Raw genomic sequence first — 72,089 nt, 5'->3', positions numbered from 1 at the left:
TGTTTGCTGGTGACCTCAGGCAAGCCAGGATGGGACCTGGCTGCAAAATGCACCTTTGAATGTGGTCACAGCATCTTACAAACTCATGTAAGAACCAAACACACATAGAAGTCAACTTCAGGAAGATTGTCGTGTAGCCTAATCTAATTTTCACATTAATACTTTCTTAAGATCATAGAATCATAGAATCGTTAGGGTTGGAAAGGACCTTAAGATCATCTAGTTCCAACCCCCCTGCCATGGGCAGGGACACCTCACACTAAACCATACAACCCAAGGCTCTGTCCAACCTGGCCTTGAACACCACCAGGGATGGAGCATTCACAACCTCCCTGGGCAACCCATTCCAGTGCCTCACCACCCTAACAGGAAAGAATTTCCTCCTTATATCCAATCTAAGAATATCCAATCTAAGAATATGCTTCTTATATCCAATCTAAGATATGCCAGCAGCAAACACTAGCCCTTTTCCTTGTTATATATGCATGTCTTTAGATAACTGAAGCCTTAAATGAAAGACAGCTCTCACAAAATATTCTTCCAAGGAAAAAAGAACAAATGTGGTAATAAATACTGTGCATAAATAAAAGATAAGAAGGGGAAAAAAACCCTAACCCAAACCCCACTCTTTTGCTCATTTGGCACTTGATGAGTATTGGACTAGCTACATCATTGTAACTAATAATTCGATGTGATTAATTATACTGGTATTTTTGTAATACCTCCAGTTGCTTCCACAGAGCTGCTACTAAAGAAATCTTTCAGTTGACAGCAAAATGATTGTTTAATGGCAGACATAATAATTGACAACTCAGACAAAACATCTGAGAACTAAATATATTTTGTCAAAGAGTTAAAACCCTTGTGTTGAGAAAATACATTTTTTTTTCCTCTGATCCATTCTGTCAACAAAGTACTTTTCATCAGAAACATTAAAGCTGTTTCATCTGCAAATTTCATTTTTTTAATCCTGTAATCTATTCTGTTGACAAAAATTTCTGTCAACTGCCTCAAACCATTGTATTAACAAATTTCTTTTTGTTCATCATGATTTATTCTTTTGGCAAATGCATTCTGTAATACTCTGCTTCATTCTGTGGAGAGAATACATAAGTCAGTCTCCATCTTAATTTTTAGGAAGTGAAAGTTAAAAGAAAAAGTAGTGTCTAATTCAGCTACTAATCTACTGAATCTATTCACTGACTTGGCTTATTTTAAATATATCTAGTTGAATTAAAGTTTCTGGAGAATAATACAAAAGTTAAAGTAAGGAAGATGTAGGTGCAATAAAATCACACTTCTCAATGTTTTCTTTGCAGTATCTGTCAGTGAAATCCAATACAGTGATGTAATAAAAAATTATTATTTTTTGGATAATATTGTAAAGTAAAAGTGAGGGGATTACTCCTACATAGCCACTTTTCTCTTTAGGACTAATTGAAAGAAAAAGTCGTTGTAATTTAGACTTTGATGCTGAAGACAACTGTACATTTGACAGTTATAGCTTCAAGACAAAGATTTTTTTGAGCACTATGTGAACTGTATGTATTCTTAACTTGTATAATACTAAAGGGATTTTTTTCTCTTAAGCCAGAAAACCTGCATAGGACACAGCTGCCCTAATGACAGAGAAAGCTGTGAAGAAAAATTGGGCAGTAAGGGAAAAGTGTGGTTCCCTAAATAGAAAACTCAGTTCTGGAAAAACACCTTTTATTCCAGGGAGTGTAGCTGTCTTTAGTGGAAGCACACTTTGTCGGAGCTGTTCTAGACAGCACCAGGTCTATGTGCATAAAGTGAAGGGAAAGTGGCAGGAATCAGGGTTGTACAGGCATCTGCCCAACTTTGAGCATGCAAGTAATATCAGAAGAGAACTACAGAGTAGCATTTAGTTTTAACCTGATGGGCACCAAGTTAATAAAGAGGAATGAAAAGAATGTATCTGTTCTGTGGATTTTTCAGTTGAGGATAGATATACTGGAAGCTGATTACAGTTCAGTGCATTACTACAAAGATAGGACAATGACGTGTAGAAAACATCTTTTTACATAGAAAGTAAAAGAGCAAATTTGACATTTTACTGCTTTTTCCAAAGGTCAACAATATTTTACTATTTTGTTTAACAGAGGCAATCATCACCCATATTCTCCACAGCCTTTAAAGTCTCTCTTCTGTCCTATTCCCCCTTTTATTCCATTGACATGAAATGAGAGAGGCAAATGTGAAGAGGGTGCACAATGAGTGTTGCTGAAGGAGAAAAGCCATTCTGTAGCACATCTCATTACTTTATTGAAGTCCAAGCCTCTCATTGTGGTTGGTAGGATTCATTCACTGTTCCTATGGGAGGAAAAAAAAGTGACTTGAAGCTAGAATATGCTCCAGGAACAGTTTTAGTGAGTCTTTTGGAGACATATTAGTTTTCTCCTTGGAGAGGTGGTTTGTAGATTATTTTTATTAACAGTAAATTACTGGCCTCTCCTGTTCTCACAATATAGAATAAAACAACAGTGTTGTGGGATATGGCTAGTATTCCTCCAATTCACTTTGCCTGGGTAGGAAGAATGAAATAAATACTGCAATTTCTTAAAAATAATAAAAAAAAAGAAATAGCTAAGCAAATAACCGTACATTCCTTGATGCAGCCATATCAGCCAGGATGCAATTATAAGATTTTGCTACTTGCAGAAAGGTGCCTTTTCAGTGGAACACACATTTTCTTCATGGCACAATAACAGGAACATGGTGGAGAGGGTTTGGCACTGGAGACCTGAATTCTGCTTCCAGCTTTGCCGTTTTGGTTGGGAAAGTAATTGTTCTTATTCTGTTTCCTTGTCTGTAATATAAAATAAGAATACTTGTCCTCCCTTGTGAACAGCTGGGATACTTATAATATAATGGAATAATACATTGTTACAGAAACTACTAGATACAAGAGTTAAATCACAATGGAAAACTTGTTTTAAGTTTATATTTCTTTTACTTTCTTCTATAGACAGGGTGAACTACATTTTGTATTCCAAATATGTTAATTTTCTTTGTCCTTCTGGTTCATTTCAGTCATACTGCAGCTGCAGAAGAAGGCTCTGCATCATTTGTGCTTACCATTTGTTGTAAATTATATGTTTGTTTCTGAAGTTTTTACCTTTTTGCTACAGCACTAACTGTAAGATGAAGCACCAGAACGTACATTTGTAACATTTGCCACTGATCCCTGCAATGACCCTGATTTCACTTAAGCACTTAAATCCTCTGAGAGAATAACTGGCTACAACCATTCTCATGATTCCCTAAAACCAGCCTGCCATTTAGCCAGATAGAAAATACAGTTTGCAATACCTGTGAATACACGCATCATTTTGTCCTTCATGATATATTAGTGGTGTCAAGCGCTGATGAGATTGTATTTGATAGTAGTTGATGATATAGGATGAGTGGGGGTGAGTTAAAGCATTTTTAAATCCATCTGTTCCAGAATTCACTCAACTGTACCCAACTACCCTCCCATCTTGTGTCAGCTCATGTAAAATCAAGGCATCTCTATTGAAGGAATGCCAGCTATGCTGTGTAGAAAAGGTGAAGGTAGGAAAAAATGCTTGGTTCCTACTCTAGTCTTGTTTGATTGAAGAAAGCTATGTTACAGAATACAATGGAGTACGTTAATATCTGTCTAAAAAATTTAACTTGGTGTAATTTCCTGAAACCCAGAGTTTTTCTCTTTCTCAATAATATTGCATTCTAATGCAGGTAAAAGGAGGATTTACTTCTGTTCTTGAATTCTGCTGCTTTTTTTTTGTCAACAGTTGAGCAATATGTTGCAGTTTTGGACAGGTGTACTCTGATCAGAGTCACATAACATCTCTACTTGGAAGAGATCCATAAGGATCATTGATGGGTTGTCTCCAAACAATTTGAACATGGTTAAATGACGTAATTATTACTTCATTGTAGCAACTATTAATCTCTGCAAAGAGCTAGCTAAGCATTGGGTGCTGTCAGAATTCCATTGTTGAACACACTATTTTCTCATCTTTTATGCATATTTATAAAGTCTATTTTGTTCCTGTGGAGCTAATCTGGGGAACTTGGTCTGTTTCAGTTCATTGTGATGTGGGAATTAAACAATATTAGTGGAAATTAACTGATTATTTGGAAATAACTCTATATCTGTCCATATTCATTAGCCTGTCCTAACTTGTACTGGCCCATTGGATTTTGCACTGTAACTTTTATTCTCTCTTTGGTGTTTAAGTCTCCTTTTTCTTGTTGTGACTGTTTTCTGTACTCAGTCTGTCTCTCCAGCACACAGCATATGTGCAAACATACTTCCAAGAAGAAATTGTTATTCATCCACCTTCATAGCATGCATATTGCTATATTTTACATAGACAGAGATGGTATTCTAGGGATTCGCAATTAAATTTTGGATGAAAATTGATGGCTGTGCCATTGGAACCCACTGCATAAGAAAGGACAGTATTTGGACTTAAGATCAAAATATAGGTAGCTAACCAAACAAAGCAGGAACTGGTGATTGAAATCAATGTGAAATATGCTGTAAATGGGTTTATTTAAATATCTCTTACGTTTTTATTTGTGGTCGAGTGTTCTACTAGGGGAATTAGCAACTTTCTCTCTGCATTCCAGGCAACCATGGAGTATTTGCATGAAAAAGAAATACAACTGGGAAAATCATGTATTGCATAGTGCAAGGCTCAAACACTATGTTACTTTATTTGCATATTTTGCAACATATATACCTTGGCATTTTGACATTTCTCATTTTCAGCTTAGTCCTGAGAATGAATAATGGTTTAGGAAGAGCTGCCCTTCATCTAGAGTGGACTTCATTGGTAAAGCAAGAAACAGCTCTCTTTCAAATCACAGCTGCATCAGAAATTTGTTTTACAGTGTAAGAACTATGAAAGACATAAATTCAATCCTCTGTCTTGCTGATACTGCCAGGCTGTTCCAGATTGCTCAAAACATAAAATGAATAAAAGGCATTTGAAGGGTTATGAAGCTGTATTAGACGTTGCGTCATAGGAACCTCTTCAGTGTACTGGATACAGGGATTGGGTGCAGGCTCTTTTGGTGTGCCTTTGGCTACATGCACATTTCCAAATTCTTCTGCTTTGCTTCCTTTCTCCCCAGACTGTTGTTTTTTTGGATATTTTTTTGTGTGTGCTGGCTTTGTATTGTGTGAGCTTGGAGCAGATTTGAGCATTGCAGTGTGGCTGATTTGTTTCACTTCTGTGAAGTTGTTTCTGTTCTATTATGTTAATACCCTCTTTTTGCTGAGTGATGCAACACAACAGGTCTAGCAGCTGCCAGTGGCAGAGAACATGCAAGACCAGACCAAGAGCAGCTGTTTCTCTTCTTCCTACGTTTGACATGGGTTCAGTGTCTACTTCTTTATATCTTTCCTGATATTTTTTTCTTCCTAACGAAGGAAATCTTTAAGAGATAATAAATAACAGAAACTTGAAAGTGACAACTGTCACTGGACAAATTAGGTTTTCTCATCTGAGATGATGAAGCCAATTATATTGGGTGAGGACAGTTCCCTACTGAAGTAAACCATGAAACATTTTGCTCAGTTGATGTAATACTGTACCTAAACTAAGGAAATAACCAGATTTAAATAAATATGGGAAAAGCAGGCACCTTTCCCTTTATTCCCCTTATCACTCTGGAGGTTGTGAAATCCCATGTTTTTGCATTTCTGTATGCTCATTGGTTCATGTCTGGTTTAGGCTTTTCTGTTGTATATCCTCAAAACAGAGAGGAAAATTACCTCATACATGCTGGATTTTCTGCTTCCAACATCAGGTTCTCCTTTGGTATATTTAAAGAGACACTGATGATCTTTCTACACACTGGAGTATTCTAATCAATTTAAATGAGCTCCATAATTATTTTAAGTGTCTGAGTTTAGTATTCAGTGTCTTAAGATGTCTGTCATAAAAGCTGCTATAATATTGACTTCCAACAAATACAGACTTCCTAGTGCTAATTCATCAACCATTTAAGTGTCTCCTAATATCAAGCAGGGAACATGTCTGTTGATGTAGAAGCTTAAGCATAGGCAGTTGAAATCAGTGAGGGTATTTCTGGTAACTTGGAGAAGAACTACATGAGGATCTCAAGAATTTGAGGATGAGAAATGTCACACAGAATAGAATGGAGAAAAAGAGATTTATGTTTCTCCTTTTAAGTCTTTACCTCCCTTTGTCTGCCTGTGCAGAAGTAACTGATGCATGAAGCAATAGAGCAGATATAACCCACCCCCTCCTTTCCCCCCTGCCCCCCGCATTCCCTTCTAGGTAAGTGTGCTTAAATGGAGAGTTTGTTAGTCCAGTCTCCTCTCTTCATGTCTAATACCTAATTGCCAACACTGAAAAGCGGAGGCAGTATGTGAGTGAGGAACTCTACAGAAATAGAGCTGCTGTTAAGTACAAGCCAGTAAAGCTTTGGTTTCAGAAATTACTTTTTAAAAAAACTGACTTTCCAGAGAGTCAGTACAGCCCTGATTCCTGCAGCTTCCCTTCTCTCTATCCACACAGACCTGGTGCTGTCTACAACTCCAATAAGGCATGCTTCTACTGGAGATGACTAGCCACTATTGTCCAGCAAATACACCGCAGTCATTTCTTATGTCTAGTAGTACTGCTTGTTCAGTGGTTTTTTTAAATTTTTTTTTTCCACTCTACTCATAATATTGGCATTGCTAATTAGTTGTGTTATAACAGTATATGGCTCTTGTGCATATTTAAGCTTAAATCACTTCTAAGCCATTGCTAGCTAAGTGACAATGAGGCCCCTTTGTATTGAATAGGGATGCTCATAAACAAATGGTTGGTTTAATTTCTTTACAGAATATTTATATATGGTATACTTCAACTTTCACACAACTTTCCTTTGCAATCAAGCCATTAGCAAACTCTTTTTTATTCCAGTTGTATTTCAAAAGTGACATCCATAGCCATAATCCTATTGAAAATACATGCTGCTAAATGAAAGAATAGTGTACGTATTTTAAAGTTAAGTATTTCATAGAATCATAGAATCATAGAATCGTTAGGGTTGGACAGGACCTTAAGATCATCTAGTTCCAACCCTCTGCCATGGGCAGGGACACCCTATGCTAAATCAAGGCCTCGTCCGACCTGGCCTTGAACACTGCCAGGGGTGGAGCATTCACAACCTCCCTGGGGAACACATTCCAGTACCTCACCACCCTAACAGGAAAGAATTTCCTTCTTATATCCAACCTAAACTTCCCCTGTTTAAGTTTTAACCCATTACCCCTTGTCCTATCACTACAGTCCCTAATGAAGAGTCCCTCTCCAGCATCCCTATAGGCCCCCTTCACATACTGGAAGGCTGCGATGAGGTCTCCACGCAGCCTTCTCTTCTCCAGGCTGAACAGTCCCAACTTTCTCAGCCTGTCTTCGTACGGGAGGTGCTCCAGGCCCCTGATCATCCTCGTGGCCCTCCTCTGGACTTGTTCCAACAGTTCCACGTCCTTTGTATGTTGAGGACACCAGAACTGCACACAATACTCCAGGTGAGGTCTCCCAAGAGCAGAGTAGAGGGGCAGGATCACCTCCTTCGACCTGCTGGTCACGCTCCTTTTGATGCAGCCCAGGATACGGTTGGCTTTCTGGGCTGTGAGCGCACACTGAAGCCGGCCCATGTTCATTTTCTCATCGACCAGCACCCCCAAGTCCTTCTCCACAGGGCTGCTCTGAATCTCTTCTCTGCCCAACCTGGAGCTGTGCCTGGGAGTGCTCCCACCCAGGTGTAGGACCTTGCACTTGGCATGGTTAAACCTCATGAGGTTGGCATCAGCCCACCTCACAAGTGTGTCAAGATCCCTGTGGATGGCATTCCTTCCCTCCAGTGTATCAACCGAACCACACAGCTTGGTGTCATCGGCAACTTGCTGAGGGTGCACTCAATCCCACTGTCCATGTCAGCGACAGAGATGTTGAACAAGACCGGTCCCAACACCGATCCCTGAGGGACACCACTCGTTACTGGTCTCCAGCCGGATATTGAGCCATTGATCACAACTCTTTGTGTGTGGCCACCCAGACAGTTCTTTATCCACCAAGTGGTCCATCCATCAAATTGATGTCTCTCCAATTTAGAGACGAGGATGTCGTGTGGGACAGTGTCAAACGCTTTATGCAAGTCCAGACAGATGACATCAACTGCTCTACCCCTGTCCATCAGTTCTGTAGCCACATCATAGAAGGCCACCAAATTGGTCAGGCAGGATTTCCCCTTAGTGAAGCCATGCTGGCTGTCACCAAGCCCCTTGTTGATTTTCATGTGCCTTAGCATGCCTTCCAGGAGAATCTACTTCAAGAATTTGCCAGGCACAGAGATGAGACTGACTGGTCTGTAATTCCCCAGGTCATCCATTTTCCCCTTCTTGAAAATGGGGGTTATATTTCCCTTTTTCCAGTCATCGGGAACTTCCCCTGACTGCCATGATTTCTCAAATATGATGGCCAGTGTCTTAGCAACTTCATTCCCCAGCTCCTTCAGGACCCGTGGATGGATCTCATCAGGTCCCACGGACTTGTGCACATTCAGATTTTTAAGATGGTCTCGAACCAGATCCTCTCCTAAAGTGGGCCCAAGGTCTTCATTCTCACAGTCCCTGCATCTGCCTTCCAAGACTTGGGTGGTTTGGTCAGAGCCTTTGCCAGTGAAGACTGAGGCAAAGAAGTCATTCAGAACCTCAGCCTTCTCCAAATCCTGTGTAGCCAGTTCTCCTGAGAACTTCCTGAGGGGGCCTACGTTCTCCCTAGTCTGTTTTTTATTTGCTACGTACCTGTAGAATCCCTTCCTGTTATCTTTAATACCTCTAGCTAAGTTTAATTCTAACTGAGCCTTAGCTTTCCTAACTTGGTCCCTAGCTTCCCGGACAACATCCCTGTACTCTTCCCATGCCACCTGTCCTTGCTTCCGCTTATTATAAGCTCCTTTTTTCATTAGCTTTTGTCAATCTTTTCCTGCCGTGCTAACATGAAGCTCAATCTGGAGCTGAAAAACAAAATAAAGCTTTGCTCAGATGGTTTCCCAGAAGTGATATGACTTGGAGATTGAGAAAGAGTCACATTTGGCTTGATGAAATTAGTCTGTTACACAAGGATGTTTGTCTGCAGAAGTGTAGGTTACACTAAGTTACTGCTGCTGCTTCTTAAAAAAAAAGGATTTTTTTTTTGCACCATCATCTATTTCACCACCCCCTGTCTTGCATTTGAACACTGAAATAGTTAATGCTGAATTTCTTAGTATCTGTGAAAATTCGTAGGTCATGGATCATTCCAGTACATTGGAATAAACACTGATCTTTTGCTATATTAATATCCATGTCCTTCTTGCAGTTTCAAATATACCTTGACTAGTTTATATTCTGTTCTTCTTTGCATCTGTCCCATTGAGGTTCCAGTGTAGTTGGTGAAGTTGCACACTGGTGCTCAGTTTTAGTTTTCAATGTAAAAAAAAAAACAAAACCAAACCCAAACTTTTTTACTCTTTCATGAGAGATTTCTGAAACCCCTTGTGGCTGTTTGATTATTATACTTCTACTTTTAAAGTTAAATCCAAACAAAATCTTTGGCAGTTCATATTATTTAGTGCTGTGATTAAGGAATCTGTTATTAATACAAACAATAGAATAAAGCGAACCTACGTCATAAATGAGGGCCACTACTATAAGTGGACGTACCATATATGGTTGTGATGATGCATATGGCAATAATGAATAATATAAGAAATAAATAAATTCATTCAACATTAGAAAAAATCCACTATTGGTCAATTAAATAAAAAAAACTTAAAAAACCAACAAAATACAGGCATATTCATTTCTGTGTGTCAAAGACAGGGCAAAACTAAATACTTCTATAAGGTCTAAAAAAGTCTATCTAAAGGGTAACTACATCTGACTGGTATCTTCTTCAGGAAGTAGAATATGTGCTATTGGTGCTAATTGGCTGTTCCAGTATTCTAGAAAGACTTTTTTCTTTTTATTTCCTGATCACCTCATGCTCCCAGGTTGTCAGTATTCCCTTGCAATGATGTATAAAAATGTGTATATGGTATATTTTCTTTAACCAGATACCTGGTTATTTTATAATTGCATGAGATTCTACTGAGAACTAATGTCTTTCAGACTCTCCTAATTTTTATGATTTTCTAAATAGTGTTTTATCTCTGAGAAGCTAAAAAAACCTCCCATCCTGGGTGTTTTGGCTTTTTTTTTGTTTGTTTGTTTGGTTGGATTTTTTTGTTTGTCTGATTTTGGTGTTTTGTTTTACAATTATATGGAAGTAGTTAATAAAACCTCATTTAAAATACATTTTAATTCTCTTTGTGAATGTCCTTCTTGCAATTGTACATACGGCCATTATATTGATGAAATAGTTGTCAGCTTTAAGAGAAACCGCAAAAAATACTTGTTGTTTTCTTCATATCTAATTTCACTCTGAGCATACTGGATATTCAGCTATTATTAACTATGAGCATTTTTCTGGTTTGTCTGACCAATGAACAGTAAATCTTTCTCAGAAGTGTTAATTTTAAGCCACTGCTTTCAGATTACAGACACATGATCTGGTCATTTCAGTTTATGAGTCTGCATGAAAGTACAATTTACTATAAATCTGGTAAACCTTTTCCTCCCATTTTTTTTTTCAGGACCTGTCAGGATTTATTTTTGTTTCCTGGTTCATTCTAATTCATATGGATCTTGAAATATATTTAGCTGTTTGCTTTCTCTGGTCCTTAGAGAATTCTTGTTGAAGATGTTTACTAAAAAAATATTGTATAAGACCCGTTAATGTAAATGGAAACACCCTTACTCAATTCGTTAATTGCAGTAGAAGCTGAATCAAGGCAACAAATCTGATTCTTCAGTTAGGTGTGAAGTGATGGAGGTCAGTGGGATGTTCAGACCATAGATCATCATGAAACAATGTGGGGGAGGCGGTATAGAGTAACATTCTCTAGTTCCTTTTCTAGAAGGATAAACATCAGAGAAAATGAGACTGTCTCCAGGAAACATGACACACTTGGTTGTACCTTGTTCTATTAAATGGCATACAGATCCAGTGCTCCCCTCTGCCCCTCATGCTGCTTTCTTGAGGCTGCAGTGCCAGTAAAAGTAAAGTACCTCCTTAGATTTGCTTTCACAGCTCTTTGTAGAAATAGCCTCCTATATTATTCCCTAGTCACAGGAGGACTTGGGAATTCTCTACTCTGTAGACAATGGTAGCCGAAGGAAACTGAGCAGACACGTGCAAAATATTCCAGTCTGGCAATTTAATTTCCTACTCCTTACTCTTCATTAAAAAGTGGGTTCATGCTTCCCACCCTACCTATTCCTTAGAATGATCTCAGCTTGGAAAGGCCAAATTCAAGTTCATAAATTATATTTTTAAGTTTCCATGTTTTAAAATCATTTAGCTGTTGATTTCAGTGAAACATTGCATTTCCACTGAATTTGATTTGTGATATCCTTTTCTCCTGGTTGTTGCTAAGACAACAAAAGCTGGTTTTTTACTCCAGTACATTGAAGCTAGTGCACACTGTATCTATCAGCCTTCAGAAATACTGTTAAAATAATCAATATTTAATATATTGAATATACTACATTTTTAGATTACATTTACAGTGGAAAACAGTTTTATTTTCAGTATACTCTAGGATCTGTATGGCTCAGTATTGATTTTTGTTTCAACTACTGTGTTCAGGTATCTGGCTTGGCCATTATCTTGGTATTCCCTCTGGAAATCCAGGTTTTCTATATAAGAGGAGTCATGCTAAATGGAAATGAATAATGACTAAGTAGAACAGTTACTATTTCACTGAATTTAGAAATCCAAAAGATTGTCAATACTTTCAACTGTAGCTATTTAAATCTTTTATGATGTGCTTTAATGAAATTATTCTAGTACTGCAAAAATGGCTGCAAGTGAGTCTGTAAATGATGGAGATCTTCCAGTGGCATGCCTTGCAAACAGTTTTTGCTTATCTTATTAGAATTTTGGGATGACCCAGATTCCAACCAGGTGGGATGGCATTACAGAGAGTTTCATTTGAGAGCTTGAACTGCTTCAGATGCATTAATTAATTAAGAAAGCTCTTTAAAACATACTGCAAATATCTATAGCCAGGTGCTTTAAAATATTCAAGTTCAGGTGCTGCTCATGTTAGGCAGCCTAACAACGATACTGTTTTTGCAGGATTATTGTGTCATAACCGTAATGTTGCCATAGTTGAGTTAACAACTAAATTGACTGGCAGGTGGTAGTTTTACATCCCTTAATTGTATCTTCTAGGATTTAAAGGGAAATGACAGATAGAGTGTTAGTTCATGTGAAAATAAAATAACTCCATACGCAATTTTTATTTTATTCTTGGATGGTAAATAAACATACTGCTTTTGAATAGTTTGGACATAGAATCCTACCATACTACAGGCAAGTTTATTATCCTACCACTTTCATACCAGAATACAAAATACATCTATATATCACTGGCTCAGATGCAGGATAGTTTTAAACACTTGCTTAAAACTATAATGTGTTATTAGGACTGAAATGAATGTACACAAAGCATAAAAGCAAGCATCTCCTCATTGCTAAAGGCCCAACCAGCTCATAAGCCGTCCAAGAAGGTTTCCAGCCCATAAGTTTTTCTGCTAAATGTCTGACCAGTATCTGCTCATCTTTGAAAAAGATATAAGGTTGAAGGAATCAAAAATATGTTTGAATCTTTTTATCGTAGACATCAAATTTCACATGCTTCCTGCCATCAATACATGATAAAATACATTGGTCAATATATTAGATGAGCAGTCAATGCAATATGTTAACTTTTTACTTGTCTGTTATTTGGTAATGTAACAATGTACAATTGTAGATGTCACAAAATATTTACTTAATGTTCTGTGATGGAAAGTAGTACAGTTTTTATAGGAAGACCTTTTGTATTGTAACAAGGACTGTGTCTCATTTCTGTTTCTGTGAGTGTCTTAATCAGATAGCTACTGCTCTTGAGTGCCTGGGGAAGGAACATTCTTGGTAGCTAATACTCAAAAAGTTCACCTAGGGAAGTATTTCCATTGAAAGAAAAAAAGGGCCATTCCATTGTTGTTTAGTGTATGTTGTTTGGTGGGATTTTTGTTTGCTTTTTTTTTTTTCTGGTAAGCTTTTGTTTCTTGTTTTAAAACCATGAAGTAGGTAGCTGAGACATTTTACAATTTGGGTTTTCTCAGTCAGGTGCTGAGAGATGCTGATTACCCTAAACATTCAGTGAATTCAGTGGGGATTGTCTTCATTCATATCAGGTTCAAGCCATGAAATTATTATGCAAAATAGTTTAATTGAAAGTGTTGTCTTGGCTTCTCAAAGGAACCTAAATGCTATTAAAATTGGGGGAGTATGGGCATCTAGATTCTTTTTACTCTGTTGAAAATCTCAGCCAATATTCTCTAAATAAATTAGAATTTTACTTGTTTCTGACCAAAATAATAATTTTTCTATTTCTTGATGGTTATAGAATAGTAATCTCTCTGCTTTTGTATACGAGTGTGCCCAGGCCAATAATAGATTCTTTGATGCAGCTGTCTTGAATTGCATTTACTGTTTTTGGCAGTAGCTTCAGCTTTTTATAGAAACAATGTAGGGAACATATTTTAACTTTTTGTTCTGATAATGTACATTTATTTTGGAGGGAAGATACACCTTTTTGTTTGTGAATAGTTGGTCTTCATTTTTCTCCCTAATTTTCCTATAATTCCAAAGCAGATAAGGAAACATGATTTAATTCAATTTTTTTGCTGATGTGATGTCACCTACCAGAAGAGCTACTGAAAACATTCTGTTCTGTTAATTAATTAAAAAAACACAAGACAACCCAGAACAAAACAAAACCCCCAACAATCAAACACCCCCCACCCTCAAAAAACATCCAACACCCAAACAACCTTCCCACTCCCAACAAACAAAAAAACCTCCTCTGTTACATAGAAGCTCAAAATTGTTTGTAAAAATAATTGTGGAAAACTACCAGGTAGATTTTATGAAGATATCCAGTGGGGTTTTATTTTCCTGGAGGCTTAAAGTCTGCAGTATGGGTGTGAAATGTGCTTAAAATGTAACTATGTTTGCTTCATTACTGATGAAACCTAGATGTTTTTCATTATAGACTTACACTGTCTGAAATAAAGACTATGTATGAGTAAATGTAACTTTGTATTACGATGCTGGTTAATTTAAATATAGATCTGAACATGGTTTGTTCTGTCTTTTGTACTGAATGAAATTTCTTTCCCTACAGTATTGCGATTTATTTCAATCTTACTGAACCTTTTGAGCTATTCTCAAGTTTTGAAACCAGGTGAAATTCATGAACCCTTTTTTCTTTGCATATTTATTACGTTGTATTTCTTGCACAGTGAGTTCTGTGCAAGTTTTTTCTCTGATTTTGTTGTTACAGAAAGGCATGTGTATCATCTCAGTATAAAAGCTGGATTGGTGTGAGGGAGAGGAAATTAGATTCTCCCATTGATTTCTTCTTTACCTATTCCCTCTGGTTTCCATTCTGCTTGCTCTCAGATGAGTTTTACTTCCTGTTCCCTCATTTCAGTTTATCTTTACTCATGTCTTTCTGCCCTTCACTTTAAAAATCTTTGAATTCAAGAACAGCTTCCAAATCTACAGTTTGAGTGGGTTTGAAATCACTCATCTTTAGTGCGTTGCGTGTGAATTCAGGAACGTATCCAAACACTGTGTCAAACACAAAAGCTGCTTTGACTGCTTCAAAACATAGAAGCCACTGACACTGGTTTCTGGCAGCAGCTAACTGAAACTAAGACACAAACAGCAGTCCAGCCACCTCATTTCTTTCATGCCTACACTCCAAGTGGCTTTATGAAGTAAAAAGTAGTTTCAAATACCTTGGGAGCTATGAGTTCAGGCAATAAAAAAAAAAATATCTGGCATTGTCTATATTAACATTGTGTGCTGTTTTGTCAGAGAACACAGAAAAAGCAGGTGTGATGTTGTTTGATTTGGCACTTTATTGAGTGCAAAAGGTGAAGTACTCAACCAGGATAAAACTGGTTTATTTGTCCAATTTTTAACCAGTCTCAGGAAAGGAACCAAAACCAACATGGTTATTAACATTCCTACTGTGGAGGAGGTGGTGTAAATCAGTATGACTCTGCAGCTGGTTCCATGGAACCCATTTACATCATTTTTAAGGCAGCAGAGCTAAAAAGAGGAATGTATTGTAAGAAAGCTTATCAAGCCAGATGACAATCTAAGTATGGATGTTGAGAAGGGGTGGCTTTCTAGTGAAGTCTAATATTTAGCTATCTGGGTATGAATTTTGGTGGTGTGTTGGTGGGTGTTGGGGTGTTTTTTATTTGCTTGCTTGTTTTCTTCCAAAGTGCTTGACCAAGTCTTTGAGGGTTGAGTAAGAAAAAGAACTGAAAGATGAAATTCACTTGCTTCCTAAGGTTTTGGTAATGTCTATTTATGTTTGAATCTGGAATTCTCACAGCCAGTAAAGGGGGTTATAAAAGGACTACAGTGAGGCACGTATACTGTAGTTTTTGTTTCCCACCACTGTCTCTGTAGGGGGACTGTGGGTACAGCTGGCAGGTCATAACATTTGCCACCAAGAGATTTGGCTTTATTCATAACCGTGCTATTGCATTTCTGTGGGGTGTTTATCTATTTCGTGTTTCAATGTTTTGACAATAGTGCTGAAATGCTTTTGTTGGACAGGTACTCCAAAATTTACTGGTGAAAATTCTTTATGATATGTAACAAACATAGCATCTACACAAATTCTTGAACTCAGTTCCATCATCCTATTTCCCAAGTTAAGGGCTTTCTATCCTCAGGGCCTCTGCAGATTAGTTCATTCCAGGTCAGCCATTTACACAATAAAAGTTTGGTCCTGAGATCACAAGCAGTCTGTTACTCACAATAGCATGGAAACAAGCGTGCAAGAGCTTGTGAAGCTGTAAGCAGTCACAACATCACAAGGGTTATGTCTTGAACAGAAAGGCTGAGACAGAGAGAAGAAAACTGATAACACAGAATACTAGAGGTCTTAGAAGACCTGGATTATAAATTGGCTGAAATATAATTTAAAGATATGTCCTTAGTAACGGTACACTGTTGAATATTTACAGTAGCCCTTGAGACAGTGGTTGCTATACTTTGATTTTTACAGTCAAAACATCTCTTCTTGCTCTGCATTATGGAGCATAAAGAGATTGTAACAATGGCTGGTGTTATTTGGGCATTTCTTAAGAAATTATTTGAGCTGGTCTTCCATTGATAGAGTCAAATCTGGCATGAAATTAAATCCAATTCAAGAACCTCATGAATAGCAAGAGAAGGTCTATCCACTAAAGTCCTAGCAATTACTTTGTGATCTTCACAGGATGGTTGTCCTGAAAACCAAAGTGACAAATCTGTCTGTGTCTGAGTGGTCATCTATGCCTCAGTAAGCAGACTTTAAAGACAGGTTCTAAAAGCCAGAGGCACTCAGATATACTCCATTAGAAAACCATTCCATTTCCCTTCATGGTCTGAAGATTTAGTATCTTAGGGGGTTTTGCTCCCCAGTCAATAGTGGTGTTTGAGAAAGGAAAACAAACAAAAGAGGAGGAAAAAAAGGACTTGGATTCATAGTACAAAGACCATGTATATAATATATTTAACTGTCAAGTACCTTTTCTTGTGAGTAATGTGCAAGTTCTCAAATAAGAGAACTGAAGTTGTAAAGAATTCTCATATTGAGAGTGCTGTAAGAGATGCATCCACAGCAGGAGGTACTGGCAAGGCCTCCAAACTACATTTTCTTTACATTTGTTTGATATTAGATTATTTATATTTAATTGTGTACTGCTTTTTGTTTTGTTTCCTCAGTTTCTGAAACCCAAGAACAGAAAAACCCATTCCAAGAGGTGAACAATATGTAATATTTATTTGAACAAATGGTAAGGTCCCACAGAAGTCTGGGTACCACCAGTTGAAATATTGTAGTCATTGCAAACAGATGCAAGGCAAAAGGAGTGAGGATTGCCACACTGTATTGTCACAGAATCCCCATCCACTATGAGACTGGAATTTGTCAGATAAAATATCATAGAATAAACAAACAAACAAACAGACTTCATATTACTATGCATCTTTTCTCTAAAAGTGAGGCTGGGTATGTTGCAAAACTTTGTGTAGAGAATTTCTTCATTGCTACCCTGTATAACCACATCTCTTTCCAGACCTCTGTGTGTACGTACTTGTAAGCCTGAAGGCTGCTGCTTAGGGCTATCCTGTTTGGTAATGCAGGAATATAGATACTTCTAATACTTGAGATAAACGCATCACTCCAAATTTCAGTATCTCAAAACCAGCCTTGTACCCTGTCTGTGGACACTCACGACTTTGATTTTGTATTCTGTATTGTGAATAATGCAGACAAAGTAGTCTCCTGGTGCTTTGCCTGGCTGTTGCTCAGATGCAGTCTATGGAACCGTGTTTCAGTCTTGACATAAACTGCATTATAAACACTCTTTGCTTCTGCTGACACCAGAGAAACCACTCTGGGATAAACACTGACATTAGCTCAAAATGTCTCCAAAGAATTGCAAGTATTTCATCAAAAGATTTATCTTTTGGTTTCTGTGGTTGTTTAAGGGTGTGCAATGACCCATAGGCAGAAGCTATGTGATGGATCGTCCCATTATATCACCCCAGCAGCCACCCTCTAGAAAGACAGACTAGAATTAAAAGGTTAATATTTGTTAAAAGCTGACATTTTTTGTATTCTTAAGGTTCCAGTTTCTGAGGCAGAATAAAAAAAAATAAGAATTTACAGGATATGTTTTAGAATTGTGACTTGGAAAGCATATTTTGTTTACTTTCTTTGCTTTCTGGAAAATCTTAGTCTAGGAGACAGTGTTACTGTAAGCCACTGAAATCAAGGAACTATTTTAGCTTTCTAGCTAACAGATTCTTATCCCTTACATTCTTACCAAGTTGGGCTGGTAAATAATTGAAAGAGAGCTGGAAACAGTTTACATTTGCATTTCAATGTCTGTATTAATGTGTTAAGCTATTGCTGTTGGCCCTACAGCTATACCTGTGTACAGTCCTATATAAGCACTAGCTGAAATTACCTGAAGAAACTGAAACCAGAAAGTGCTTCATAACCAGGCAGTAAGTTCCAGTTCCACACCTGAAGTTCTCAGAAAGAATTTCCCACACAGCTAAACAGGGTCCTTCTGCAACACAGAACAAGTTCCCAGCCAGCCAAATTCTACTGAAATCAATGGAACACTAGCAGCAGAATAATTTGCTATATTTTAAAATTATGCCTTGCATTCCAGACCCCTTTTTCACTTGATGTGGTAGAAAGGGCAAGATCATTCCTTCAGCTGATTTAAGCACAGGTCTCCTATTGCTTTGGCTTAATGCTTTGGTAGCTTTTGTTCAGCCTAATACAATTCATACTTAATATTTAATGGCAAATGCATTTTAAATATGGACACACATCTTTATTGTATTTGTCTTGAAATAGGTTTTGATTTACAGTATTGTCATTGTTGTATCAAGGTTAGCATCAGACCCTATGTGCGTCAGTGATGTTTCATTAGTGACCAGGCAATTGTCAGGTAGTACTTCCCAGTGTTAACTGATGTGACGTAGTAGGATTACATTTCCCTGAATTCTTATTGTGGACTTTGAATAGACTCATACCCCATATGAATATGCTTCATTATGATGTTGCTTCTTAAGACCTTTGGATATTGTTTAGAATTCCCAAATACACATATTAAGTTTTCAGTATTGGCAAATTTATTGCAGTATTACACTACTGATTTTTTCCCATTATATATAAAGCACAAAAAATTAATCATGCTTGACTAATTAAATATCAGTGTTGGAAAGACAGAATGATGGGATTATGTTATTTTAAAATATAAATGAAGTACTCTTTTATAAAAATATGCCTAATAGAAGAAACTAAAGGAAGAAAGGTACTTATAGATGTTGCTAAATCAAGAGATTTAGCAATGATAGACTGGGTTCTGCAATCGTTTTTTAAAGTTCCTTTTTTCTTATTCCTCGCATAACCCCTCTGATTTCAATAAACATCACATGGTAGTTAAGCATGATGGTGTAAAAGACCATACCAGAATCTTTCTCAGTGGGAAGTGGTAACTACTCATGAAAAAAACAATTTTGCATTTCATGAAAGTCACTATATACTATTCCTTATTTCTTCCTATTCATACTCTTTTTCTTCCCAGTAGAAAAGTCCCTGTCTCTTGTTTTGATTTGATTCCAGGGAGGTTGAGAGCACTGGCAGTCATGTTTTACGGCCAAGAAACACACATTTCTAGGGTGCTTCTCAAGTGTATCAAACCAAAATACCTCTACCACACAAACTCCAGGTGGCATCATGAAACACCACTTTATCATCACAGTAAAACTGAGAGCAGCTAAAGCGCACTGAAAATCATAACCGCTTTCTATCTTAATTGGGTTGTTATTCCCTTAGAATTTAATTTTTTCTCCTAAATTACTTCTTTGTCAGAGGAAAGATAAATGTAGGAAGAAAAGCGAAAGAATTTGGCAAAAAAATACTGGAACTGAAAAGTTACTGATGCTTGAATGTAAGGTCTCATAGTTTTTCAGCAAGAGGATTTCTGGAGGCACAAGGTGTGCAGAGGCTACTGTTGATCTCTGTAAAGTAGCCAGGTCCCTATGAATTTAGAGCTTCATGTCAGCTTTGCTCTGTAGAGACTGTGTCTAAGCTGGCAACATGGAAGCTTCACCATGGACTGTTTTAGTCTGCGTGGCTCTGAACTTTCTTCAGATGAGCATTTCATTGCTTTATTGTACTCTGTAGTGGGATACAAGTGGGAAAAAAAGACCCTTAAAAACTAAACCAATGACCCCCAAATATTTTAAGGTTCAGTTCAGCTACTGTCCTTGTCTCCTAGGGGAAAAATCAAAACAAACAAAAAAAAATTGGCTGTGAGGATGCTTACAAGCATTTTCTTTTTCCGTCACTCCAGCCTCAAACTTAGTTCATCTTCCCACAATAAAGTTCCATCTAAAATAAGACCTTCACCAATGGCTTCTGATTTTGCAGCATCTCAATTTATATATTCATAATGAAATTCAGGGTTTCACTTCTTTAAGACTATTTCATACTTTTATCTATTCTGTAAGGTAAGAACATCGTCTTCCAGCGGAGTTTCAGGAACCCAAGCTAAAAGAAGCTCCAACTGTCTGTAGCAATTAATCTGTAACTCATAGATTTTACAATAAAGTCCTGGAAAGGGTTAAGGGCTGCTTGTTTGGTACTGAGAATAATTTTTAATTTATGATATATTACTGTTATTGTTAGCTAAGAAAAGCCAGGGAAAAGACTGTGAGAGGGGAGAAAAGAAGATAGGACTTGGTGCCCTTTGTGGAGGAGATAGGTTTCTTCTAGTGTTAAGAGTTTTCTGTTACACTTATGTTTCATTTGTCAAGGGAAGAGCATAGACTGGGACAGGGCCTGGACTGCTTTCTGGGCAGATGGGAGAGCCGCAGCATACACCTACTCCATCCAGACTTTGCTGGGACAGCTGAAATCTTAGCAGACCCTATAGGATAATCCCAGGGTGTGAACCTTGTTGGTGTTACAGCAGTAATAATAATGAGACAGTTGCCAGAAAATATAATCAAAAAAGTAGGAAGTATTTTGAATTCTAGTATAGAGTAATATATAGAGTATATTCTAGTGAATTCTAGTATAGAGTAAATAGATCACCGAGACTGGAAAGGTTGTACCCAAGAGAGAAAATAAAGAATGCAGATTTTATTTCATGGCGCTCTCTGAACTTCAAATCAGACATAGAGTCCTGTAAAGTCCAGTGCGAATAATTTGCTTCTTTGCACTTACCTGATATTTTTGTTTCACAGATTTTTTTTTAAATTCCTTTCAGAAACATTGCAAAACCACCTAACACCTCTCTAAATCTGTGAGACATTGATTTACTCCTTAAATGAGTTATTTGGGATTTCTAGCTGATTTGCTTCTGTACTGGGATTGTCCCTCTTTTTTTTTTCCTTTTTTAAATTTTGTAAGAGAAAGACACAATCCACAGCTTGGTTACAACTGGGGTTAATGTTAGAGACATGTCATACATATTTTAATTAGTAGCAAGCAGAAATTAAATTTGAGGATAAAGTACTGTCATGGCTTAACACAGGTGTTCAGAGGGTCAATAGTTTCATGCTTTGCCAGAAATGAACACTGTGGATGCTAACATTGATTAAAGCACTGAAGGTAATTCTTTTCAGATTATGGGATATGTCATAGTCCTTTTTCTTTCTGGCAAGATGATGCATTTAGTTGCTGGCTACAAGACATAGTGAGATAATTACCTTACTGGCTATTACAGAGAAAAACTGATTTCTATCACAGGGATATATATTTGTATACATGGAGCACTATTTTTCTGCTTATTAGCACAGAACAAGAAACAGCAATTTTTGTGTGTGTCCATATAAATATATATGAAAAGAGAGAGAGGTAGATTGATTCTTGCATCCAAAAACATTTAGCTATGGAGAGAAGCATGTTGCTTTCCCACCAGCTGACCTACATGAAAGAAGCCAGAGCCTAAGGCTATGAATTGAAAGTACATGAAGGTAAAAATGAAGATGTCTAATTGTGGACATATGTAACAGGGAATATTATATCTACGAAAAGCTGAAAGCAATATTAAGTCTGCTGTTCTTGAGATGTACTCTGACAATTTACGGAATAGAAAGTGATAGTTTCCTTGAAATAGTTCTGGTATAGGAACGTTTGTTTTAACATGTAGCAAGCCTAGATATAATTTTAAACTTTTGATAGATTTTTTTTTTTTAATTAAAATCTGTGTTTGATTCTAGGTTAAACTAACAGCTATTGATTACAATACTAGTTTCTAGTTTTTCTTTGAAATTTGAACTTTTTTGGGGGTCTAATCTAGTTAAGTAACTGTGCACCTAAATGTCTGCTCACTTTTTTCTTCTATATCAAATCAAAGATACTGTCTCTCTCTGTCTTCTATTTGATTTTCTTATTCTCAAAATACCTTCTCTGTTACAGAAAAAGAAACTACAAGAAGACATATATGATAATAGGTTCCAGGATAGACAAAAATCTTCCGGTAGTTCCCCCTACCACATTTTATCCCTTCTCTTCTTAGCCCCAGGTCAGTTGCCATCATGGAGAGGTGCTGCTATGTATGTACTCCAGCAACCTCCTTTGGCAGTATAACATCTGAGCTCCAGTAGGATCCCTGTGATGTGGCTATCTGAAAGGTATAGCGAGAGTGGACGTAACCTCATTCTTAAAACAGGCCAAAGCCTTGTCTGGGTATTAGAAGGAACACTGCATGAAAGACAATGACCTTTAAAACACCATGTAGATGAGAAGATGGATAGGAGATTGAGTGATAATTCTTCTTAATAATCCCATGCTGGGTTTTTATGGAGCAAAGTCCATATGTTGAGCACTTATTTAGGGGGTCTGGAGAACTGGCTACAGACCTCCCGTGTCTTAGAACACCAAAGCAATTAGTGTGAAGCACATGTGTCTCAATCATCTCCTGAGATCATGTCGTATTGCATGGGCAAATAGGAGAGAAATAATTTTTTTCAGAGTTCCTATAAAACATAAATAGCATTCAACAAAGGGCATTGCTTTGACATAAGAAGGAAATTCTTCTGGTGATGTGAGAGGTTATGCTCATAGGTAATGCTTGCAACATGGCAATTACAGATGCTCGGAAGCTAATTTATTGAAACTAGTGGAAAAGGGGTCACTAATTAATGTTATAAAAATCGTTTAGGGGAAGAGCTAGTGAAATGTTCAAATTACATTCTGATATTTTGGTTTAAAAAAAAAATTCATTTTTGATACTGTAGTGGTGCAGTGATGACCAGCTCCCGCTGGGTGCTAGGAGCTGTAGAAGATGCTTGGGCTGGGTGACCTGTCCTGCTACCTCAGCAAGTAGTGGAACAGGCTGGGAGGGGTCACTGCCAGCCCAGACATCTGGCCACCCCCTGAGGATGGGATAAGTTTAGACCAGGATGTGAGCTTATGAGTGAGGGATCAGGATCAGGCCTAATGAGGGTAAGTAGGCTCAGACGTAGCCCCTGGTGAGGCAGTCCATGGCTAGGTAATACAGAAAAGAATATAAATGCTGTGCTTGCAATGATTAGTAAATGTTTTTAACCACTAAAGGCTGCTCAAGTATCTTAATAATTTCCCATTAGATGTACATGGCATGTATCTTTCCTTTTCCCCAACTTTTTCCTGTTGGCACACTGTGTATTTGATAATGTCTTATGCCATTTATAAATATATTCGATGTACTGCTATTCTATTTTCTTTTTACGATTAAAATTTGTTGGTGGTTTTCCTTACATCAAGTGAGGAATAACTATCTCATTGCTTACTAGCCTTCTTCTGCTCACACATAAGAGTTGTAAAGGAAGGTTCATTGTAATTCTGCAAGTTTATGGAGGCGATACGCAGCACAGTATACAGATTTCTCGCCGTTTCAGATGTACTGTCTTGGTGATCAATACCAAACATGTTATCTGGAGGCAGAAAATTGCAGTGTATTTAAACCAAATACTCTTGGCTAGGCTTACTGATCTTCAATAACAGTTTAGAAAGATACTTAGAATTACTGCTGAAATGTTCATAAGAGTACAAAGAGAAAAACTGACAATATTGGAGCAAGTATCAGTTATCAGAGACATTTTTTAAATGGGGATAAATGGCTCAGAGGGAGCTCAAGTTTCAGGAATCTGCTTAGGTTAATACTAGTATATTCTTGGAACTCCTTTTTTGCTAATAGCTCTATGGGGGAAAGGGTTTGGAGGCAAATTCCCCTTTGCTTTGGCACAATTTTTTGTTAAAAGCTCACATCAAATATCTCAGTCCATTAAGAGCTAAGCTATTTATCAGATACACATATGCAGAAGATTTTGATACAACTATTGTACAGTGGTCATGAAAACTGCTGCTTCCTGTGAAGTAAGGAAAGAAAATTCAAGTTCCAGTGTCTGTCTGCTACTCAGAACTTACAGCTATACATCTAGTTATTATCAGACCACTGGAGACAGGACTTTATTAAAGCCCTTATCATAGTATTTACAGTTGCCCTCTGCTCAGAGATTCTTTCATGGTTGATCAGAGTACTCTTTTGAAGTAGAAATAGTGCAGGATGAGATGCCTTTTGTTCAGCAATTGTTACATTCAATATCTCTGGTACTGAGTGATAGTGTTCAGTAACCAAATGAAATGTAGAAACATGTCTTTTTTCTGCTCATATGGAGCCCTCAGTAAACTATCTGCAAACAGCTGTACTATGGATAGGAGTAAAGACTAAGTTTAGTGTTGCCGTTTGAAGAATAAACTCTGGGACAACATAAATTTTACGTACCTCAAACATATCTTGTTATATCAGCCTGAGCCTTTGCTTTGTTTAAGAACACAGCAATTTATTATTAGGCTTGATTTATGTTTGTTAATATATCATGTGGGTCAGGCAACCAAGGGAGCTCCTTTAAAATGAGATACAAAATGAGTAAGCCATAAAAGTTACCTGTTAGCATTTGTTTTGTGTTGTGCATTTTTTTCCCCACTTAATGTGATGTTCTGTCCTGTTAATTTGCAGGATGATATTAGACTTTTAGTCATTTCTTGCCTAAATCAAGATTCTCACCTGACATATAGATTCCTTCAGGCTATAATAGTGAGAAATTTCATAAAAGTGTGTGACTATTCAGCTCATCTGAAGGGCTCTATAAACTAAATATCTGATGCAAATTTAAAGTGTGGAATTTTTCTTTATTCAAGCACTAGAGTGAATGGATGCTTTCATTATGAAATCACATACAGAAGAATTTATTGTAAGTGGCTACTTTTGAGACTTTGGAAGACAGTAGAAGTTTTTGAAGTTAATAAAAAATCAGAATCTATGAAGACATTGAGTTATTAATTGAGAGCAACTCTTTTGATAGGATGAAAATAATTTTTTTTGTGTTAAGCCATTTAATGTTACTTCTTTCAAATGTGAAATGTGTCTGAATTTGTTTCCTAAAAGGGCAGCAGTTAGTTACAGATGAAATGATAAAAGATGTTGATAAGAAATATAATCAGGAGAATTTTCCATTCAGGATGTATGCCACAGTTTAGAATTCATTGTAATGTATGTTGCAGTGAAAAGGTGAAAATCGCAGCAGTATTCAGTTACGGTCAGGTCCACCTAAACTTGCATATGGGAGGGAACTGTTTCTTAAACAGAGGACTCTCTTTTGAAATTTATTTTTTAGTGAAGAAGCAAGCCTATAACCTAGAGCTGCTTTAAATGCATCAGTTAAGGCTCCTTTTGTATATGAGGGTCAGGAAATAAGATTGCCTGAACTGATTCCAATACAGTTAATGAAGCTACTGGGTAGTGCCTAAGAGCTCTAGAAACTCCATGATTAAAGCAAGTCACATGAAAATGTTTACGAAAAAGGCACTGATTTCTGAAAACTCCATGAAAGGGAATTTAAGAGAATTCCCTGTTTTCTTCTGATAACAAATCTTTTTGTATGTTTGCTGTTGTTTAGATTCCAAATATGTTCATAATTGCTACCTTAACACAGTAGAGAGTACATTAGGATTTTGCTGTTTCAGTGTACTCCATCTGAGAAATGATGACAGACACTTTTAAAAAAAGTGTCTTTGCTAGCAGATCACTTGCAAGAAGTAGGACTTCTTATGTGCTCTTCATACTATGCTCTCTCTTTCTCCTTCTTCAGTGTTCATAGATATTTTTCATAACTCTCTTTGCAACTAGGGCCGCATAAATATCCTAAAATTGTCTTTGCTTCTTGTTACAGCTCTACATACATTTTTGCCAGGAGCAGATGAGGCAGAGTACAGGCTGTGGTGGAGTGCAGGTAGCTGAGATTTCTGCTGTTCTGTCCCCTATAGTCAGCACTACTGAGTACAGTATCTAATAATTTAGGCATAACTTCTGCACATCCTTATTATTTGTGATAGAACTTTGGCATCTTTCTGCAGCTTTTTGTTTCTCTGTGCTTTTAGTTCAATCCTGGACCTATTTTGAGTTGGGCTTCCTGGATGTTGTGGACTTCATCAGGATTGTTGTCCTTGCTAGGAGTGGTGACAGTACTTATCACACAGCAAAGGCAGTATGAAGAGTAAATGAAACCAGCTTAATTCTGAAGGCTACTTAGTTGGCTAGTAGTTGAAGTACTCACCTCTTAGAGACAAGTCTAACTCATAGTTTCATACTTTTTTCTTTTTTTCTGTACATATATGTTCACACATTGGTAAAAGCCAGAAAATTTAGATTTAAGGCTGAGCCTATGCTGGTGTTTCATTTGGCCAAGGAAAATTAAATTATTCCTGGTCTATCATTACATTGACTATGAGAGTTATTTTTTGTGTTTTCATCAAAAATTTCTGATTTCTGTAATTATTGCAGGCTTATGTTTCACAGTTACCCTAGATTTCATATATCACCTTTCTAATGTATCTTGAATGACTATGATAGTGGCTTAAATATAAAACCTCCAAAATCAGCAGGTTTTGGGGGTTTGATGAAAAACATATTTTTAAGTTTTATTTATTGTAGAATTACTGGTATAGCCAGTTTTTCATAGTTTAACTATGTAATGCATTGGTGTTTGTGAACCTTCGCTGAATGACTGCATTAAGTAGCTTACCTTAAAATGTATGGGATGACAGCAATGATTTTAATTCTATGTATTTTATACTCAATTAACAAATTATTATGAAGTTACAGATCATGTTTTCACTTGTCACTGAGACACTATTTAAATTTTGGAATTAAATTATTCTTTAAGTAACTTAGTAAGTACTGTAATTTATACACAACCACTAAGAATCAACATCTCTAAATGGTCCTGAATTTGTAATCCAAAATATATTATGGTAGGTGATTGTCAGTCTTCAGCTGCTGACTTGATTGCATCTTCTTTGACAAGCAGATATTACTAGGGAGACATTAGCATCTTAGGTGCTTTGTTTTGTTTGTTGTTTTTTTTTTTAAATAAACCTCATTTACACATAGATATTCTTTCCTTACTTCAGTTCTGAAATATAATTTTATTAAAGAAAATGTCAAGATTTTTTTCCTTATGTTCCCATTATCTGTTTTTTTTGTTCAAAACTGGGTTGTATTTATTATTGCTGTTATGCAAGCTTTCAAGCAAATCTCCACATGGTGGTAATACATTCTTCTTTGATGAGATAAATTCTTTTTAGGTTTTATCATAACATTTCCACAGTGAAGTCAGGTTCTTTTGCAAATTAAAATACTATGAAAGGGTTTTGACAGTTATAGAAGTGAATGCTATCTACACTTAGTAACTAGGACACGCAAGCCTTTTGCTGTCCAGATAATCTTACAGTATCATTACAAAATGTCACATCAGAAACAGCATTTTTTTTTTTTTGCTTATTTCCTTTATAGGGCAAAAATCTTTGATTTTGCCAATTTCCTTCATAGTGAGAGATTCGGCATAAAGACCACATTGTATTTGTGCTGTGGGCTGATACTTTTATCAAACATTTGCTACATTCCAGATAATTTTAACAAGTGTGCTAGTGTGTAACAGAATTGTGGCTGCACAATTCTTTCAATCCATTTGCTGAGTTCCCAGTGATGATAATATGATATCTATGTGTGGAATGAAAGCTGTATTGCAATTTGCACCTGCTGTTAGGGTTTCTGCTAATTCACAGCTTCCTAAGATGGGTAAGAAGTGGAAGTGATTTTTTTTTCTTTAGTGGCTTTCTCTGTGCTTTGTTACAGACAAAATGTTGGAAGCAGGCTTATTGTCCATTTTTAGGCTCTTAATGATCTACATCTTAATTTTATTCTTCAAGTTTGTATTGCATTCTCACCAAAATTATTATTTCTGTTTAAACTATTTCAAAATATTTTTAATATTATTTGAAATATATATAAGCTAAATATATACCTAGGAATTGATTTCAAAACTATAATGCATATTTTTCCTTAGTAATTTTATATAGTCTGATCAGATACATACATTCTATACTGAAGTTAAAATCAGACTCCTGAAATCCATCTTACCCATGTGCTGTCAAATATCTCCATGTCCAGAGGTTTGCAAACCTCAGAGTACTTTAGTGCAGGTTTTAACAGAGAGATCTAGAAATGGAATGAGATTGCAAATGTGAATCTTTAAATAAATAGTATGGATAATGACAAAAAGAAGATGAACCCTAGACTAGAAAAAAAAAGGGGGAGATGTATTTTCCTGTCTTCTTGCATGGATGAGATGGCACCCACATCTGTTTCTATAAATCTACATTGTTGTAAGCTGTACTACAGAAATAGAATGTGCATTAGGAAGAGTCCTTCACATGACACTATGGAGCCATGCTGTGTCCTTCAGGCAATGAACCTGACACCACAATAAGAATGAAATGGTAACTGTCAAACCTTGTCCCTTCATTATAGCTTCAGCACCTGATATTTGATCCTGCCATTTTTGGACCTGGTAAGTTCTTTTTGTTTGACAGCTATGCCTATTCTGTGGCTCCAACTGCAGTGTTAAAATGGCAGAGTTACTCTTGCTCATAGATATCTATGCTCGCTCACCCTGCCCACTGGTGGGTTCAGGCACAAGCTGTGAAATACAACCTACATCATCAACATCCACCACTGATGTATATGTGTCTGTCTGCCAGTAGTTTGATGATATTTCCAGGACTCTTGTTTTGCTTTCAGTGATAGGGTGGTGAGATTTTTTTTGCTACTGGGGTAAAGGGAAAGGGGGTTGTGTTTTTTTTTTTGGGGGGAGGGTTGTTTCATTTTCATTTGTTTTTTCTTGAGACATGCTGATCCACAGTCACAGACCATAAACAAAAAGGATGCAGAACACTACTTGACTCATCTGCTCTGCTTAATCTCATATACAGTGTTTCCAGTGTTTCCTAAATTGTAGGTGTATGCCATATTTTTCCCCCTACCATCTTAACTTACAGTATTTCAAAAAGCAAGGTTAGACTATCCACGAGGGCACTGTATGACTGCTGAATGTCCATTCAGGGAACATAACCCCTGCATTGTTTTACATGGACTCTGTAGTTGTTTCAATCTGTATTTTCATGTTTAGTTTTAGTAGATTTTTTGGTTTGTTTTGGATTTGTTATTGTTTTGCTTCTTTTTCCTAGTGCAAATTACTGTTTGTATGTACAGAAGAGCTAACTAAATAGAGTTAGATTCAAGGCTCTCAGTACTTTTGGAGATGTGTACTGTTCCTGACCCTACCATCTGCTAAAATCCAATAATAGTTGAAAAGGCAGTTCTACCTTAAAATGTTATCAAACCTGGAGTCTAGTGGTTGGGGTTTTTTTCTTGAGCCTTTTCACTTAATGTCAGAGTCCTCTAACATAAGCTATGGTCTCACAGCTGTTGTAAAGAATAATGTCAAACCAAAGTAATTATTGTTCAAACATTTCCCATATTCTATACTGTATGATCTTTTTTCATATTCATATAATTTTTCTGTTTTCATTGGGCCAGGTACAATGAGTTTAATACTTTTTTTATTAAATTCCATTTCTAATAACTAGAAAGAATTCCATTCTTCTACTCTCTACAGTACATGTTTTAGCATACTGCTCACCTTTCTTTAGTTTGCAGAAAAAAATGCAGGGTGAATACTTACTGCTCAAATGAACAGGAAATAAAAGGTCCTTCTTTAATTCAATACATGACATAATGTCATGAATAAGAAGAGTCTGAGTATTGAGTGGCATCCTGGGTCATCTTACAGCTGCAGTCAATCAGGAAGTTGTGAGCCTTTATCACAATGGCATACACAGGAGGAAACCTCAGAGGTAATGAATGGTCTGTTGTAATTGGAAAAGGGTCTGTGGTAAATATAGACTTTTGGTGGATAGTTACTGCATTTTGGATTGTGAAATGTGACCGTAAATGGGTTCTTGTTTTGAGCTGTAGTCATTCCTAAACTCGTTTTAAGAAATCTTGGACAGCTGCATAATCACTATACATTGATGACAGTGATTGGTCTAGTGGGTGCAAATGGTGATATAAAGTGTAACAGTCTTAGAAATGGCTCGCACCAGTGAAACAAACTGTGGTTACAGAGCAGTTGAAAACATGTTTTTCCATGCTAAACTATAATTTCAAAAAATAACAAGATGCATAAATGGCTTTTTATGTATGAGTCCTGGTAATAAACAGGAAAAAATATTAGGATTAGCAACAAGCTATATATTAAGGAGTTCATGAATTAGAAGACATGAATCTACCTGCAGAGAAGCTGAGTATTTGTGTTGTTAATGTGTTTCATTTGCTTTTTACTAGTATACTAGATTAATTCAAGTACCTATTCATAAAACCAGCTGGGAAAGATGTTAACCTAATTAAAGTTTCCTTCTTATTTCAGGAGAAACTTTATGTGATCCATACTGGCAGGTGATTCTGTCTCCATTGGAGACAAGTTTATGGCTCCAACTGAATGAATTGCAGAAGCCAGTTGATTTGAATATCTAACTGATTTGTAAATTGCTAATCTATTAAAATTTAAGAAATGTTCCTTACAGACCCAAAAGCTAGTGCAGGAAATAACTGTTTTAGACACGTTTTTTTATTATTATTATTTTAATATTTTTTAACTGCATGCTAGACTGTGCTTCTTTTACTCGTGTTCTGATCTTGATTCAAAACAGTCTTGAAGAAAATTTCCCAACTCTGTGGAACTTTCTTTTTCCAAGTCATCATTATTTGTATTTTTCTGATCCCTAGAAGCTACCACCCATACAACTTTGAGGTGTTGCGTGGACACAGGCAGGGAGAGGTCTCCAGCGCCACAGTGCGTAGAGAGCTAATGGGCAAATCTGTCAAAGCCAGCAGAGTATTTTACATATGAAGGAACTGAGACAAAGGGACATTAAGCAATTTACAGTCTATGTAAGAGCCAAGAACTGAAAAAGCCTATGCTTCCTTATATTTATCTAATACAGTGTCTAAATGTATCTACTAGATTCAGATCACTGTGTTCTAATTATTTTCCTGTAGCATGAACAGCTCTTTCCTAACTACACGTAATGAAGTCTTTCCTCATCCTTCTATTTTTCAAAGCTGAATGATTCAATTCTCAAAGTGTTTTCTCATAATAAAGAATTTTTTAATCCTTATATATACCTTGTAGACTTTCTGGCATAATTTCATTTTTGTTTGAAAGAGCTTTTATTAGCAGTATTTTAACAGAAAACATTTAAACAATTAAACATTTATACTGGAGATGAGAGGGATTATCGTGTTTTCTTGAAGAAGGATTTTCTGTTTTGCAAGGGTTTATTTTTTGAAACAAAATTGTGTCACAATCATCTAGTTCAGAGGAAATAATATAGTGGAACGGTAATTGCACATACCTGGATGAAATCATGGCTCAGTTAAGTCGATGGAAAAGCTGTCATAGATGATGATGAGACCTTAATTCTGCCCACTGATTTCATTGCCAGTGGAAAATTCATGCTGAAGCATGTGACAGCTCGCCTGTGTGCTGACTGGCTTCTCCAGCAGCAGGGAAAAGTCAGAGTAAGAATGTACGCACTTCATCTGCTTTAACAATGACTTTGGTCAGAATCATAAATACATTTTTGATAGTTAAGATATTTATTGATCTCAGGAAAGGGTAGTTATTTTTCAATTAATTACTCAGGCATTTATGTTTATTTTCTACCAGTTTTATTTACAGAAGCTTCTATAGCTCAGGTGGACTGAAACAGCAAAGTTGCCCATTGTATGTGCATACATATGTTAAACATACATTATACATACAGATTCTACCTTTATATTCTATGAGCTATATTAACAGAAATTTATATAGTTCAGGTGGCCTAAGATACTAAGCCTCTCACTATGCCTGTTACAACTTTCCTCTAGAAAGAGTAATAACCTTACATAGATCTTCATGAATATCCTACTTAATGCAGTTTTGTGTCCTCTAGAGGATTTTAAAAACTACCTTTCTTATATCCAAAAGTTATAAGGTTGTGATTAGATAAGGAACATGAAACTGGCTGAAGAACTTCAAATCACTTGCCAACAGCAGGAAAAACCCTACTTCCAGCTATGTTTGATTAAGAACATTAGCTGCTAATCCACTAATAAATGCATGATTTGTGGGGGAAATATGAATTTTGAGTTAATGATGCATTTCAGACTATTTGAAAAGTGTTTTCAGCTTCACTTGGAGTTATAATTGACCCACTTGATGAAGCAAGATCATCATGCTATGCAAATTGTTGTAACTTCATTGACATCAAAAGGTAAATTTAGATAGATACAAATCCAGCTTGTGGACTCTAAAGATATGAAATAAAAGTCACTGCCAGACCAAATAATCTGAAAACTGAAAAGAGGTGACTGCTCAACCATCTGAAAGAGAGGTTGTGTAGAAAGAAGTAGCGTCTCTTTCCAAGTTATCACTTTTTCCAAAACTTGCAACAAAACCATGAACCAGTAATTTTGGCAGTAGTTCAAACAACAAAGCTGAGAAATAAACTGATTACTACTCAAAGCCACACACACCATGACAATGAAATACAGTAAAATACTACTATTGATAATAAATAGAAAAAGAATTGTAGGCACATGGTCAAGACAATAGGAAGAAAAGAGACTGGCATAAAATACACCTGATTAAGTAGTATAAGCAGAATAAGTATTTCTTTTTAGAGTACTCACTACTGACTTGGTCAGTTTTGCTTGTGGATTAATTGCAGCTGAGAAACCATTTGTGAAGGATGTTCAGCAGGGAGAGAAAAAAAAATAAAAAAAATAAATCATCATGGTTCTTGACTCTTTTCTTCAGGATATCTTCCAATTCATGCACACTTAAACATCAGAAGTGATCTTCCGCTTATGGGTCCATAATCTGATAAAGTTCCAGGCTAGAAATCAGATTTTCACCCTGTTCTACCTGTGGCCACATGTGCTGTTTAGAAAGGCTGTGTGCTCTGCAGGATGGATTAAAAGGACTGGGAAGAGCCTGTAAGTTACCTGGTTGTGACTGTGTGTAGGTGGCTGGCTGTGTGGCTCTGAGGAAATAACCTTTTTCCTTGAACATAGTCACTAGAAGGGCTGTTGCTAAACATAATTTCAATCATATGAGGCTCCTTAATGCAGGTCCAGGTAAATAAAGATATAATTTAAATGTATGGATTACTGGCAGTAGTACTTTCCTGAAATACAGTATTGGTTTTTTTTTGAAATGCTTTCATATGGTCTCTCTGACGCTCCCCTTTTCCCTCTTCTACTTCTCACCTTCAACTCCCCCTCCAGAGACAGAGGTGTAGGAACTCTTGACTTTTGCTTGTGCACTTGCAATGCAGAGGACTTTGTATTCTCACGAGGTGCAAGTATCTGGGCTTTGCTTTATATGCTTGCTTTCTCTATTTTTTTCTGTTACTAAAAGACATGATTGTAAGCATATCTTGCTTTTAGTGTCAGTATGTGTGTGAGGAATTGTTATTGCAGTGTTTTGAAACCAGCATGGCCATAATGGCTGTATTAACAACATTTGCAATTTCTTTATTAAAACTTCTTATACCATGGCTTACAGAAAATAATTTCTGCCTGCAACACTCTTCAGAGCTGCTCATGCCATCAATGCAAAATCCTTTAATGACTTTGCAGAAGCAGAGACATAAGGCTCTCAGTGTTACTTTTAGTATACACATAGCATGACAATTCTTGGTCTCTGTTAATTGAAGAAATATTGTTTGGCTTAGTTGTGCGATGTCTTTCACAGTTTATAAGCAATGTTTCTTCATCAAGAGATATTTCTGAAATTGTAAGAAATTCAGCATTTACAGAAAATGCAATGAGTCAGTCGTGACAGTTACTCATAAATGATGTGACTTACAACTAAAGTAAATTCTGTGTAAATTTTTCTGTCTGAAATAATAACTCTAAAAGTGACATTTGGCCTTTAGATATAGATACAAATAAAGGGTAAATTAATCATAGCAAATGAGTCATTTTAAAGATTACAAGCTTCCATGGTATTGTTTTTATGAAAGTTTTGTTCCCTGAAGATGCTTGACACCTGATAAGGTTTTAGAAATTTAATTGAAAAAGTTTAGTAAACAATTAAAATTATCATGTGCCCTTTTTTTCTGAAATACAAATGAGCTAAGAGATTATTTGAAAAAGAAGCTAAGGTGAATATCCTGTTAGTGTTCCTCTGAACACCATATCAATTTCCTGCTATTGTTAATAAAATTATGGTTGGTTTACTGGGTGAGATGATTTTAAAATAAATAGCTTTTATGGAGATATTACAAAAATTTTAGTATCACTATTTCACAGTGTTGAGATAATGGGAAAGAAGATACACTTAAAGGTCATTGCTTATGCTGTAGTTATGCATCTTACAATGCCTGAATGACGCTTCTAAAAGACTAGCTTATAACTTATATTCTTTCAGATGTTAAGAAACATACATCTATCTAGATAATGGAAATTATTCTGTTTTTTATATGTGTGTGTTCATGTAAATACAACGTATAGTGCATTCAGCTGTGATTCATGAATATATTTTGAAGATGCATGAGGAATGTAAGCATTCAAATCTGATTTTCAACTGAAGGGAAAAAGTTTGAATTGAATTTCACTAGTCCATTGGGATGAGGTGATTTCATTTAACCCCTTCTCTGTTAAAAATGCTTGCCAAGCTGTAAGTCTAAAGAATTTTTGTAGAGATTTTCAAAGCCAGCCAAGAGAACTAACATCAAACTCCCACTGAAATAAGGCAGTAAAACCTATTGAATTGCCAACAGAATTATGCACTGAACTTCTTTGGTGTTAAAGGTATAGGACAGCGGAGTTCCACATCCTTCCCTGGGCTCTTCATTTATCTAACAAACTTTTCTGTATTAAGATGTTAAGAGATTTGTGTTATTATGCTCCAACATTGTGACACTTTCACAATATACCTTTGTAATTTCCTTGTGTTTTACATGTATATTCTGAGCACTGTTTCCATTTGTTTTTTCTTGATAAGATACCTGCCTTTACTGGGGAAGAACTCAGGTTGTTTTCTGCGTGATTTTTTTTTTTTTTACAGGAAATTCTTACGATTTTCTACAAGGTTCTTCCACATCTCAATGACATAATGTGCAATAAAAGGTTTTGGTGTGGTAAATCTGCAAGAGGTTACATATTTTTCCTATAGTGTGATGTGGATTTAGAAAGTCTGTTAAATCTGTGGAAGATTTCCTTCTTTTCTGTGATCAAGAACACCTCATAGTTTCCCCGAGCCTTCCCTTTCATGGGACAGGTTTTTATTGGTTTTTTTTGTTTGTTTTTTGTTTTGGGTTTTTTTGTTTGTTTGTTTGTGTTTTTTGTTGATTTTGGTTTTTGTTTGTTTGTTTTTGTTTTAGTTTCAGTTTCTCTGTGTTTTTCTTGTCATTTTCCTATTCTCTAGATTATGTTTTCCTTGTAATACACAGTGTAGTTCTATTCTGTTTTCCACAGGCACATCTTATCTTTCTCTGGATCTGGAAACTGAATTTTTATTTTGTTATGTGACAAAAGAAAGTTGATGTGACTTCAAACTTTTAGATTTACAGGTTTAGGCCAAACCCTGAATATTTCTTCTTTTCTTTTTAAGTCAAAACAGGTGATGTCTTGCTATTAGAAATCTACTTATCTCTCCATCTTTTTCTTACAATAAAATTGCTGACAAGTCAAAATACTTCAAAACAACAAATTCCTTAAAAATATGTTCAACAATACTATTCTAGAACAAATCTTTGATTTATATGAAATGTTACCTGCAAGCATTTTCACTCATGTCATTAGAAAACTAACCAGAAATTCTCCCACGAAAGGATGAGATTTAATGAAAAGGCTGTTTGTAACATCCTTATCCCATAGTCTCTGAGGAAAAAGTATTTCCTGAATTTCACATGAACACTGATCAAATCCTGCTCCTTTTTTGGGATTGTGTCCTCAGTAATTGCCATTCACATCATTAGGGGGAATAAGTGAACTATGCCTTTAATTTTAAGGTTAATACTCCTAGAGGGCCTGAAATTAAAGACTGAAATAGAGCTTGAAGTGTTTATGTATTGATGTAAATTGAATTAAGGCACTTGGGGATTTTGTGTGTGAATATATGTAAAAATAGGGTTTTGCACATGATTATTAATCAGGGCAAGTAGGTTAAAAATAAAAAGAAACAGGGAAAATTTGAAAGGTGAGGAAATATTTGCAGGGTGAACTCTCATTAATTTAGCAGTGGTAAGACATCGAATACCTTCCCTCCTGACTCTGATGTTTAATCAGTATGCAGTGTTAGAGCTAACAGTCTCTTTCAAAAAACTAGCAGTTTGTGGGAGGTCTTATATTTTTCTGGATTCTGCAGACTTCTTGATACAACCTTGTACAAATGTCAAAGTGCGAAGATTTCATTAAAATTGTTTCAAGCTTAAGCAGCTCTGGGTATCTGCCAGTACTCTTGAGAAGAGGGCCCTTTCAGCCTAGGGGGGGTGCAGGCACAATCAACTAATGGACATATCTATATTACATCTTAATATTAAAATACTATATTTAATTATTTTAAGTCTCTCTGGGCTTTGTAGTGGCAAAGAAGAGGAAATAATCCTGTATTGCCAGCAGATTGTACCAATTTGGAAAAAAAAACAATCTCTCATGACCAGAAATAGAAAGTTAGCTAAACTCAGACATTGTAGGACCACAAAGTAAAGTGTAGGAAAATGGGTCAGCATATTTTTGAATACTGTTAAATAATACTGTTACAGCTGTTTCATTTTCTAAATTTACTGGGATTTGTAAACAGGCTTACCCTTTCCTAATTTACATTAATTTAAAGGTGCATGAAGATTGGCTGAAATATTTCTGCCTTGAAAATTTAAGTTTCCCTTTCTCTTCTTTTTTATCATTGATGGTTTGGCCAATAGATATTGAGTTTCCAAAGATTTAATATCTATCCTTAGTCAATAAAATGTGCCCCTTTAATTTACATTACATATTTGTATTTGTCCTTCTTTGGTATGGTGCATAGTTCTGCTGAGCATCCACCTTCCTGTAGGGCAGTTTATTGATACTGAATGTCATAAGTTATATTCTACTGAGATTGTTTCAGTCTGCTAAGTGTTTTTCTAGTTTTTTTTTTTTTTTTTTTATTACCTGCAGGGTAAAAGGATATATTTTCTATTATTAAGAAGCTTAAGGTGTTTGTGCAGTACAATAATAAATCATTATCATTTATGTCAGCACGCACTTTGGTAGAGAGTTTAAGAGAAAAGCAGTAGTAAAACAAAAATAGTTTTTTTAATTGATCTGATTTAGTCATGTTTCAGTATACTTAATAAATGCAAAGGCAACACATATTAAAGCTTAAATAATACTTTTCATCATATATAGAATATATTTCCCAGAGTAGTTATACAGCTTTCAAATATGACATTTAATAACAATAACATGGCTTTATTTAAAAAGGATATAATAATTTTACCTTCATACTAGAATGGTTATGTGTGTGATCTCTGTCCTTTGCTTGCATATAAAAAGAGTTATTATTAAAGTATACAGTGAAATTTTGTCTTGCTGCTTTCTCAAAGTGTAAGAACGGGGAGAAAAAAACTCCCTAACCTTTTATTGTTTGTAATCGGAGAATTTATTGATATATTTTCAGGTGAAGAAATTGTAAGAAACCAGAAAATGTTATCTTCTAAGTTTCCAGTGGCTGATTTTCTTTAAAGTAGTTCTGAAACTCTTTCAAGCATTTTGCATGCTTAGCGACTAAAATTCACACGTGAGTCATCACAGCATTATGCGTGAGCAATATCTGTGTACCTTACAGTAGCGTACATCTAAATGTGTCATTTATATGCTCAGATATGGCTTAAAGGTCTGTGCCTTTAAGCACATTTACACATTTACAATAAATACATGTTCAGGCAGTAAAGATTAAAAACTAACTATGCACACATTGCCAGCACTAATATTTGTACTTAATTTGATTTACAGTACACCAAATAGTAAACCTGACTAGAAAGTTACATATACAGATATTAATATGCTCCTTTTATAGCACCTTATTCATTTTTTAAAAGCATATTAAATGAGTTTTAATGTTTGTAAAGCAGACGAAAGGCATGTAAAGCTAAGATAAAACCCAGTGAATATGATTATTTAGCAGTAATATAGATCGCTTTTACACTCTTCTGAACCCATTGTGATATTATGCATTTCAAAAGATGAAAAGGAGTCTAGCTACAATTAATTACTGTGAATTGAAAGCATCAATTAGGAAGTATCCGGTCTTCAGTAATGGAAAACAGTGACAGGAAAGTAGTGAAAAGAGGTTTGAATATTAGTTATCCTTTGATTTCAGCTCCTCTTCATGGTTGAAGAGCAATATATGCTGTAATGTGTCACACAGATTTGTCCCTGCAGTTTCAGACTGATGGCCTGATGTCAGCACAATGCTGAGAGGGGCCTACTTGGAATAAGTCTACATGCAGCTTGTGCTATGCAGCAACATGCTCTCATCAGTGTAGATATGCTTGAGCTGAGACCGTGCTGCTGTGGCTAGGCTTCTGTCAACATGGTAGTAAGATGTTTAGTTTAGGCACACTAGTTTCTTGTGAAGCACAGAACTTTGCATGTCTTCCTCAAACCAAGATGTTTGCACTGTTAAAATTAATTCATGTTTGTCAAGTCACCAAGTATAAAGGGAGGTGGCAGTCTGGGGGGCATAACTTCCTAAACCAAAATCATAATTTATTATTACATATAAAAAGTAAGACAGGTGTTATCCTGACCTCATATGAATGCAGGAATAGCCCTCTGCACTCTTTCTACCCGAGATGTATGTATAAGGAGGGAATTGTCCAAATACCAAAGACATTTTCTTCTGTACAAAAGCACTCTCTTACAGTTCAACCCACTCCCTAGGAATTTAAAGTTCCTACAGGAAGCACCTTAGAGATCCTGACAGAAACTCCCAGTACGGTAGTAAATTTTCTAGGGCAGAATGCTCAACAAAGGGAAGGAGAAACAAAATTTATCATTTCATATCCATTAGTGCCTATCTATGGTGCTGTACCATATTAATAATAAAAAATGTTAGGCTTATAAAATAAGGCATCTGCACATTTCTGAAATACATTCTTTCTCTTATCAGTACCCAAACTTTATGATAGACCATCATGTAATTTCCTGAGTATGCTGTTCCTGAGGTGGAGCACATAAAATACATCTGCCATTAACAGGAAATAAATATGTGCCATTTTGGCATTAAGATTCATGTCCCAACATGATATCAGATCTTTTCTAATTTTTTTTAGCTGATCCCTTCAGTAAACCAGAATGCCTAAGGACTTGGACAGTCAGATAACAGTAGCAGCATATGGAAGCTTTTCCTTTCAGTGTCATACCACCATCTGCTATATTTTTAGAGTTTTGTTGTTGTTTTTTTTTCCTACAGACTATTAATAGGAGCTACACAGCAGCTTAAACTGTTTCCAAATAATAAACTTCAAAGGTCATATTCTTGGCCATATATTTGATCTTTTTTTTGTCTGCATTTGACTGAAACGTCTACCTTTTTTTTTTTCCTGATCTCTATACTGGCTCTATCTTCAAGCTGCTGTGTCGCAATTTAAAAAAAAAAAACAAAAACAAACCCCAAAAAGTTCAAGACCCCAACAGACCAACCAGCCAACCTCCCTAGTATATTAGAGAGTAATATATCTTTTAAATCATAATGAATTCTCTTGCTTTGTATTCAGTTTATTTGATTTTGTCTGATTCACATGTCACTACTTACCTGGCAGGGGAGACACCATGATCAAGCAGGTGGTTTTCCCAGGGCGAGGCTCATCCCTTGCACTCCGGGTGTGCTGACCCCTGCGATTTCCCCAAATGCGGGAAACTCGACTGCATAATTTGTGGTAGTGGGGGACTGTTTTTCTTTTTTTTTTTTGGGGGGGGGGAACGACCTGTTAGAGAGCAGTGTAGGGGAGAGGGACCTGGGGGTCCTAGTGGACAACAGGATGACCATGAGCCAACACTGTGCCCTTGTGGCTAAGAAGGCCAATGGCATCCTGGGGTGTATTAGAAGGGGGTGGTTAGTAGGTCGAGAGAGGTCCTCCTTCCCCTCTACTCTGCCCTGGTGAGACCGCATCTGGAGTATTGTGTCCAGTTCTGGGCCCCTCAGTTCAAGAAGGACAGGGAGCTGCTGGAGAGAGTCCAGCGCAGGGCAACTAAGATGATTAAGGGAGTGGAGCATCTCCCTTATGAGGAAAGACTGAGGGAGCTGGGTCTCTATAGTTTGGAGAAGAGGAGACTGAGGGGTGACCTTATTAGTGTCTATAAATATATAAAGGGGGAGTGTCACGAGGATGGAGCCAGGCTCTACTCAGTGGCAAACAATGATAGGACAAGGGGTAATGGGTACAAACTGGAACACAAGAGGTTCCACTTAAACTTGAGAAGAAACTTCTTCTCAGTGAGGGTGACGGAACACTGGAACAGGCTGCCCAGGGAGGTTGTGGAGTCTCCTTCCCTGGAGACATTCAAAACCCGCCTGGACGCATTCCTGTGTAACATTATCTAGGTGTTCCTGCTCCGGCAGGGGGATTGGACTAGATGATCTTTCGAGGTCCCTTCCAATCTCTAACATACTGTGATACTGTGATACTGTGATACTATGAAGCATGTTTACTCTTTCAATAGTTTACTTCATCAAAAAAGTACCCATATACATGTGAGGAGTCCATTAGGGATTCCTCAAAATTTCAACTTTGCATATATGTAGAGAGATACATATATACACAGATACATGCACACACACACTCTGCAACGTCTTGCAGACAACATTGTTCTGTGTATTTTGGGAGGATTTTCTTCCTAATATATTGAGAGATTTTTAAAACTCTTGTTCAAGGTACTAAACACTGTCCTTCTACTTTCATCTTTTGTACCCTTTTCCTGAATTATTTAGTGGCTTAGTCATGTTGTGGGAGGTTGGTTTGTTTTATTGCAGAGGAGGCAGTTGCTTGCTGTGAGATAGTTCAGAAGAAATAATTTTTATTTACTCTTTAGAACTGTATATCTGCTTGTGTCAATTAAAAACGACATGCCTCAAATCGTATACATGTAGCTATTTTCCTAAGCTTTCAAAGATTAAATCTTTGAAACTAAATTTCTGCAAAGACTAATTTTCTTAAGCTAGACAATAATATTACAATTTACAAACATTTTATAAATGTCTGTACAGTATCCTGCCATAAAATACAGGTAGATTCAAAGGTACATGGTAGACCTTTGTGAAATAAGTCCTAAATATGTAGGACTCTATAAGACGTTAGTGGGCACATAATCCTAATATTTTTATTCATCTTCTAAGTGATTCTCTCTCTGTTAAGGCTTAAATAATTCAAACTCTTTACTATCCTTGTCTAATAAATACAAGTATTATTACTATTATAAAAAAAAACAAAATTAGAAATTCACAACAGCATCAAAGCTAACATACAAATTAACCAATAAAGAGCACATTCTGCTCTTACAGAAGTATTATTTTTTAATCATCTTTGTGTATCACAGTCACTGCTCCCATTGACGTCAAGTATTACTCTCTATAGTAATGATCTGAGTACTCTATTACTCATAAAAGATCCTAAATCAGTGTCCAAGCTGTTGAAACAATTATCCCACTACAGAAACATCCTATGTTCCCAGAGAATCTTTTAAGAGATGGTTGTTAGGAAAGCAAACAAAGACAGTTTCACATACTCATGGAATGCCATAGAACTGGCAGGGATATTAACAGCTCAGCATGATTCATTTGTCCTTCTTGAGTGCTCCAAATCCGTCACTCCACATGACAAATTTCACATTTTTATTGGATTTCCGCTTCTTGGAGAAAAGCTACATTTCCATTTTTAACAGTTTTTCAGCTTCCAGAATGAAACTTTTTATTATTGCTAATCTCCTAGCAATTGCTACAGATAACATAAAGCTTATTAGTTAACTTTTATAACAGTCTGTACAAGAATGCAGGTTGCTGAGCAAAGGAAAAGAGGTTTAATTAACTAGACAGTTAATTACTAGGACAACACAATCTTTTGTTTAGAGCAATAACTTTTACATAATACAACAGTTCAAATTTTTGGTCTCAAAGAAATACTGCAGGTTCTCCATTAAATGGTGAAGCTGGAGGGGCTCATTTTTTATCAAGGTAAATAGGAGTTTTATAAATAGTTGACTAAAATCTTCATCAGATATGAACACATATGGTTAATATTCGGATGTATCTATCAGGGAGACAGTTCTATTGCTGAAGCTGTCGAATGTAGTCTATGCTAATAAATTAGTAGTTTTGCAAGTGTCATAAAATTTCCTGTTCCTTTGACTTTTGAAACAGAGATTGTTAGTCTTTAAACCCATGGGCAGCACAGTTAAGACAGTAAAAATCTGTAATTTAGACCAGTTCTGATCCAGTAGAACTCAATCCTGCAGAATGCCTGTACAGCCCTTGGGGTACTTGCCTTGGAAGGTTATCGGCTATTAATTTGGTTTCTTTTTTGTGTGGAAGGAGGTATTGGAAAGAAACATACTCAGCTGTCTAAATTAAAGTGTCTGGTCTAGGGTTCTTCCATAGTCAATAAACAGCAGGGGGTGTGTTGTTCAAGCATGCACCACTATGAGGAAGATGGGGAAGAGAAATGCAGTAACAGATTATGTTTGATTAGCATGCTACAAATTGCTTTTTTTCCTTTTTTTATTCTCTGCCTGTATAGGTTATTAATAGAGACTGGACAGCTAATTAAGATTAGTTACCTAGATTACCAGTCCTTAGAATTAGCTACCTTAAGTCATCTCTTTAGGAGCAATAGGTTGTTGACAGCCAACTTCCTAGGCAATTGAGTATGGAGGAAGAGCTACAGTTCCTCCAGCTGTCTTTCTCCTGCTCTGTACTCATCATGATAGGATCACATAGACAGTAACTGTTCACTTACGCCAGTTTGGTCAAGCAGAATCTAAAGCTGTCCTTGACGGCTTTGTTTCCTCTATCCAGCAAAGTAAGGATAAGAAAAAACTTGGGTTTAGGAGTATGATTAAGTGAGTTTTGTACCGTGTTAAGGATGGTATTCACTTATATTTTCAATTTCAAAGTAAGTGCTCCTTTTTCCGTCTGTTTCTGTAAGAAACACATCCAAGTGTCCCTTATAGGTTCACTTGATGAAATCTGTAGTCTTCAGCCCCTCCTTTTTGTGCTCTTAGTGTTCTCACATTGACCAGTTTTTAGCCTGAAACTGACATTTTCACTGTGATCTGAGATCCCATGGCCTCTAAAACAGGTTGGGTCAGGTAGTCTATTTTGCATCCTTCTCTAGTAGACATTACATTATAATTCCCCGAAAATATTATTGCTATTCACAGATAGCTTCTCACAGTTAGGTAGTCTTTATGCAAATTCTAGTGGGCATACCAGTCAGCTGAAGCTGCTCATGCTAAACACACTGTTGTCCCTGTTTTACAAGACACTCCTGACTCTAAGCAGGTTTTATTCCATACATTTCTAACCTCATTTACATCTCAATAATAACACACCCCATGTGTTTGCACATTTCTTTTGTTGAGGCTTGTCATCCCGATGCTACCTTTTATACCCCCTCAAGCTTTTACATAGGAATACTTGTCATCTTGTGATCTCCTGAGCATTAATATTCTGCAAGGCGCTATGGGGGTTGTGCCTCACTGAGCACATTTTCACCTGGAAGCATTTTTTTAATATAAACATTTGCTTAATATTCGGTACATTTACGGTATTTTATCTGCATCAATGCTTTACTGAAAGTAATTTAAATTCAATGGGAACTGATTATGCATAAAGAGTCAACCTCTTTCATAATAGTTTTAATAATACATATAGAGATTATAGAATTTATATGCCCAATTGGAATAGCACCTTGTGTTGATTAGTCCATATCCAAGCATTTCATCTATTTCTACATGGGCACTGGATTGTATATTTAAGGGACTTTTCTGCACAGCATTGTGTTGTGCAGCTTATAAATGTTTAATTATGGGTCATCTTTCGCATAATAATTCTTTTTTATTGAATAATAAGCTATTAAATAGTGTCTCACAGAGGACCTATTTTAGCTCTTTGCAGCTGGAATAAACAAGCGGTTTGGAGAGACAGACATAACCCTTGCAGTCTTTCAATTGTTATGCTGTGATGGCAGTCTGAACTCACAGGTCTTTCGGAACATAGTAGCCCTTGCTGGTTTTAAATTGATGTTGAGTGCAAGGGGTTGTAGATGACTTGTATCTCTGAGTTGCATTTGCCTCATGTTTCTTATAGATGATCAATATAAACTTTTCATCTATTTTCCCTCCATCCCACATGGATTATATGCACCTTTTAGAGTGGAAAAATGTAAACTCTGAAGACATCTTTCAGTTCCTCTTGACTATAGATATAGCTTGGATAATTAAACTGAGCACCTAGATCATCTAGAAGGCTGAAATTAAACAACATGAATCACAAATCAGTACTCCTTCTACTTGTGTCATCCTGGCTGCTGTCCTAAATTTACTTGGGCTGCTATTGGGGATTCCTAAATAAACACTTTAATCTTGATATGCGGGAAGATCTCCAGAGCCTCTAAATTTCAAGTTTTATTATGGTTCTCAGAGTTTTTGAAAATCATGCAAAGCTAATGAAGGTTTGATACTTAAATTTAAGTATTTGAAGTTTGAAACTTGAGATTTTCTTTTTCTTAGTTTCCACATCTATGAAGTAGAGTTAATAAATACTTAAATACTTTAGACAGAGGTGTATTATTAACGTTCATTTATAAATAATGTTTGTGCAGTTTTTTAAGATTTAAAGTGATGTACAACTGTTAAGTATCACTATCAGGGTAGCTCTACAAATGAAAAAGGTTTACTTGAGCAATAGAAATATCTATTTTAACCCTTTCATCACATAGGTTCATCACTGCAAATTTTAAGGAGTTTATTTTAATGCTGTCCCAGTTGCACAATATCTTTTTTGTGATATGTTAAATTACAGTGGTTAATTTCATAACATATTTGAACACATATTTATCTAGAAATAAGCCAGTTTTAATATCACAACTGATATAAAAATTCCAAGATATGTATATGTTGTGTACTTTTGTGGTGCATATCTGGTATTGACAACCTTATGATAAGTTATGTTACCATGTGATAAATCACAGAGCCATTGCAAAATAGTATTTTGCAATACACATTCACTATCACTGTATCTTTTTTCCTGTACATTTGAAGCTTAATCTCCAAGCAGGCTCTAAAACTGGTCAGCTTAACATTTCTTCATATTCTTGCAGCATTAAGTCTCTTCCTGCTGCTAGATGTGCAGGAAAGCCAATGCTTTTTTTCAGTGATCATGACTGTAAAAGAGACCATGCCCCATACTTTCCCCTATTTCTTTAACAGTTGATATAGCAGATCAACAATGGGCTTCTGCAGGGCTAATAAAATAGGTGTTCATCTTACATTAAATTTAACTTTTTGTCTTCAAATTTTGTTGGTACTATCTATAGAATATTATTGGTTAGCTATTATATTAGCACATTCCCAAAGTTGGTAAAATGTCTTTAGGTATTTTTTCCCCTTCCTCCTTATAACAACTTTATGATTGTATTAAATGAATATTCTATTTTTAGGTAGGCCTATTTGCAAGTAGTGCCAATAGGAAATTCTGAAGTTCTTTAATTATAATATTTAGGAGGAATTAAGGAATCTTTTAAAATACCAGACTATATTCTTAGATTGTAAACTATGTTCTGCTCTGTTTTCAAGCAACTCAAGTGAATGACAAGAACATAAGAATAATGGAATTAAAAATTCAGCACATCTCAGATAAAGGAAATTTTATAATAACTGAACTCCAGGTTTTGGTACTGTGTTCTCATTTTGTATATAACTGTGATGGTTAGCAAATAAAAACCCAAGGACATTATATGCTTATGAATGTCACAAATTTCAGGTTAAATAAATTGCAAAGGTATAGAATATGTTAATATGCCATACATGTCAAAATACAATGTTTCAATAAGGCTTGAATGAGCAAACATTACTTTATTCTCTTGCTGCCTGTTGATCAGTAACTATTTTGAGTTTACCTCTCCTTCAATATGATTCTTATTTCAACAGATAGAACTTAAACGTATTAATGTACTCAACAGCAGAAAACAGTTTAAAATTGTTATCCACTGAAGGAGATCAGCTATGAGTTTTTATATCTTAATGTTAATCCAAGCACTTGTGAGTGCTATTATTTTTTCCTTTACCCCCTTATTTTATAGCGGAAAAAAGTTGGTTGTTGGCTGTGGAAACTAAACTCTATGTTTGGATCAAGTAATTGTTTAAAAAAAAATGCTTTTAATCCAGTAATGTCTTTAATTCATGGTTTAGTTTTGGCATTCTTTAACCATTGGTATACTGTTACCCTCTCCTAAATAATAACCTTTGTGTCTTATTTAGATAGAATCTGTTCAACTGCTGTAAACAATAGAAAAGATGCATTTTATGTCCAAGTGAATGTTGAGGGTGCTCTTCTACAGTCAACAAAGACCCTGTGGTGAGGACAAGGGCAGGGCGTAATTTTTCTTGAACCACTAGTAGTTCTTGGTGAGTTGCTGAAATAAGAGGATTAAGCCAAGAAAGCCATTTTACATTTAGGTTTGAAAAGCAAGCAAATTCCAGGCTCTGTATGTAGGAGCTTTGTGCTGAACAGCACTGGATTTTCTGCAGATTCATTTGCATGTATTTTCCTCATGCTGAGTTCAAGAGCCTTTCTTCTCTGAACAAGAAGTTGGAGGAGGAATTGAAAATGTTTTGCACAAGTGCAATCCAGAATCATATTAGAATTTGAGGATTTGCTCATCTTTTGAGATTCACCAGGTTCAGATATGCTCTCTGTGTTTCAAAAGAGATCTTTCTTATTTGTTTGCAGTCTGAGGCAATCCTGTGATATACAACACTGACTCAACTATAGTGACAAATAACTGCAGAAAGTAAAACTGCTCATCTCTGGGGAAAGAAATAAAAAATAAGAAAAAAAAGCCAACATATTTGTTGGGAACCTCCTATCATCTGCTGTTTACTCTTATTTGTACTACAGCCATTACCTATTTTTGTTTCATACAATAGTGTTGGCTGAAAATTTAATATTAGTCTTCATTGTACTGGGGGCAAACAGCATAAAAATGTGAGAAAACACCACATGAAGTGTAAATAAAAGGAAACTTTTTATGCTGCAGCAAAGGAAGAAAACAAATGTGTAAATGGACTGATGTTTGTTTTTTTTTTTTGCCTGTGACAAGGTCCCACACTTTTCAGATATGAACATACATATAATTTTTTGATCAAAAAAAGACGTACTCAAAGCTGTGTTAGGATTCACGTGATAACTTATGTGAATCCATAGGTTCAGTCCTGGGTACAAAGTTTTAACATAAAGCTTTCTTTAACCAGGATCACATGTATTTCCCAATGTCTGCTAACAAAGAAACAACCTGTGACTTCTAAGTTTGCTGGAGATAATGTGCACCAGGCTGATCGGGCATTCAGTGTAGGTAGTTCTGCTCCTGTATCTATATTTTGTCACACAGTACATTTGATGGATCTATACATATTGTGCTATTGATTACAAAAACTATTGCAACTCACCAGTGTGTAAGAGAATGTGTTTTATTGAGGCTGTTGGCTTTTTTTGCACTAACTCTTTTGCTAATTAATTTGCATAGCTTTCTTCAATATTTCCATGACAATTGCAAACCTAATTATTGCATTTCACCAAGATTAAATGTAGGGTCTGTTTCTTACAAAGTAAGTTGCCTACTTTCAAGGAAAAAAATCAGTTCAATGTAATCCAATTGCCTTCCCAAAATGATGGTTTAAGAGTTGTTGAATGTCCATGGTTGTATATGTCAGGTCTAATGCAGACTCGATAAAATTTAGTGGCCTAAATGACTATTTGTACAGTGTTGGTAAAAAATAGCTTAGAGCTAAGGACTAGTTGTAGACTAACCTTTCCATTTAGCTTAAAGATACAGCATTCTGTAGATAAGATATTTAACATTTTCTTTTTCATCCCGAGAGAAATCTAGTTGGAATCTGGTTCTTCTAAAAGAAATGCAATTAAGCTTCATTCTCCAGCCTTACATCCACTTTTTCTGACTAAAACCAAACTTCATTATCCATATAAATCCAGAGTAATATTACTGAACACAGAGACTGATGTCCACAAAAGATTGCTTTGTGGACTAATGGTGAGAAGCCTAATCTGACCATCAGATGTTAGGTAACTTGCAGGTGCATGCCCGTATTTCCTGAATATTGTTTCCATGTATGAGCAGGGAGTTTAGGGATGAATAATGCCAAATAGCTCATTATTCATGTGAGTGCACACAAGAATTGCTTGACCTCCACACACAATTGTTTGCACAGACTTAATGCATGTTCACAGATGCCTGTGACCCAATTACTAAACTAAGTCCATGAGCATAATGCAGCAGGGACCATCATGACTAGGGGAAACTGTAGTTTTATTACAGCAGTATAACCTGCCTGTTTTCTTTCCTTTGCTACAGACAAGCAGCAGTGTTTTAATTTGATATCAAGAAGCCTTGATTATCATATAAGTTTTGAACAAAGAGCTGATGGAGTGGCTTATTTTTAATACAGTTTTGGGTATTTATTGTTTTAGCTTCAATAGAACAAAATGTCAGTTTGTGGTGGTGTTTGTTTGTTGTTTTTTTTCTTCCCTTTAACAAGTGGTTAAAAGTTTTGAGTTTAGAGAAGTAGGATTTCATGTATATTTTACATACAGTACAACTGAGAATGTATAATACTACAATAATATTTAAAAAAATAAGAAGGAAAAATAAAATATTAATGTGTAGAAGCATGAACAAGTTCCAGTGTAATGAGTGAAAGGTAGATAGTACAAAATACTCAGAAATTTGAATATTGTTTTATGCAAATGATATAGAAGGTTTGACCACACAAAGGGCTGTTTTTTCTTTCATTAGCTAAAAAAAATACTTTTTATTGCTTAATATGTTGTGTTTATGTTTATATATATATATATGCATATATGTATGCCACAGCAGAACAGATCCTGCACCAGGGAACTTGGATAAGGGGCTGTTAAGGTATGAAAGGTTTATTTATGGGGTGACCAATGCAACTGATGTATTCCAGCAAAAAACAGATGTACAGCCAAAGATTGATGGTGTTACCTGTAATATGGATGATATGCAAACACTTGGAATTCAGAAGAGCATTTGCAAAACATGGAGAGAGTTCTAAAAGTGCAGTTGCAGTTAACAGCAAATTCTGCCACTTTTCAAAACAAGATTTGCTGCTTGTGTCACTGTGTAGCCCAGCAAAAGAGCAGACAAGAACCATTAAACATGTACTAACATCCAAGAGTGTCTGAGCTTAGGTTACTCATTTGCTATGGAAATTTCCTCTAAATGTATCAGTGTGAGTCAGTCTGGTACTTGTTTTGTACTGAAAACCAGAAAACGAGATTGGACAGGAAAGACTGAAGGTTTTGAGAAATCACTCAAGGCATTGAGTATTCCCAAGCTGTAGGGTGCATGTGAATAGGGCTGCTTTGCTTAGAGCTGAGGCTGTTGCTTCACACGGTCTAATGAACACCCATAGTGCTGGTGTTCATAATTCTACTGAAGGTTGAGAGAAACTAAACCTGGAAAATGATGCTTTGGTATAATTTATTATTTTAAAAACACTTCACCACTGCTGGAGTACCAGGCTTAAAGGAAAGTCTAACTACACAGGCAGGAGAACCAAGAAGGAGACAGTTCAGTCAGGCTGGATGGGTGTGGGATGAGCACCATGGTCTAGGTGGAAGGTGTCTCTGCCTGTGGCAGATGGAGTTTGGAACTGGGTGATCTTAAAGGTCTGATTCAACTCAAACCATTCTATGATTCTATGAAAATTTAGTTTTTTATGCTGTATCTGGAATTAGTTATCAAGCATCATCAAAATCATAATAAGCTTTATTATCATGATTTGTCTAGTATACAAGAAAATACATGAAGGAAAATTCTATCAATATAAAATCCTTTTTTCTAGATGATTTTATTGCCACTATTCAAATTAGTCTGGGAGAAGTCGTGAGCTAGACTTAAACTAAACTTACCTGCTTTGGTTTTGTTATAGTCATAAATGGAAATGAAAGCATATGGAGTTTAGTTGGCCTTAAAATTAATAGAATAGGTTTTAGCTGTTTTTCTGGATTCTAAATGAATACAGGAACATGTTGTTGCTTCATTTTCTGAGTAGTAGTACTTATTTTTAAATTCAATACAAAATGAAATCATGACTTCACTTATTACACTATTATTCAACCTACGCTTTGAACACTAAGAACATACTTATTTCAAGTAAAATCCAAACCTGTTCAGTTAGATGCCTCTCTAAGACCTAAAAATATTTTCTGTGGTGGATGTTCATCTATACAAAATCTCCCCACTGATTTCTCTGAGCTTGTTTCCAAATGAAACCCACTGTGATCATCTCCAGATCACCATAATAAATGATCTTATTGACAATTCTAAGAATTAGAACATTTTGGAATGTCTAGAAAAATCAATTAATCACTTCTTTCTGAATTTGTCTCCCTGTGACTTTGATATCATCCCTAAATCACTACTTCAAATGGGGCTTTGATTAAAGAGTTGTGATTTGTCTTTGATTTCCTATTCTAGTATGTGAGTGGTGGCGTTACTTTTAGAGTAAAAATATTTGTACAGTTTCAGGAATAATATTTGTAATGCATGAAAGATCCCTTTTTCCATTTCTTTGCAAATGTCAGCTTCTGTCAATTTAATTGAAAATATTTGTGCTTAATTGCATTCCAATTGACCCAACGGTTTGTGACTGCTGCAAAACTCAACCAGATAAGCTACCACCTTGCACCTTGCATTGTTAGTTAATAGCAGTTCAAGTGGGTTTGAAATACTATTTGAATACTGATTTGCACCCATGTTGCACTGGTAAAAATGACTAAGTGAAATAAGGCTCAGAGCAGCAGAGAACTAGGCTGTGATTAAAATGTTCAGTAGTCTTACTGTTGTGAGTGACCTTTTCCAGCTCCTGTTGTTCCATTTCAGTGCTTCAAGGTGTATTTTCTATTCATCATGTTGTGCTTTGTGCAGCTTTTCCTAAACTTTTGACCATCTGCAAAACAGGTTTTTTATCCATTGTGAGACATGAAAACATTTCACTCGTCCACTTAAATTCTTGCGGTGTGGAACCTAGTTTGACTTTTAAAGTCTTCAAAATGAAGGGGAAAAAAGTTCAGCTAGAAGGTTTACTAGAATCTAAATGCATTCTCTAGCTTTTACTTTCTTTGCATGTGAAATCTGAAAATCCATATGCAATGCAGCATGATTCTTCTATCAATTTTATTATTTGGTTGATTGCAGTTTCAGAAGATTGAATCCAAGAGGGTTTAATTTTGGGATTTACCCATGCAATCATGACCATCTCTGTTGTTCTACAATCATATAAGCTGCTGTTTCCAGCCCAAGACACTTCTCTCACATGCTTTAGAAATATATTAAATAAATCATTCTTATCTGTTTAGAACAAACAAAAGCCCCAGATTCTCACTTTTCACTAGAACTAAATAGGGCTCTTTGAGATGGTGACATGTTTTCATTCTCACAGAAGTCAGTAGTACAATATTAAAATACATGTGGGGCTCTTCCAAAAGGGCTATGGATGTGCTTTAGAAGCACAGGATGATGTCCAGAGCTAATCAACAATTCATCACACAATGCTAATGTCTGTGAAAAGCTGTAATTCACCATTATTTTTAAGAACTCGCTCTTCACTTTTGTCCCCTCTGGAAACTGTAGCTGTGGCATTTGTGTTCTGTTGACGATTCCATTCCATTACTCATTCATTTCCATTTCATGAATTACCTTGCTATCTTTTCAAAGGCTGGCAAAAGCTATTCAGATCCATAATTACATGCATTTGGATTTTCATAATTCAGGAAATATACCCCTCTACACCCTTGACTAGTGGGGGCCCTTCTGTCCTCCATCCTTTGCATTCTGTCCAGACAATTACAGAATGATTCTAGGAGTGGTGAAGAAATTTGACATTTTTGATTCTTGTTACTATTTTGTTTGTTTTCAAAGCTATGTACATTTACATTTATGTATGTATCTGTTTCCCTACAGGAAGCTTGATCTGCATATGTTCAAAGCCTTGTGAGAATGGAATCTAGGTAAAATTACCAAGATAAAGCTGAAATTTAATAATCTTGTCAATCTTCCTTGTAAGCTCAGGACTTTTGTTGCCATTGTTTTAGTCTGATTTCATCTTCCCCTTCTTGGTTTATTTTTGATACAGTTGATGCATTTTTTGTTAGATTAGTTAATATGCACTGAAAATTTCAGTACTCCAAGAAGGTGGAGAATTAAATATTCTGTCAAAACTCTGAGATTGCAAAAATCTGACTTTATCTACTTAATGTATTGATTGATAGATGATATACTGTTCTTCAAAGCTACACGGGGAATACATGCAAACTGCCCTGACAAAGGTTTAAATTCTCTCTCTTTTTATGCTTGTCCAAAATGTCTTGTGTTTTATTTATTTTGAAAAAAAATTTGCATGCTAAAATTCATTGCAAAGCAGTATTTATTTATTTATTTAACAGAAACTATCCATGTCGTTTATCTTTCAATGCAGACTCAAAGCAGGTTACTTCAGCTTGTGTCCTGCAGGAGCTGACATGCTTTGAGTTCCAAGATATCCAGTCCCATATTTTCAATATGACTTTGAATATGAACTTAGCAACTTTAGTATCTTAAACAAAGTTTCCTAATAAATATAGTCTTATTTCTTTGGAATTAGTAACTTTCAGGTAACCATCTTTCCTATGTCTTAATAGCACCTTCTTATCACATAATGTATGCAATATTGTCTGCAAATATGTCTGTTTATAACCTAAGCGGCTAGTAAAAGACTTTTTTCGGACTAGACCTTTTGTGCACTGTTTCTCCAAGCCAAAGCATATTAAATGCATCCAAGGTTTTTCCACCATCTAAGAGATACATTTCGCTACCTTAAGTGCTTTTCTGACTCAGGGCATGGATCTGTGATCTTAGAGAAATGAAGGAGTTTATGGAGGGAAGAGCCAGAAAGTCTGAAATAGTCTCTTCTAAGCTACCAAAAATATCTTGAGAACATCACAGGACTCTTGTCTATTCAGCCTTAACATTACACATTTTTCAGTCTTTCCTGTGGAAAACTTCCAAGGAATTTACTTGCCAATGCTTCACTTGTGCTTGGATTAAAGGGTACATGATATGTTTATGTAACATGTCTGCTCAGGATCTTCGTAATGGCAAATGTGGAAGTTTGTGAACCTGACTTAACAGGAAGAAGGCAGTTCTGGTTGGCTCAAAACATCAGGTGGATGTTAGGTCCCAGCTGTCTCAGACACTACAGCAGTACTTAGCATCAACACATCAGCTGTTTTTTCTTTCTACAACCTCATTTTCTAAGAAAATGGAAGTTTGATGGACTTACAAATTTGCAGCCTGATGGCAAATGTGGATAAGAAGGACAATTTCTAAACCTTGGAGTACACCAAGCCAGGTAATGGGACACCAAAGCCCACCTTTATGCCCATTGTTATTTGTGGATAGAAGACTCCTCACAAAATTAGAACATTTGTCTCTATATACCTCCTGATATCTTTAGTTAATGTCTTTAACCTAAAATTTGGCAAGTGGACTTTATTTTGTTATTTAATTTTCAATGGCCTTTTCTTAAATCTTTATGACATTTAGGAGGATAATATCCAGTAGGTTGGGTAAAACTTAAGCAACTTTACAGTAATTAAAATGCAGATTTAGTTCCTCAGCAGTATAATAGCTTTGAAACATACCAAGGTCTGCTGAGGGAATCTGTTTTGTTTTTGTATCCAAATGACTGCTTTCAAGCCATTATACTCCATCATGTTAGTCACTCCATATGCTGGATATCCTTGTTCTCTGAGAAAATGTATCATAGTTATGTGGTGGGGTGTGTGTGTGTATTTTATTTTTAAATGCAAAATCACTTCACTTTCAAATAGCAGTCTTGTATTTCTAGACCTTTAAACTTGGGTTATTCATTTTTTTAACATTCACTAAAAATTCCTGTTTAGTGGAAACAAAACTTTTCACTTACTGAGAAATAGGTAAACTAAATCATAGGTAACGGTGAAATAAGCTTCCCCAAGTTGTCCTGCCAGCAGTTTACCTGTCAGTTGTATGGCACCCTTTTGCAGTCAGACCTGTGTGTCCAGCCCCCAGAAGTCAGCTGAAGTACATTGTGCCCTGCATTTTGTTTTAAGCTACACCAGTAGTCAACTGTTAAGTAGACAGCGCCTATGTGACTCGCAAACAGAGAAGTGTTATCTGGTGCCTTTATAGATCCCCTAATTTATTGTGCCATAAAGAAGGCACAACGGCTGCCTTCCTGAGCTCAGCCTTTTACCCTATGGCTTCTTTACTCTTGATTTTACTGATGCAAAGAGCTGTAGGATGAAGGCAGGCAAAGAGAGAGAGAGAGATTGAAGGACCAGGAGTGTGGTTAAGTGTAGAGGTTGAGGTTTTAAACTAAAAATCGAGGTCTGGGATTATTTTGTTTGCTATTTATTTTCTACTCTCAAGAGTATCATTAAAAAAAATAAATCTATCAAAAAGTGTCAGGTCAGTGTGACTCATGTTACTTTGTGCTGAGGCTGAGTGGGAGAGAAGATCATATTTGAATTATAAATAGCTAGTTCATACAGTATTCTTTCCCTGCGAGTCTGATGTAGCATACGCACTAGCAGAGAAAGCTTCTGCTGAAGGTTCACAACATACAATACAAGTGGGCAAAACCCCCTGTGCTCACAGGGGACCATGTTACATTCCCATTGGAAACACCAGGTGGGAAAAGTAGGGTTTATCTCACTGAATGTGGAGTCAGTGCATCACCCAAGCCTTGGGTCAAATCCCAGGTCCCCATGGTGTGATATTCTAAATGGCTAAAAAGTAGTGAGAATATGTCCTTCTGGTGAAGGAAATAGGTGGTGGAGTTGGGTGGTCGTGCACTGGGGAACCTCCCTACTAAATCAGTCCGAAGGCTGAGCTGCAATGTTTTGTAAATAGTCTGGGGTTATGATTAAAATGCTGAAAGATCTTTTATCTTTAGCTGTGGGAGTGGGGCTGCTGTAACACACAGATCCTGTAAATTAGAGAGATAAAGTATGTTTAAGTAGAACCAATATGTGTCTAGATACTCTATTGCTTTTATTGCCCTTTCTGTCATGTTAATTTTGCTTTACAGTGTGACAGTGATGAATTGATATCTACCATTTCCGACTGCCAGGTAGACTGTGTACACATATATTAAGATTAATTAAAAAGTAACAAATTGTAAAGTAATAACATTAACAACTAGTGGAAAAAGTGTAGACATTTTGACAGTCTTTTTGAATTTCATTAAAAGATGGTAGTGACAAAACCCCAAGAGACTATTTCTACTTTACTAAAGAAATAGGTCACAGATTCAATTACAGTCACTGAAGCATGGACTCAATCTATCATGGCAAATTAAGTACATTTTAGCAACCTACTTTCCTTTAAAAATTTTATAGACACTTTCACTGGAAGAAGAAAGACTATAGAAAAAGAAATTGCAAACTGAAGGCTTTTTTTCTTCTCTATTGATACTGCGTGCTTGGCTTATTTACCATAGGTGTAAAACACAGAAAAGATCATTATAGAATGTGAATATATGTAATCATAATTTCTTTTCCCATTTTTTGTCTTTAATTAATCATATATCATTTCTTTTTTGACTAGGGAGCATGGCTCGGATTGAATCCACAGTGCGTCAGTTAGAGGCTTTGTTCTTTCATTGAAATCAAAGGACCTGTTTACTTAGAAAAATTCACTGCACAACCGTTATGCAATTTTGCCACAGATTCGTAGTACTGGGGTGCAAATGTGTTGTACTCCCAGTTTGAAATAAATAAATAGATGAAGACACATACAGCCTGTGGATATGGTTATCCGAGTGCAAATATTGGAATGATGAAACACTCTTTTGCCCATAGCAGAATTGATTTCATGTTGACAACTGGAATTTATAATGATCCTCTTTCAACAGAGCAACAGTGGCCATATTTGCTGCATTACCACAGCTGCAACAAAATAGCAGCAAACACAGGAACTGATAACAGAGATGTAATCTATTTCTTCTTTAAACATAACCCCCAGATTCACTGTGGTACACCTAGGAATTTTGTGCACTTTCATATATTAGGGTATTCAGTTGACCTTTAGATAATAGAGGCATGTTAGGATTTTTTATTTTAATATATATTTCATATATATTTATATTAATATGTATTTCAATATTCTTTGATCAAGCAAAGAAATCTATGTCTACCATACAAACGAAACTGAGTGATGTCGGTTAAAAGTAACAGGATGCTTTTCAAGGTAAGGCTGATTAAATGCGTGATCTTCCCAAAGTACCCTGGGACAAGATGCTTTTCATTTCAGAAACACCTCTTTCCAACAATGCTTTTAATTCACTATTCAGCAGTTTTTGCTGGTTAAATATTCATGGTCAGTTTCACCATTTCACCACTTCACTGTAACACCGGAGAAACAAACAGCACAGTAAGGATAGCACAAAGCTTTATTATACTGAATAGCACAAACATGCTGTCCACATATGTTTCTCATACCCATTAACATTTACAGTCTAGCCACAATTGTAAGCTCATGAAGGATGGTTCCAACGACAAGCATAACTACATAAGCACAAACTGTGGAAGGCTGAAAAACACCCACCACTCTGAGTCATCAAATTCTGCTGTGTGGCAGGTGCCTCAACAATCATCAGAATACAAGATGATGAAAAGCAGACCTGCTTTACCCCTATCAGTCTTAATACACTTATTGTCTAGTTTGAAATTATGTTTACCTTTCAAACAATTCTGGTTGATTTCTATATTAAGGGTACAACATTTAAGTTAACTCCTATCCTGTCCCAGGTTTTCATGTACACTCACTACAATCCATTATCCAGAGAGGAGAAATGATTTTGATGCCAGCTAAAGTGATGATAAATACTTTGCATAAGATCCAAACCTGCACAAAATTCTCCTTCTTTTCGTAGTGTTCTAGATTTGGTATTCAGACCTATTTTTCAGGAATCTTCTTGATTTCTTTTTTATTTAACAAGCATAATATTTACCTTTTAGCAGCTTTAGAAGAAATAACGTATCAGGCAATATTAATGACATTTAATACAATTGAATGAATACATGAATCTTTGAAATATAGAGCAAAATAATGGCAAAATGCTAGGAATTACGAAAAGCAGGGTGAGATGTGAGAACTACGTCACAAGAAGGGTCTGAAAAGAAGGAATACTGTTCGAGAAGAGATTGGAAAAGAGCTATTGACTTAATTTGGGTGCAGTGTGGCTGTCCCCTCATGAGTTGGAGGATGGAAGATAGAACTACATCTCCAATAGTGAGGGGGGCAGAATGGAACACAGAAGGGACTGTACCTTAGTCATTGTACAACCAAGGAGGAGAAAATGAGAGCAGACAGACCACAAGAGAAAATGATGTCATTTATATACTAGAGAGCTGTGCAATGAACAAAGTTTAAAACAGCAATTTAGGAATTCTTGCACCCAAAAATTTATTTATGCATTAAACCTATTCCAGATGGGTCAAAAAAGTTTAGTAGTATTCTGAAAAAAACTCTTCTTTTACTAGGGGAAAAGGAAAACTTTAAAGTTGTTGCTTGGTTTTAAATGCATGTGTCTTTCTGTTGAACTGAAAATGAAATAGAGTTACGCTCATTTTAACATATTTAACTAGCTACTTTAAAAAATATTATAGGAGGTTAGTCTAACCACTGGCACTTGTTAATTAAATGGGTATTTCTTTTGAAAAATGTAGGATTCTTGCCAACTTTAATATACTGTGTATATTTCTGTGGCAGAATGTTAGCACTTGTAAAAGCAAGTAAGAAGGCATGAACAGAGTGACTCTTTCTGCTCACTGTTCTGCCAGCATATTGAGGGAAGAAGTGATTCTAGTAAAGCTCAAAAATATTTTATAAGTCTGAGGTGGATGAAAGAGCCAAAGCTTGATGTTCCAGGCAGACATTTTCTGACATAATCCTGCTGGATGTGCAGGGCACAGTGGAGGGCAGCAGAGCTGACTGAGCACTGCTGTTTTCTTTGTTCTTGCCGGGCCTCTGGAAGTGTTTATACCACATCAAAACCAACTTCTTTGATTGGAAAACATTCTTTCCTCGTTAGTATGTGTAAGGTTGTTAATATGACTAAACCAGTAGCAGTATTATCTAAATACTGGTACTATTAAGTAGGGATTGTTGAATGCGTTGATGTGTTTGGCAGATGCAAAAGCTTAAACCCTTAAAGCTTAAAGTATGTTTAAACATGATGTTAAGTGAAAGGATCAACTGAAAATATATAAAGTATAATATTAACCTCCTATGTCCTTGTTTGTCTACTGCCATGGGAGCTGGAGCTTGCAACTGCAGTCATGCCTGAAATACTCTACTGTATGTAGATAACAGTATGATACTTTTGCTGCTTGGTCTCATTGCAGAGTTCGTATTTGCTTTTGCACCTTGTGAAATAGATGATGAAATGCTCTGCAGGGGGTACACTTGGGAAGTGAACCTACTTATGGGAATCTCTGTGAGCAGATGATATTCATGTCCTGGGACACGTAGTGACTTTTAATTATTAGAACTATTTAATTTTTAGTTTCTAAACCCTGCACCTGCCCATTAAAAACATTTCTCTCTTTGTGCAGCTCAGCAGGTGTTATCTGAGTACTTCAGCTTGAACTTTGAGCTGATATGAGGGTGGTGATGTTGGGGTGGAGCATGCTGAGCTCTGACTTCAGAATTAGAGCTGATTTGGGGATTTTCCATCATTCTGTTGCTGGGAAGCCCAGATTTTCAAGGCCTGTCTCTTTAACAGTCAATCTGGTAAACTAAGAAGGACCCAGCTTTATCAGAAGTTCCAGCAATGTCACTCTTTAATTTTTGTAATCTACCTACTTTTATTATTGTTAGATATCAAGAATTGGGAATAGGGGACTGTGACAGTTTTGTTTTAAGTGGGTAAAAAATGAATAGATTGATTCATAGATTATGCAGAGCACCTCTAAAAATATTCTCTCTTCTAAACCGTTTTCACTCTCTCTTTTGCATCTCATTTAAATAAGAACCTTTCACTGGAATATAGAAACATCCAAATGTAATGCTCTAAGTTTTTCTGTTCCGACATAGAAGTTTTATTAGGTTTAACATGGAATTTTAAAGAATATGTAAAGTTTAGAAAAACAGCTTGACAAGAACCACGGCTGTAGGTTTGACTAATAACAAATAAGACATGCACATTTTTGATCATAGTTGATGGTCTTGAGACATTCTTGAGCTGTATCTGAGTCATAGGAAAAGAAAGAGGACTCATCATTGTCATCACACCCCAGCTGACATCCAGAATTTTTGTAATAAAATATCTTTACTGTCACCTCTGAGGAATTACTGAAAATGCTAGAAAAGAGGGAGAAAAGCTACAGTGTTCAGAAAATTGGTAGTAAGAGCTGGAGCCCATGGTAACAAAATAGTTTTATAGTATCTCGTATATTAGAAAAATCTATGGGCATTGCTTTTTATTCTAATGTCTCCATCTGGGTTGCCATTTCATATTCGTACACTAGGTTAAATTGCTAACATCTAAAATACCATCTGGTAAGAGGCTCAACTTACTGAAGTTGAAACTTGTATCATGTTTCTATGTTCACAGTTGGAACAACTGAAGGAGAGAAATACATTTGATGTTAAACAAATAATTAGGAGAACATCTGAAAGTCACTTGTGTGTAACAGTGATTGGTGCACTGAGAGGTCTGATTGAGATGTGCATAACATGAAAATGCTGCTTAATGACTGGGGAAAATCCATTTTGTTTGTTTTAAGCCAGGTTTGGGAAGTCACATGTAGAATAAGGGGGAGGAGGGGAAACCTCCTTATGACAATCAAGGTCCCCTTTAATCCCAGATTGTAACAACTGATAGCCTGCTTTTAGGGGAGAATTTGTCTCTGAATGGCACCAACTCATCTGGAGCACACTCTCAGTGTTGGAAGCAATGGTGTGATTTCATGGCTGTTGAATGAGGGCCTTCAGGGCATTCTGCATAAAACATCATACTTCAGGGTTATGATGAAATAGGAGCTCTTGAAAAAGGGCTACTTGCCTTCTATATATTGTACTAGAATTGTGGGGCTGCTACGTGTCTGTCATTTGGAATGTTTTTGCAGGAATCAGATAGGTGCCCTTCCCCAAAAGTCCCATTAATTTTCTTCATTCTTTTTTCTTACTCCGTATATAATTTAGGTTTTTAGCAGTGGGTGAGCAATTCTGCTCAGTGAATTTCAGTAATAATGACTGCTTCTCCATGTGAGGCTCTGGTGCACCCAAAGATGTAAGCATGGCTTATACCAGGGAACAGAAAAATGCTTTAGCCCTAGTGTAAGTGCATATCCCTTGCTGCCGCTAGGATGGGAAATGCATTTTAATCTCTTGAGTGAACTAGAGACACTCTTGCAAGTGAGACTGTTTGTGGGCAGTAAATTCTTTTTAATGCTAGGCTTTGGAAATATTATTCCAAAAAGAAAACAAGGTTTAATGGATTACAAAAGAATTATTTTGTTTTTAATGAGTCAATATCTGAAGTAAATAACACATACATATTCTTAATCAATGAAACCGTAAATAAAGTTTTCATGTCATACTGGAATAATTGACTCATTCAGTGCTTCTGCAAGTCTGAGAATGATTAGGTTCCTATAGCATCAATTTGCTGTCTCAGCTAATTAGCTCTCTGAGTTATAAATAATTACATGGTTTAGCATAAATTTATTTATTTTACAATTTATAAAGTGCACTTATCACTAGGATTCTTGGCATGTATACAAAGATAACAACAAAATAAGAACATATTGACTATTTTCACCTAAGTGAACTCATCCAACATGTCCTCAATAAATGTATATAAATCATCACCAACATCTCGACGCAAGGGGGTCAATAGCCTTGAACATCGTCCTGGAAGTCAATGAACTAAGGAGTCTATCAGATCACCAGAGAGCAATTTCCAGAGTTTAAATTGCTTTAAAAAAGCTCTCAGTCTCAGCTTCAGAATTTAAATCCATCAGGTGATATATTTAAATCAGCCATTAGTGTTCTGGTGGGCTGAGTGATAGTGATGATACATAGGGAGAGTGTTTCAACTCCAGCACAACTCTGACCCAATGCTGCAGTAGTGTGCAGCCCAACATACACTGCCCTGCAAACTAAGAAAATGCTTTGCATAAGTCACAGTGAGGCAACACACAGCCTGCACTGGCGGGTGCTTCTGAACTTGAGGGAAGTTCTAAGAGAAACGAAGACAGCAGTCTTGTTTGGGGCTTGGCTGGAGAAGTGAAGGCAAGAGCTGGTTGAGCCTGTCTCCAAAAGACTTGGGAAACTATCTCGGTTTAGTGTGTGTGTGGCTCCTTCCTGACAGCAAATAAAGCAGAGCCAAATACTGGGTAATTTGCTGTAAGTGAAATCTGGAAGTGACTTGAGAGTTATGTAACATTTTCTCACTCATATTTTCTCTTGAAGGAAAAGTTGGAGATGATTTTTCAGTGGAAGTGTTTCCAATGTTAGGAAGTTGATTCTTGGCAGATGATGATTTTTCTTACCCCAAGGTCCCAGGCAAGGCCCAAGTCAGTGCAGCAAAAGAGTTCTGACAGCTGGGAAGTACCTGCAGCACTTGCCCCAGAGGACTTGCTCTGAACTTCCCCAGTGACCTCGGGTTGGACACCCACATGTAGGTTGGTGACTACATCCTAGGGTTTGTTATTACCAGCTCCTCATCCAGTACCTCTGAGGATGTGGTGTGTAGTTTCTTTGCGTCTTCCGTCCCCATCCATTTCAATGTGCTCTTGTGAAGATACTCTAATTGAAAGCTCTGGGACCTGTCTGGAAGGGTGCAACAAATGCAGGTGGCCCTGCCCAGCAGAGCAAAGGCCTGGTGCCACAGCAGGGGCTGAGCTGAGCGTGCAGCTCCTTGCACTTCCACCCCTGCACCACCTTTATCACAGAAAAATAGGAGTGTCCCATAGTGCCCCCTGCAAAGCTCAAGATATCAGGGTAAGAGATTATTGTTATAGTATTAGACATAGCAGTTATCAATGGGCTATCCTGTTGATACAGACTTAGAAGAAACTTGCAGAAGATAACTTTTCTGTGATTTGCAATGGCCTTTATAGTGATTTTATTTAGAAATAGAAGCTGAGAATAATACTGAAGTACGGCAGGGTTGTGAATGAACTTTAGGTAGAAAGACTGTTATGCTTGTTTCCTCTAGACTATCTGCTGCCAAGAAAGTGGCTAATCCATCTTAATTCCACTTAGTTTTATTCACAAAGCATACAGAAAATTCATGGCAGCATAAAAACAGTTCAGGAAACAGCAAAAAGATATAGTCTAAATTTGCCAACCCGTTTACCTGTTAGGATTTCACAGATGCTACTAAAAGAAAAAAAAATAACACATGTAATTTGTAACATAACCTTGGAATTTAAAACTCTCTAGAGATCAATTATAGAGATTTGGGCACTTAGACTGCTAGCAGCCTTCCAAGGTACACTGAGGTGTTCCTTCTTTCAAAGGCCTTGCATATATCTCTTATTATTTTCCATAGATAACTGACAGTTTCTCATTCATGCAATGGATGGATTCTTCTAATTATAACCTGAAGATTAGCACTGCACCATGTTTGAGAAATATTCCTAAAGTCTTGTGATTACCTTTCTCATGTCATATCCACTGATTTGATAACTTTTCAAAGCCATTTCATCATACTTTTCACAGTAACATCTCTAAAAATAGCCAATATATTTCTACTGAAGTCAGTTCTGTTTGTGATCTATTTTATGGTACTTTTTGCAACTTATTACATAAAGGTCTTACTGATACTTTTTTGTGTGTCCAAAATGTGGCCATGAAAATATGCAATCAAAATACAGCCCTCTGATAACTGATGAGTATACAACTGACTGTTGTAACAGACAGGCTTCTCTAAAAGCTAGACCTAAGTATTCCTTAGGCTACTGCCCACTCAGAGAACAACTCACAAGGGAAATAACATGCCTAAATGTGCAAACCATGTTCGTTTCCAAGAATAGTTATTAGCCTCTCAGTAGAAGTCATGATAGCTTCAAGTAAGTGGACATGTAGTATAAAGGACACATGCTAAAAGTCTTGCCTGCTTCCACAGCTTGGTTTCATCAAATATAAGGGGAATGTAAATCTTTATTGAATTTCTTCTGCATTTGAAGAGGTCAGGTTGATAATAGTTGCTTTTATTCCTACCAAATCTCTCAAGATAGGTCTACTTGGTTGCTCGCAGAATGATGTTTGTGTGTATGGGAGAGAAATATAATTAGGCTTTGAGTTCTGTACAACATAATCCGTGGCAAGTATGAATGACATGAAAAGCAGCAGAAATTGCCTGGGAGGAGGCTGTTTCTGTTTGTTTTGAAAAAAAGAGGTTGAAAAGATTCTTTCTGCGGCTGACGCAATCTGTCTGTGTTTGCTCTGAGACAGAGACACTTGTGCATCACAGCAAAGGCAATGGAAGGGGTGGGAAGGGAAGAGTGTTGGGGGTAAATTCCACTTTCTGCAATACCTGCTTTTGATTTAAGCTTTAATTGGATGTGATTTAGAAAACTGTTGGCATCACAGGGGATATTAATGCTCTCCCCTCATTCTGTACACTGCCTGTCCCTGAGGGAACTGTTATATTTCTGTCTGTGTTAAGATTTCTCTTGCCCCTTCCCTTTGCAGTGAAAAAGCTTTGGTTGGTAGGAGAGAGAACATTGAAGACACCTCATTTTCCTCCCCAAGTAGCATGATAACTCCTAGGGGTATTTATCACACACTTGTTTCGTGCGCAGCTCACTCAACACTCATCCACATGCCACCTGCTGAATGATTACAGTGTGTTATATAATGAAGTCTGCTTTTCCTCCTTTTCTTTTCCTTGTTTTGCTAAATACTGGGCAACAAGTGTCTTATTTTTTGCTTGTTATGTCACCTGTTAGTCACCCTTGGGCTAGAACAATTTAAATACCTTACCATCCCTTACAGATAGTGAAACTGCATACTGCTTTTGACCGAACTGCATAATGCAGTCCGTGGTCTGTACCTTCTCTCTTTGTCAGCTTGGTGGATAATATCTGCTTATGTAAGGAAGTCCAAAGAAAGTTTCGTTATATCAGTTTATACTTTGAATCAGATCTAATAGCTACAGAAATAAATCTAGTTACTAAATCAGAGAACATTTCTAGCAGCTCAGATCTTCTACTCCATCTTGTGGAAGAAGCCAAAACTGACACAAGTGATGTTAAACCAACATGCGCCATGGTGTGTACGGTACCTAATAACCCCAAAATACCAAAACTTCATATGTTTTCTGTAGACAGTGTTGGTTAATATCTATTTTATTCTGAAATATTGATTCAAAGCATATTTTCAAGCATTTTTGTAACATGAACACTGATTTCTGTGTTTATTTAAGTTCACACTGAATCGGGTTTTTAATAGAAGCTCGCAAGGAGGTCTGGGGTGATTTTTCCCTCTTTTGAAGAAATAGCCTGAAAGTTCACAAGGCAGAACACTGGGTTTCTGTATAAAAGACACATCATTAATTATTCCTCTCAAGCTGTAAGATTAAAATTTATATTATGTGGCTCATGACATACAATTTCCATTTTACTTTTATCCGGGTTTTGTGGCTTCAATAGGCATGGACTGAGATATCATCTGTTCAATGGGCTGACATGGTTTTGTTTAACAGCTTATCTTTCTGTCATTCAACTGAGAAATTTTTTTCACAACAGAGACCTCTACTGAAATTAAAAAATCCACTCTGAGAAGACCAGCTGTTAATCAGCGATATCTCAGAGAAGTTTGAGAAGTGTCAGAATAATCCATTCCTTACTCTTGCCATGGAAATTGAGGAAAACAATCATAAAGTAGTTAAAAGTTTTCTCTTTATTTAGTGTTTTCAGAGAAGTGCAATATGTTTGATTAATATCACACCAAAGCCCTAATGCTTCTACTGAAATTGGTGTGCCAGCTGCTCCAGTGGGGTTAATTTTTTAAATTTTTTTTTTTAAATTACTGAATTATGTAATATACTGTGTGATAGTGCAGTTAAAAGATTCTAAAATATTTTGGTTTAGTCGTACAATTTTCATGGGGGAAAGAATGAAACATCTTCCAGAGCTATCTAACATAAGCACAACACTGACATCTGGTGTTTAAAGTGTATTTAATCCTGGGCAAAGTTAAGTTAGCAAGCACTAATATTTAAGGTTGTTAAGTATTCAGGCAGAGGCTGGGATACAGAGGGGCCTACAGAGGAAGACTGATGCTTAAGTGGTCTAGATGACATTAACCTAGCATCCTCAAGGGCCTGTACCTTCAGTTGCTAGAGAGGAAGCTCCTAGCTTTTGAGAATTTGGCCTGCAAAATCTGAGCTACCTAATAAAGGGAATGAAAAGCCTGTGGCAAGATCTAAAGGTCCTCAGACTGATTCGGATGGATATTTGGGGTAAGGAGGTCAGGAAGAATTATTTCCAAAAACAAAGGTCTCAATCAAGTACTTAAAATTCTAAACTTGCTTTAAAATCTAATTAAGGATATTTTTCCAATAAAAGATTCAGCAGAGTAGTTTTTTTTTTCTATGTGCCAATTTATCATTTTTGCAGCACTGTTTAGTTAGGACTTTGTAATCTCCTCTTTATTAAAGTGCCAGTTTGACACACGCAACGGTAGTTTCTGCCTGACCCTTGCAGCTCAGATAAACCCTGCCATGCACTTGCTATATGTTCTAAATGCAATAAGTGGGCATAATCAGTTATCAGTACTTACCTTGTATGGCATGCAATGTTAACATTCATTTCAGGAAAGAGAGAACCTTTTCCTCTTTTTTCATAACTATGCCTGGTTACTGGCTGATTTTTGGTTTTGGTTTTTCATGCCACTCCTGAAAGAGGAAGAAAACAGACAGTGGGAAATACAGTAGAAGAAGAGGTGATGTGGGATTAAGCTTGCTCAAATAGCTTTGAGGAGAGTAGTCAGTTTTGTACTTTAAAATATATAATTAGTTCTTGGGTACGGAGGAACTATTCACCCTGCCATACATAAGGGCCCAGGAGAGGGAGCAGATGCTGTTTCCCTGTGACTTGGTTTCTCGTGGTGATGTGACTCAGAAAAAGTACAGTACAAAAAAGCTTATTTCTGGAAACAGTCGCTCTAAGACTGGCCTGAGGTTTTGTAGGATCTATTTGTTCTGTGACGAGAAGACTGCTTATAAATGTAGGACTTCCTGCTCAAACTGTATCAGCCACTCTGTATCTCTGTATCTGGAGCCAGAGTATAAATCTTCCTTTTTCTTTCTTTTTTTTCTCTTTTAATCAATATCTCATCCTATTGCTTCAGTAGGAGTTATAATATTTCTATTTAAAATCCTCAAGGAAATTACTCCTCTTAATTCCTTTCCAAATGCCATATCTGCATAATCTAAATCAATTCACTGATTCCCTATGGATGCCAGGATCCCCTGGGAGGATTTCCACCTATGTCCAAACCTTCAAAGATTTGCACACACTTAATATCCAAGTCAGCGAGGCTGCTGGGAGATCTTTTCGTCCGGCTCAGGATTCTGATTTTAATCCACAGAGGTATCAGTGTCTGTAAGCATCTGAATTCCCCAGGTGCAGCAGGATGCTTTTTTCACTTCATATGCAGATGCATGGAGGATGAACGAATCACTGTTTATTTGCTTTTGGTTTTAACCTACCAGTATCTTCTTTGACTGCAACAAAACATTCTGGGGTCTGAGCTGAAAAAAATTGTGATACATAAGTTTAAACACTTAAGAAAAATATTTTTCATCCATTTTTACACTGGGAACATAAAGTTCCATTTGAAGTAATGGACTGCAATCTCAGTGTTATACAGATGAACTACAAAAATCATCATTTGCAATGTGGCAAGAAAAGGTAATAACAATAGGATTTGGTTTCTTTATAATTCAAATGCAACAAGTACTGTCTGCCTCTTCCCATCTGTGTACTCTAAAGTTGAAATTTAGATGTTCTGGGACAAAAAAGTGTTGTCAGAGGTAATGAGAGCTCTGCAGGCAAACACAGAGTTTATGTTAAAGGATGAGTCGGTAATCTGCATAGGAATAGCAGGAGGAGGGGGCTGAGAGACTGACTACTTTTTGAAAAACAGCTTCCAAAGTACTTTTAGTGTTTGAAAAGAACCATTTTTGAATGCACACAAGCAAATTCCCAAATTCTCCAGAATCTTCTGTCTAGGATAGATGACAGAGCAAATTTTTATATTTTTTTTATTTTCCATCTAAGGAAAACTTGAAAAAAGAATTTAAAAACATGTTAACTGAAGAGGGACTTGATGTTATGTTGATACAAACAAAGGCTGCTACGGCAGTTAAGCAATAAAGAAGCTGGAAATAGGCAGGTAGTATTCATTATTAACGCTATTATTATAGAAAGTCACAACTGGTTACTAATAAGAATCGAAAAGTTAGGAAGGTCTGAGGATTGATCTCTGGTTCTGATGGAGTGCTGGTATGGAAAATTATGTTAAGTTTTTGTAAGACACTAAAAATACTATCAGGATTGAAAAAGTAAGTGTCCCCATTTGCATCCAGATGCGGAATGGATAACCAGTGTAAAAGCATGAATTCCTCCTTATCATGGGTTTAATTGTATTTTTGTAAATCCTTATCATCATCTAGGATTCTCCCAGTAGTATAGTCCACAATGGGAAGTAGTATCAGCACTCTATGTGTGTGTATGTCTGACTAGAAGGACTAGAAGTTCAGATTAGATATAATGAAGAAGTTGCTCCCTGTGAGGGTGGTGAGACACTGGAACTGGTTGCTCAATGAAGTTGTAAATGCTCTGTCCCTGGCAGTGTTCAAGGCCAGGTTAGACAGAGCCATGCGCAACATGGTCTAGGGTGAGGTGTCACTGCCCATGGCAGGGGGGTTGGAACTAGATGATCTTAAGGTCCTTTCCATGCCAAACCATTCTATGATTCTATGATTCTAAGATTCTATGCTGGCCAGGGGTGATGCCTGCCTGGCCAGGTGAGGCAGGAGCTCCTATGTGGCAGGTTCCAGGTCACTGCCGGCTGTGCTCTGGTTCACCTAAAGAACAACTATGGCTGCAGCAAAAGCTTATTTGGGATTAGCAGGACCTTACTAGTATTCTATATAGATGAAGGAAAGAGGAGATTAATATATTCTTTGTTGATTTCTTTTTTATGGATTAGAAATTAGGAGAAAATGCAGGTAATTTAAAACAACTCCTCATTGTTAGGCTCTTTGACAACTTAGCTTTCCTCACGCAGATCTTGGCCCCCTCGCTCCTTTCATTCTGATAGAGCACTTTTGCAGAGACTCTTAGGCTGCTACACAGTTTTGTATCCTCAACACTCTGGGATAATACTGCTATAGTAAAGCAAGAGTTATTGTCTAAAGACGAGAGAATTTGCCATCTTTTTGGATGGTTGAGGGTGGTGTTTTTTTTTTCGTTTGGTTTTGTTTTTTTTTTCCTCTGTTTAAGAAAACAGAAGCCATGGACCTAGTCCTTGATTCACCACAGAAGCAAGATACTGCTGATCAGTTTAGGGTTCCCACAGAAGAACATCTGAGCTTTGGGAAAATGAGTATTTTTTCAATATTTTAAATGAATTAGTCTGAATATCTGCTTCTTATAAATATTTTAGTAAATTAATTTATTATCAGAAACATTTGGGTAAACAGTGAGCCTTAAGCAACTACTAAAACATGTCTGTGGAAGGGTAGAATTCAAATTTACTATATTTATGCTAGAAATATAACTTTAGGTTTTATGCTTATCCAACAGGGAAAACAGTATGTTTAATTTAAACAGCTCAAATATTGAGCACTCATAATTCAACAGCTAAAATAAAATAAAAAGTGTCTTTTTGCAGATGTCGCTCATCAGATCTGTTGCATCTTACTATGTGGCAGGGGAGCAGATTGTTCAGCACCAAGATGCATATGAAAAAATTATATATATATATATTACTGGATAAACAAATGCAGAATACATGTATGCGTATTGCAGTACATTTACGTTACATATGGATATATTCAACAGTCAAAGGGGACCTGTATTAACTCATAATATTGATAATACCTGAAAAACTAATGTTAATATTGTTCAAATATATTTAATGATTTTTTTTATGCTTTTGAGGCTAGGAATTGAACCAGTGAACCAGCTAAACTGATTTGTCTGCTGTATACAGTGTAGTTTGAGATATCTCCCTTTGTTACTATCTGTGCTTTTCTCTTTAAGGTGAAAGGCCTCTTTCACGTTAAAATATTTCTCAGGTTAATCTTTGTATGCCTTTTCCTGATTTTTCACCTTAGCAGTATTCTGAGCAATAGTTCATTCATTTTAACTTAACCCTGTTCTGTTCCTTCTATCCCTCTGTCACTTATCCAGGCTGCATTTTATGCTCATGTTCTGGCAACTGTTAGAGTCATCCTGCGAAGACTGAACTGGTATACAGATTGGTCTAAGGCTCTGCACACTGGTTTAAATCACTTCTAGTCTTCCATCTACAATTAGTAGCAACACCACTAAGAACTCTGGCAGGCAGCAGCCACTGCAAGAATTTTGTTGGCGCTCACAGCAAAAAATGAGAACCTATGAGAAATGACAGTATGAAGGACATAAAATTAGGTTGTGTCAAATATGAATTTGCAATTTTCTTCTGTGATGAAGTTGAAAAAGATTCTGTTTTTTCTTAGTCTTTTTCAGAATACATATTGCAACTGTGGCTGCATGGTTCACAAGCCTTTTTGAAACTCACTTTATTAGACTATCCTGCAACTAGTTTCTTTTTTTTTTGCCTCTCCCATTGTTCTTCTGCATTATCATTTTTCACCTGCATTAATGTACAATGTAGAAATGTTAAATTTAATTCCACTGCATGTAAACTATTTCCAGCTGCAGTTTCGTTATTCTTGTCTATTGAGTTTTTAGTTTCTGTATAGTTTATGTCAAGTTAGCAACTATTACATGCAGATCTAGTTCATTATTTCAAGGTTTTTAATGTTTTGCAATACACAATGTAGGTTTTTTTTTGGTTACATATGTAAGATACCTTTCCATAAAGTAGAAGATCAATAAAAAGGGAATCTGCAGACTATTTTCAGCTTATATTTCACAAATAAAACATTGATGTTCCCTTTTAAGTTGTCCATCACTCATCCAGCAGGTTTCACAGACAGTAACAGTTCGTCAGTAATTTCGGAAGAGGAAGATGTATGATGTTGTAAATATTTAAAATCAAATTTGAAAAAAGGGACAGAGATGAATGATAACAGAGTAACATAATGCTGAAGGCAACATTTTCAAAGCCATTCAGTAGATGCTGTTTTCCCTTGTAGGTGGCACTATTGAAAAGGAAGTTAAACTGGATCTGATGCAGAAAACCAAAACTCTGAAACTCACACAAAGCTGGAATATGAGCGGAATAACCACTGCCAGATCCAGACAGGATTAATAACACTGTACAAGGGATTAGCACTTAGTAATTTTAGCTAAAAGATGGATTTTCTTAATTTTAAAAAAAAATTGGCATTTTTTGTTAAATATCACCTCAAATGTGACCCTCTAAATGCAGTTATATTGCAGGAACTATTTGTGTTAGAGTAGGTACAAGAGTTGTCAGTTTATTTTTTGCTCCAGAATTCTGAATGTGAAAGAGAATTTCCAAAAATCCTATAATTTATGATCTTTGACAAAAAAAAAAAGTATTCAGTATCCTTAATCATATATTTCTACGGCACACGGAGGATCTCATTTACAATAATAAACTTGTCAGGTTTTTAGTCTATGCTCTTCTATAATTGCAATGAAACAGCCCTGTGACCCGCTAAGACTGTTACACTGGAAAGACTGTTATTCTGGAAAAGGCTCCGAGGAACACAGTGTTTTAAAAGCCAAACAGCAATTGCTGATAAGGGTGTGGATTTGTTTTTCTCTCGATAGGACAGTTGTGGATGGTGAGCACAAACATCAAAGAGTAAATAGCAAATTTATGCCTTTTAGCTAACGTTACTTTGATTCACTTCCCAGCATCCACTTGCTGCCCTTCATTTATTGCCAGGAAGTGCCATACCTGAAGGTCTTTGATGTTACTAAAAGTTGATGTTAAATTAATAAATGAAGAAGCACAACTTTAAGAGAATATATAGAAAGTGGTCTTAGTAAATTTTAAAATGGGTTGTAGGATACGCTGGTGTCTGAAGCTTGTTTAATCACACTTTGCAGTAACATACTGTAAAAATTGGCATGGTGATGGAGTAAACATTTTCATTATGTGACATGCCTGTTTAGTAGTAAAAGTATTCATATCATTTGTGATGCACCCTGTCTTTAGAAATATTCTAAGAAATATGAAGAATTATGTAACACTGAAGTAACATTAAAATGAATAATCAAATTACAGTGTATCACTTTTAATACTTGCATCCAGCTACCAAGAAGGAGAAAAAATAACTGCTACTGCTAAACCCAGGACACATGTAATTTCAGACTATACCTATTTTT

The 72,089-nt window shown here is 36.4% G+C and overlaps 1 non-coding gene across 1 annotated transcript; it reads left to right on the top strand.

The window, feature by feature from the left end:
* Positions 1-40,002: 40,002 nt before the first annotated feature.
* Positions 40,003-40,166, top strand: LOC130606454 (U1 spliceosomal RNA). Its single transcript, XR_008973974.1, has one exon. It is a non-coding gene; the product is annotated as a U1 spliceosomal RNA (small nuclear RNA).
* The last annotated feature ends 31,923 nt before the right edge of the window (positions 40,167-72,089 follow it).

Source organism: Pezoporus wallicus, unplaced genomic scaffold (assembly GCF_028554395.1).
Source record: "Pezoporus wallicus isolate ANWC-B61680 ecotype Strahan unplaced genomic scaffold, APGP_CSIRO_Pwel_v1 contig_7891, whole genome shotgun sequence".
In the NCBI taxonomy this organism is placed as follows: Eukaryota; Metazoa; Chordata; class Aves; order Psittaciformes; family Psittacidae; genus Pezoporus; species Pezoporus wallicus.
The sequence above is the reverse complement of the archived record's forward strand: the minus strand, read 5'-3'. Positions and strand labels throughout refer to the sequence as shown.